This window comes from Budorcas taxicolor, chromosome 13 (assembly GCF_023091745.1).
Source record: "Budorcas taxicolor isolate Tak-1 chromosome 13, Takin1.1, whole genome shotgun sequence".
Taxonomy (NCBI): Eukaryota; Metazoa; Chordata; class Mammalia; order Artiodactyla; family Bovidae; genus Budorcas; species Budorcas taxicolor.
Genome location: NC_068922.1, coordinates 58510705 through 58580484, shown reverse-complemented (window position 1 = coordinate 58580484; position 69780 = coordinate 58510705). Strand labels below are relative to the sequence as shown.

The 69780-nt window shown below is 52.5% G+C and overlaps 2 protein-coding genes across 6 annotated transcripts in view; both read left to right on the top strand.

Moving 5' to 3' along the window:
• RAE1 (ribonucleic acid export 1) overlaps positions 1–9187 on the top strand; it is an 18045-nt gene extending 8858 nt beyond the window's left edge. For both annotated transcript variants that reach the window (XM_052650761.1, XM_052650762.1), the window contains 7 exons: positions 662–748; positions 874–945; positions 1925–2032; positions 4085–4191; positions 4276–4351; positions 4932–5126; positions 8102–9187. In XM_052650761.1, coding sequence (XP_052506721.1) covers positions 662–748; positions 874–945; positions 1925–2032; positions 4085–4191; positions 4276–4351; positions 4932–5126; positions 8102–8188 — 732 coding nt within the window. In that variant the 3' untranslated portion in view covers positions 8189–9187. The remainder of the gene's footprint in view (positions 1–661; positions 749–873; positions 946–1924; positions 2033–4084; positions 4192–4275; positions 4352–4931; positions 5127–8101) is intronic.
• A 13367-nt stretch (positions 9188–22554) lies between these two features.
• Positions 22555–67784, top strand: RBM38 (RNA binding motif protein 38). Of its 4 annotated transcripts, none has more exons than XM_052650389.1 (4): positions 22555–22967; positions 23707–23830; positions 24299–24353; positions 67488–67784. In XM_052650389.1, exons 1-4 carry the CDS (start codon positions 22731–22733, stop codon positions 67765–67767), a joined length of 696 nt encoding a protein of 231 aa, XP_052506349.1. In that variant the 5' UTR covers positions 22555–22730; the 3' UTR covers positions 67768–67784. The 4 variants fall into 4 exon arrangements, with proteins under 4 accessions (XP_052506349.1, XP_052506346.1, XP_052506347.1 ...); XM_052650386.1 differs by lacking the exon at positions 67488–67784 and adding an exon at positions 41692–44206; XM_052650387.1 differs by lacking the exon at positions 67488–67784 and adding an exon at positions 34371–36565.
• Positions 67785–69780: the final 1996 nt, after the last annotated feature.

Here is a 69780-nt window from a genome sequence, read left to right as displayed (position 1 = left end):
GTTAAAACTGATCCTCAGCATTCCAGTACCCGTGTGTGGCTTGCCTTGTCCCAGGCTGCATTTGGTCACTTGTTCATTCACAAGTATATATCAGTTGCCAGTGATACCACAGGCACTGCCCTTGGAGTAGAAACACAGCAGTGAGTGAGAAGCACCCTTCCCTGTTTCAGGAGCTTTTACAGCCTGCTTGAGGATGGCAGGCCGGTTCTTATGTGAAGACTGCTAAGAAAAGTAGAAACAATAAAGAGGAGAGAGCCTAGAACCAGAGGGTCAGGCCTGGTGGGGAAGAGCCTCTTGACAGTGAGACATTTTCAGGAAGGTGTCACATACCCTGAGATGGCAGTACTGTGTGCTAGAGCACTTCTTCGATCTCTAGTGTTTGTCTTCTCAGTGACACAGCTGTGGTGTTCTTCCCTGTGAGTTGTTTCTGAGTATCTCCCCCTTCACTCTCATACTAGTTAATTATGGTTCAAATCAAATTGAATTTTGTTGGTATGGAATGTTACACACATTGGTCATGGGGAAGGACTGAACTATCCTCTGGTTTTTGTCGAGTATGACCTCAATATTTAAGATTCCTTCTCTTTGAATTTCCAGAACCAAAGCTGTGTGGCATGTTATATTACGTTTACCTTGATCTGTTTTGGTTTTGTCTTGAAAGCATGATGCTCCTGTCAAAACAATACATTGGATCAAAGCTCCAAACTACAGCTGTGTGATGACTGGGAGCTGGGATAAGACCTTGAAGGTATGCTGTATAGTCGAGGGACTTCCTGGCCTGACCAAGTGGACAGTATTCTTACACTATCTGGATGTTAGTTCTGAATGGTTGGTCACTTGTCTTTTTTTTTTTTTTTTTTTTTGGTCTTTCAGTTTTGGGATACACGATCATCAAATCCTATGATGGTGTTACAGCTCCCTGAAAGGTGTTACTGTGCTGACGTGGTAAGGAATTTCTTACTTTTGATATCTTATAATTAGAGGACGACATTTAGAGGACAACATGAAACCCCTTCAGACTTTAATTATAGATGTGGGATGTAGTTTGGATTGCCTCAGTTGTCGTAAACCTAGATTTTTGTACTGCATATGTTCCAGAATTACAGAAAACTGGATGTCACACTTTTTTAGTCACTTAAGCGAACATATTCAGTCACAGGCCATGCTGGCACTGGTCTGATGCGTACTGTACAAAAACTGGCAATAACTTTGTGATGTGGGACTAGATCCTTTGGTGACTATCTCGAGTGGGATAGAAGCTGAAGAACTTTCTCTGTTGGTATAGCAATAAGTCTTAAGAGTGTATTAACTGCCCCATAATTCCACTTTCAGGAGTTAATCATGAGAAAAGTACAGATGCAAATGTTCTTTGTTCTGTATAATAGAGTGAAACATTGGAAATGACCCAGTGGGCCAACTAGACAGACATAGTCGTCTGATTTGAGGGAATGTTACTTAGGTGGCCACCACTAGTGTTCTCAGGAAAATGTGTGGAGCGGTGCTCACTGAACACGCTTTAGTAAGGATGTGAATTATATAGAAACATACATATACACACGTGTATTAAAAAAACACTTAAAAAACAAAAAGACAAGAGAAAACATACCATAATGCTGACAACTGTTAGCATTTGAAGGGGGTGGTAGAACAATGATTTTCATTTCTTCTCTATTCCTCAGTATATGTTCTAAATAAATGTTTCATAATATTTCATAGTTTTAAAAAATGAGTCTTTTAAAAAGGTATGTTCTACTTTCAAATATGATTTCTCTAGATTACCTTGAAACATGTAAATACCATTGGATTGTTAAACTTAAAAAAATTTCACTTATTTTTGCAACTTTGAAAAAATTGATAGAATACTTTGGTATACAAAAGAGCACACCCCACTTTAAGTAGGTCTCTGCTTTCCTCTTTTTCCTAGATATATCCTATGGCTGTGGTGGCAACTGCAGAAAGGGGCCTGATTGTGTATCAGTTAGAGAATCAGCCTTCTGAATTCAGGAGGATAGAGTCTCCACTGAAGCATCAGGTGAGTCACGAATCAGATCAGGAAGCTTGTATTTAGCATCTATTAGGAAGTAAGTGCCTGCATGTGGAAATTGTTATACTGTTGGATATTAAAAGGAGGTGAATTTAAGGATATAAACACAGTGTTAGTGGGTAAATACCGTCCTTGGCAGACATCCCCTGGGTAGCAGTAATGCTGCTGAATGGGTACACACCACAGTGAATTGGTTCCATCATGAGTCCATAGCTTCTGCCTTCAGCTCGGTCTCCACCTGCCACAGATTCTCAGATCTTCTTCACCCTCTTCCGATCCATCACTCCTTTGGCCTTTGTCTCTGCAGATCAGATCTGCAGCCTCTACTCCTAGAACACAGAAGCTGATAATTGGAAGCTTCCTCATCGTGCTCCTGCTGAACCTAGAACTCTGGCTGCACCTGCCTCTTCCCTGCCTTCCCCACCTGTTGAAGGGTGGGCCACGCTCTCCAGTCCCAGTTTTGGCTGGGCTCTGTGCCCTCTCACCTCTCAGGAGCCTCAGGCTATCAGCCACCCACCTCCCTCCTGTATCTCGTCTTACGCCCCCAATTTTTGTTCATTGGCATAAGACAGACTCAAGTCTAATCCTGGGAAACAAACCTCTTCTGACCCCCACATCCTTAGCCGGCTAGGTACCTTTTCCCCTTGTAAGTCAAGTGTCTTAAATGAGCTTTCCTGGTTCCCCTACCTCCTACTCATTTCTCACCCACTCCTTTGAGACTTCCGCCCCTGTTACTCCACCAAAACTGTTTCTGGCACGGCCACTGATGGCTTCCTAGGCAGTAACTCCAGTGGATACGCCTCACCCTCATCTTCCCAAAGCCGTGGCACTCACCGACAGCCTTACTGTGTGTTCTTAAGACTGTGCTTGGGCTTTATAATGCTGGTCTCTTAGCTCCTGCCTCTGCTTGCTGCTTTGTCTTCCTTGCTGTATCTTGAGGTTCCGCAGGCATCTGCCCTGGGCCACTGCCTTCTGAACCTCAGCACGGTCCCGTCTGCTGTTCATGACTGTTGGTTAGGGGTGTGTGGTGGGTTGGAGTCTTGGATCCCTAGCTACCTACCCTCTGTGCTCCTGACAAAGGCACCCGCAGTCTGACGGCTCCTAGCCATGTCCCCGACCCCCCCGCCCCCCGTATCTCAGCCCAATAGTATCCCATACCAGGCCCTCCCCACTGCTCCCAGCCTGCTCCTACCCATATGCTCTGCATCTCACTAGGTGGAGCCTCCACCTTTAGCTGTCTAGGCCAGAAATCAGGAGTTGTCCTTTACTCACTGCCCTTCCTTTCCTCCTCCCCCATCTCATTAACCACCACGCTCACTTGCACCCTGTGTGTGGTTTCGAATCTGACCATTTCTCTCCTTCCAACTCAAAAGCAGCTCTTGTTGAATGACAACAGGAGTGTGGACCTGTGTGTCTCTGCCTCTGGAGACTGGGCTATGGGCTGTTTGGGATCTTTTGTGGGGTCCAAGAGACCCTCCTTTGGGCCCTCAGGCTCAGTGTTGGATCAAGTGCAGTGTCTAGCTTTTGCATAGCTTATTCATGGTTTAAAAAGTTCTGGCCACATCCACTGTATGGTTGACCCTTGTTCCCACATCCTCCCAAGCCAACACTACTTCCCTTTTCCAGTTGGGAACGCAGAGACCCTGGGACACTGGGTGTCTTCCTAGAGGGCACTCGCTTAGTCAGTGGTATGCTGCAAATCAAAGTGACGTGTCCTCCCAACCCACCAGGGGGTCAGTGCCAGAATAGGAGCTGGTGGGGCTGAGGGGTGCATGCCCTGCTGCAGTGACAGCGAGGCCTGCAGCGTGGCAAAGGAGCAGCAGCACCTGGACGGAAGCGTGTGGTCTGCGGTTTATTCATAAAATCATGTGGCTAAATAAAAAAATAATGCCTACTGGAGGAATGGAGAAATCTTTATCGTGTTTGAGAAATATGTTTCTGGTTCTTTCAAAACCCAAAAATGGAGTAAAAGTTGTTTACGTTATTTATGGGATGTTATGCTTTACATGATGATGATATACTTTTTCTCCCCAACTATAGCATCGATGTGTGGCTATTTTTAAAGACAAACAGAACAAGCCGACAGGTTTTGCCCTGGGAAGCATCGAGGGGAGAGTTGCTATCCACTACATCAACCCCCCAAATCCGTAAGTGAGGCCTGGCCAGCTTGCAGATGTTCGTGTAAGACATTTTGTTTTGAAGGAAAGCTAAGTTGGGCCTTTGTTTTTCAGTGCCAAGGATAACTTCACCTTTAAATGTCATCGATCTAATGGGACCAACACTTCTGCTCCTCAGGACATCTATGCGGTGCGTTTTTAGAAATGTTAATCCTGAGAATGTGTCTAGAAACTAGACTTGGCGGTGGATAGCTGAGTCATTATGGGATCAGAAAAGATCATTGTCATTGTGTATGTTCATGTGCAGGGATAAATGGCTTACGTGGGAGGTTTCGGTTTTCTGTTTTTATGAACATGTTGACTCTCTTCATTCTCTCTGTTTCTGAAATGCAAGCTTAGGAGTTTTGGGGAGCAACTTCCACCTGTGTGAGTGCTGGTAGACAGTTGGTACGCTTAGCTAAAACTGAGAAATTTGCTATTTGCTGAAAAAGAAAAAGGCATTTTCCTGAGGTTTGCTTCTTGGTGCCACTAGCTTACATACTTATTAACTTCTGCTGACTTGTGTTTTTAACGAGAGACAAGATTCAGTCCTGGGCTCTCAGTTGGTTTAGGAAGCAGGGCTGGTTTCTGATGTGATCAGCAGGGCATCAGCTCTAATGAAATTATGGTTGTTCATTTTATGTTCTCATTGAACCAAGAAGTCTGCGTTGTCAAAAACCCGGTTTTTCCTCCTTTCTCTGCTCCTCATTGTATGTATCCATCTTTTGTAGGTTAACGGAATTGCGTTCCATCCTGTCCATGGCACCCTTGCCACTGTGGGATCTGATGGTAGATTCAGCTTTTGGGACAAAGATGCCAGAACAAAACTAAAGACTTCGGAACAGTTAGATCAGCCGATATCAGCCTGCTGCTTCAATCACAATGGAAACATATTTGCATATGCTTCCAGCTACGACTGGTCAAAGGTGAGAATCCCCAGGCCTGCACTGGCACCGTCCGGCAGCAGAGCCAAGCTCTGGAGTACGGAAGGCCTGAGCTTAGTCGTGAGGCCTCTCCAAACGTGCTGTGTGTCTTGCACGTGGCCTGTCACCATCACCTCACTGCAGCAGGAAGCAGCAAGGCCTCCCTCTCAGCCTTTGCCTGAGAACATGCCCACGTGAGGTGCTTGGTCAGCGTAAACCCAGCAGCCGACACTCTGGGGCATCTGAGTCATTCAGGGATGTCGGGGGTTGTTGGGTGAGAGTGATGAGGGCTCGGCAAGGCACCCAGCCTTCACCAGAGGCATAGGCTTTTTGTTTGTTAGCTGTTTGGGGAGGGAAGTTACAGACTGATGGGGTCCTGGTTGTGTCTGAGTCATCCAGTGCCGTGGTAAAAGAACTGACCCTCGCACTCAGGTTTCAGCCACAGTTTCACCTCCACACGTGTCTGTCTTCACTCGTCCTGCCCCTCTCCCCTCCCATCCCCAACACGCTTAACTCCATTCTTCTCTGCCTCTTGTTATTCCATCTTCTCTTCCTGTCGCCTGTCTCATTCTGCGGTCTGTAAGCACACACTTCAGCTGTTCTGAAACAAGCGTTAAGAATCCCAATGTCTCCTTCCTGATAAACTCGCCCAGAAAGGTAACCACCTGCCCTCTTGTTCCCGCGCCTCTGTCTCCTCCTCAGTTTCCTGGAGCTGTAGTTGGGATCTCACTGCCTTTGTCCTCATCCAGTCCAGAAGCTGCTTATTGTCTGTGTTGGGCACCGTGGGCCGCCACCCCTTCCTCTTCCATTCACAAAGCCTTCTCCCTGGTCTCTGACATTTCTGTTGTATTCCTACTCCTGACTGCTCGCCCTCTCTGGTGGCTTCTGCTCGTCTTCCCAACTCTTGCACGCAGGCCTTTTTCTAGAGTTCTCCTGCAGGTTCCTCAAGGCGCATCTGCATTCATGAAGCACCTCCAGCATAAGCTAGTGGCTCTTGTGTCTAACCTGCCTCCTGACCTTGTGCCCCAGTTCTCCCTGTGTCCCCATCCCAGTGGGGTGTCTGCACCTGGGTACCCCCTTAGCCTAGGACATAAAAATCGGGTGGATTTTCCAACCCATCTCCTTTTATCCTCCAGGCTTGCTGCTTCCCCTATGTTCCTCTTTCCTTAAACACCACCTGGTCAGTGGGGCAGAAGTCTTGGAATCGCCTTTGATTCTGCCTCTTTCAGAAGAGCTGGGCAGTCACTGAGCTGCATCCACTTCACCTTTGTGGTACATCTTGCCCGCTCGGCACACTGTTGACCTGTTCTGCCTGCTCTGGCCTGTGGGAGGCTCAGCCTCTCTGAGCCTTTGCTTCTGTGAGCTGTGCAGCTGCCCCTCCCCCGCCCCCACCCCCGCCCCCTTTTAAGCAACTTCACTGGGTTGTAATGGAAATGCAGTAAATTGCACATAACATATGTAAAAAGTATACTTTGATCAGTTTCAGTATCTTTATATACCCAGGAAACCATCACCACAGTCAAGATTAACAAACAGTTATCTCCCAGAATGTTGTGTATTATTGTAATCCTTTCTTTCACACACACACTGATTTCCTCTCTGTTGTTATGGATGAATTTGTGTTTTCTAGAATTCTATGCAGATGGAGTCATACGTAGGTACGCTTTTTTGCTGTTGAGTATGTCACTAGTTCTTTTTACGACTGAGTAGTATCCCATGGTCTGGGATCACTGTTTATCTATTCACCTGTGGAAGCCATACCCTCGGTTTTACAGAGTATGCTGTTTTTGGTTCTGCCTGTCTGGGGTTGGAGCCATCTTCTGGCCTGAGGCCCCAGTGTCCCCGTGGGCCTCTGATGGAACTCCTGTTCTTCACCTGCTCGACCTGCAGCCACATCAGAACTCTTCATGTTTTACTCACATGATAACTCAGGGTTTTGTTTTCAAGCCTTGAAAAAATAGTTGTAAATTCAAAGAGGTGTACAACCAAAGCTCGTTGATTTGAATGCTGCTCAGAATCCCTTAATCTGAACAGTTAATGTCAATTTACAGTGGAATACTTAATTATAATCTTTTAATTTTTAAAAAAGTTGTTTTAGGAGTTTTCCATTGTTCTTAATTGAAGGACAGAGTCATGATTATGTGATTAATATTAGGTTGCTGCTTTAGCATAACCAATAAGAAAAGCTATACTTTGTATATTATGAGAATGATTGGTCATTGGTTGAGCAGAATTTCTAGAACCATCTCGGCATAACTGTCAAGGAATGAGAATAAATGTGCCATTGCAGAGCAGGTGGCAGGGTACACCCAGAGGCCCTTCCCAACTGTGTTCCAGGCCTTTCGGTTACCATGGGTTTCCACTCCTCTGTCTTGTCCACCCACTCTGCTCTCTTCCTGTCCTGTCACTGTCATTGTCACTCACAGCCTTTGTGGCTGCCATTCCTTTTTCCCCTTGTCGTTCATAGCCTGGCCTGAACTGGGTGTTACCAGCTCCCCCAGTGTCACATAGCCCCCTCCCTCCCCGGCAGATACACCAACACCTGCACTTCACCTCCCTTGGCGTCTGGGACGGCACGTCTGCTCCCTCGGATGTCACAGACCAGATGTCTCCTGTACTAAGAAACCTGCAGCTCATCCTCCACCACCCTCCTCTTCCCAGGCTGTGCTGTCTGGGAGTCGTCTCAGCAGTAAAGCAGTGGGTGGAAGGTTGACAGGAGTCTCAGTGCTGAAGAGAGAAATATGTAAAAGATCATCCTTCCAAGGGGACATTGCAAGTCCCACATCCTTAACCTTTCCTCTGGGGACTGAAGTTTTTGTTTAAGATTTGACTTTTATTTCTCTCCATTTACCTCTTTCACTCCTAAGAGATTATGCTTCACACACAGGGCATAGGACTTGGCATGTTAAAAGTGCCCACAAAATGCAAACCTGACTTTTCATCAGTTTTTAAGATACTGTTTTTTTTTTCCCCTTTAGGGACATGAATTTTATAATCCCCAAAAGAAAAATTACATTTTCCTGCGTAACGCAGCTGAAGAGCTAAAACCCAGGAATAAGAAGTAGTGGCTGGAGACCTGTGGGTTGTCCGGAGTTTTCTCTCCATTCTGCCTCGTCTCTGTACGAATTTGGGTCCCAGCTTTCAGTAGGTTGTCAGCCCTGGATGTGGATTTCAACCTCTGGAGAAAACGATGTCATTCTTCAGCAGGCAGGAGCCCGGCAGTCGCAGTGACTGTCCGTCTCCATTCCACTGCCGGTTACAGGTTTCGTCTGTACCTCTAAGGAGATTCAAACCATTATAGACGTCCTTAGATTCACATGGGTGCCTGCCAGGTATTTGCAGCGCTTCATCCCTCAGTGTACGTATTAGAGAACATTGGGAAACATTTGGCGAGCCTGTACTGTATTTTGTAATAAACATTTTGAAGATTGTCTCCTAAGCTCCCTTTGTCCGACTCTCCTCTCACCCACCCATGAGCTCTGAAGTGGTGTCCTGCTCGGCGTCCTCGTTGGGTTTTGGTTTGTGATTGCAGATGCCCTTTCGGAAATGAGAGATCTTGCCCCTCAGGAGAGACAGTCCTGAGCTGGGGTTGTCTCTGCCCGTTGGCATGTCCAGCAGCAGCCTCTCCAAGCATTGCTGGACAGAGTTTGGGTGTGCTTTTCTCTTGCTTCCCTCATTCCCATCTTTGACATTCTAGTCCTTTTCACCTCTGCTGGGTGTCCTGGTGACTGGAACATGGTTCTTCCTGTTTTGAGGGACAGCCGTTTATGGGCAGAGCCCGAGTGGGTGATGCCTTTGTGGACTCCAAAGTCCACTGCATGGGAAGTGCTCTGAGCTCGTGCCCCCAGTAGCCGTAGTTTTGGAGTGTTTTTTTATTTCATGTAATAAAATTCCTGATTGGTAAGTATCAGAAATGAGAGTCTATTGTGTTTTTACCCTGCAAACCCAAATATTGCCGCTTTACTCTTTGGGGCCGGTTGTAAATTAACTTGCTCAGTGTGGAAGTCAGGTATTGTAATATTGTAAGACATGTTTGCCTACTCCTAAAAGACAAAATAAAGTTTTCTACTAAAAGACAACCTGCAGTCAGTGGTTTAAATTCTTCACTCATCAAATCATACATGAATTCAGACTGTTAACTATCTGGTTCTTTTGGTCTGAAAAGTTTTGTTATTTTCTTTTGGCTTTTCTAATTTTTTTAATTTTTTGAGAGAGAAAGGCAGGTGCACTAGAAAGTTCTTAGTTTTCAAGCTAAATGTTTGCAGCTAATTTTTTCCTTTCCTTTGTGAATCAGCCCTGAGCCCTGTCATCTGTATGTATGTGCAGATGTGGCTCTGAAGAGAGCCAGGCTCTAGCCAAACTCGACTGTCTCGGTAGTCCACGTTTGCTGGAGATGAGAAGAAATGTATCACATTTAGTTAAGCCAGAGTTTCACTGTTCTTTTTTTTACAAGCTAGTGACTGGCTATGGTTGAAAGTGACCATAGAATAGTACATCTTAAGTCATGAACGTTTTAGAATGTTCTTTTCTGTCAGATTTAAAACATTTAAGTCCCTGGTTGGACTTACGGCTATAGAAACCAGTAGTAAGTAAGGGCCCCAGGATGTGAGTCCTGGAGATGGGTTCAGTCCTCTGTCGGCCTAGAACCTGAAACATAAAAATGAACCTGTAAATATTTGTTGAAATCATTAAATTTCGTAAGATACTTGTTTTCACGTTCTGTAAAAAGTTATGTGGGTTTCTTAGGAACTCTCCATCTCTGACATCTCTGTTGGCACCAGTACTGCGTGTTGCATACAGCAGGTGCCCCGTTGCTCAGTTGAGTCCAACTGTGACCCCAGGCACACCAGGCTCCTCTGTCCGTGGAATTTCCCAGGCAAGAATATTGGAGTGGGTGGCTATTTCCTTCTCCCGGGGATCTTCCCAACCCAAAGATTGAACCTGCGTCGGTAGGTGGATTCTTTACCACTGAGCCACCTTTAAGCCACAGGTGCTCAATAGGTATTCACACATTTGATGGCATCATCTAGTTTGGGAAGACCCAAGTATAATCTTCACTCCACTTAGTGTCAAGTCATTCTGCCATTAAAAATTTATACACAGTTTAAGTTGGAGTTGCTTTCACTGAAGGTGGAGTATGTAAACGTCATGGAGAAGACAGGTTTTGTCGTTCATTTTTTTCCCCACTTTTTAATGAAAAATTTCAAACACATGAAGCAGTTGGGAGTTTTATAGTGACCATTTATCTACACCTAGATGCTACAGTCAACACTTTGCTACTATTCCTTGTTTTTCTTTTAAATCGATTCAGTTATTGAAAACGTTTGCTCCTCAAAAAAAATGTGTCATTGACATAAATTTAGAGAAAAAAATTTCAATACTACATGGAAAACTAGTATCTCTTACCCAAACTAGAAAGTTACCATAGAAAATACAGTGAGAATTCCACAAAGGTGACTATTCCATGTGTTCTGGGCTACCTAGAGAGAGAGAGGGATTTTTTTTTTTTAATTCAAAATTTTAGTTTCCTTTAAACGAAAGGCTCAGTAAGAAATGAACCTTGAATGCATATAGAAACATCTGAGCCAGCATTTTCCAATTAAATCATGACCCCTCGTAGGTGGTACAATTACAACGAATTGTGTCAAGCCACAGACGACAGAACCTATTCTACGTGGCTTAACAGTAATGGTAAATATTGTTTTGCATGGTGTGCTACCATTACATGTTTAATAATGTACTGGATTGGGGTTTCTTTTTCTGTCCCTCTTTTTACATGGTCTAGGGCAGTGGTCCCCAACTTTTTTGGCACGAGGGACCAGTTTTGTGGAAGAGAAATTTTCTACAGACCAGGGGTTGGAGGGCATGGTTTCAGGATGATTTCAAACACATTACATTTCTTGTGTACTTTATTTGTATTATTATTACATCAGCTCCACCTCAGATTGTCAGGCATTAGAACCCAAGTGTTGGGGACTTTTGATTTGGGTGAATTCTTGAGGTTCAATAACCTCAAGTAGCATTTATTGCATGAGCACCAGTCGTAACTGTTTGCATTCTCCCCAAATGGAAGAGGTAATTAAATCAATTCCAAGGTGACACTTGAAATGCCTGTATGACGTAAAGAACATGCACTCAGAGTTGGACTGCCTGCCTCCACATCCCAGCTGTCAAGTGATGACCAACTCTGCGACCTTAAGCATGTGACTTAAATTGTGAGCTTCAGTGACTTCATCTAAAATGGAAGACACTAAAAGTAGCTGCCACAAATGGTCAGTGTGAGTATTCAAAGAGCTAATGGGTGTGAAGGGCTTCAGTGGCTGGTGCATAATAAATGTCAGCTGCTATGCTCTAACTTCAGGGAGATGATGTTGTGGGAAGTTTCCTGTCCCAGGGAGCCTTTTGGGACCAAAACGTCCCTAAGAGGATTCTCCCTCAGGGAGGCTGTTTTTCAATGTGACCAGTAGATGGCGCCAAGGATGCCAATGCCAGTGTTGTATTCAATTTCACCAACTTCAGCTTATAAGAAGAAATGGTGTGGGTCACCGTTTGTTGTTGTTACTAAGCTTGTAAAATACTTGGGAAGTAGAGTCTAAGGATTATTGATGCTGCTAGAAGACTAGTCTTTAATACATTTTTATCTTAGAAGATTGATGTCCTGTGTGGGAAATTATGAAAGTCAAAGTGAAAGTGTTAGTTATGTCCGACTCTTTGCAGCCTCATGGACTGTAGCCTGCCAGGCTCCTCTGTCCATGGGATTTCCCAGGCAAGACTGGAGTGGTTTCCATTCCTTTCTCCAAGGAATCTTCTTGACCCAGGGATCAAACCTGGGTCTCCCACATTGTAAGCAGATTCTTTAATGTCTGTGCCACAATGCTGAAGGGGACAGTTTTTCAGAGGTCAGATTCCCCAATTTCTACTTAAGATTTAATGTCTCTGTTGGTTTCCTCCTAGGACATTGAGGCCTTCTTGTGTGGGGTTGGGGGAGGGGGGCTCTGAGCACTTGTTCACCCTTTAGCATCCCTGCCTTGGTTTGAGAAAGTAAGATTCAGAAAATCTCCATCCCACATGGGTATTGGTGGCAAACAGCCCATTTTAAAATGCATTTTAGTAACTTTGGGTGCTCCAGGCCTCTGTGTGTCTAAGTCAGAATGGAGATGTAAAATTTGGCAGAGTAGATTTCAAAAACAATATAAATATCTTCTTTTTAATATCACATTGAAATAATATTCTAGATGATAAAATCAATTTCATCCTGTCATACTTTTGTAACTGCAGCTACTAGAAATGTAAATCCACCACAGTGTATTTCCCCAGGACACTGAGGCCCCAGGCCCTCTGACTTTTTGAAGATTTTCCCCCTCATCACATCATAGGTTAAAATGCACCCACATCCCACCTTACATACATATTCTTGCTGCAAGTTTTTGGAAAAAAAAATTTTTTTTAATGTTTTACTTCTGAGATTATTTGGCAGTCTATAACTCACACTTGGCAATGATTTCTTAATGATCACCAAGAATACCAGGAAGTTTCTCCAAACATGTTTTCTGATGAATCTTTGGAACACCGAAGAGTTTGACAGTATTATATTTGTGGACACTTACATTAGTTTGGGGTTGTTTTCATATTTTGAAGCCAATTTTCATTCTCTCCTTCCTGCTCCCAACCCCACCCCCAGACACATTTGCAGGCCCTTGAACAAGCTGTATAAGCCCTAGTCCTGGGGTCCAGAGTGCCTGGTGGGAAGTCTCTCAGGGCTGTAGTGTTTAGCAAAGGCAGTTTCAACACTAGAGTCCTATTTCCTTGAAAGATGCTGGGTTGACACCCAGAGACCCAGTGTTTCATAGCTCTGCAGAATTTGCTGCTAAGTGAGGACTCCTGGATTTCACAGATCTTGTTCATCAGAAGGCGGGAGAAGGCGGGAAAATCCTGTGGCTGCAGTTTTGAGAGGGTTTTTTGTTTTTTTTTTTAAATCACGACAGGTGTTATGTCACCAAAGAGCAAACAGAAACAGAGTAAATAACTTTGAAGCCTGATGTAAGTCTGTTGTGAATTTTGCATCTCTGTGTTGAGAAATATTCTTTAAGGTGAGGACCATTTCCAAAGCAAATAAGAAAAACCAGTTACACGCTTGCTTAAACAGTAATTCAGCCCCTGAAAAGCAACTGGTGTGCATTCTTTTGGTTTTTTTCCCTCCCAGGTGTGGGGCAAGGGTGGTGATGGGGAGAGGCCATGGACACAGTACTAGGACATTGTCAGTCCCCTGTCTCCCATGGACCAAACCAGCACTACCCTTTAGGTCATCAAGGCCCCCTGGCAGTGCTGGGTCACCCCCAAGACTTCAGCGTCCCTTCCCCATCACCGGTCAGCAGTGGAGTCTCTTCCTTTTGAGTCTTGAATTTAGATGTGGCCGGTAGCCCCCCATACCATGCCAACACTGCCCCTGGTGAACTTAGGGGCATTGATTACTCACCAGATTTCACAAGCCTGCCTGGGGACGGGGAGAGGCCTATCCCTGGCCCTTCACTGGCTACTCATTGGCCAGGACTTGCCGCCTGCAGTGGAATCAAACCCCAGCCCATGCTAACCCTGGGCACCTCATCAGGCACCGTGTGTGGGTTCTCAGTTGCTTCAGTCAGGTCTGACTTTGTGACCCCGTGGACTGCAGTCCACCAGGCTCCTCTGTCCATGGGATTTTCCAGGCAAGAATACCTCGGGCACTGTATTTATCATTATTTCCACTCATGGATCTTTCTGGCTCTGGGGTTGGCCCTTAAAGAAGTGTGGTGGAGGCTGACTTTTTTCTGAGAGAGAATGCCTGGAAGCATTCAACCAGGTTGCTTCCCACTGTCCTCAGCCAAGGCCCAGGGACTCCCTCAAGGCTCCTTGGCTTCTGGACTTCACCTAACATGAACTACTGCTCGGCTGCCTCTGTGGGCCTCTGAGGCCTCCACGGTGAGGGCCCTTGAGCCTCAGGGAAGGCCCTGAGCACGATTCTGAAGGCTAACAACTTAGTCGCCTGCAGAGCAAAGGAGGTATTTGTCATGGGCAGAATTGTCCCCAACTCTCCCAATTGTATCTCGAAGTCCTAACCCCCAGTACCTCAATCATGACTGGACTGGAGAGAGGGTCTTCAAAGAGGGGATTAAATGAGGTCACTAGAATGGGCCCTAATCCAGTATGACTGGTGTCCGTAAAAGAAGAGATTAGGACTCAGACACCGCAGAGGAAAGACCATGTGATGACAAGGAGAAGACAGCCAGCTATCTGCAAGAAGAGAAGCCTCACAGAACCAACACTGCCCACACCTTGATCTTGGACTCCTGGCCTCCAAAAGTGTGAGGAAATAGATTTCTGTGGTGCTTCGTCCCAGCACCCTGAGCTAAGTGTTGCCAGCTAGCTATGTGTCTTTCAGCCGTATGACCAGGTGTCCCCTCTGGAATAGAGCCCGTGTTCATGCCACACCTACAGGAGCCTTCACACACATTCCCGGGCCCCCAGAGCAGGTTCAGAGCAGGGCTGCACTTGCCTGGGGCAGGGTCTCCCTCTGGCGCTCACTGGGAAGACCCCTGCCGGCAGGTGGGCACCCTCCCTCCAGCTGCAGAGTTACGCTGGCCCCCATCCCTTTACTGATTCTTGCAGACCGCTCTCAGCTCGGGGATTAGCCATGCACCATCCTGGGAAAGGGGGCTCCCATTGGCAGGACAGGCTTCCCAGCACACCTGCTGGCCTGGAGGATGCAAAAAAACTAAGACTCCTGTAGCCTTCCCAGTGAGACTGGCTGTTTAATCCACATCCTCACCCCAGCGGCGGCTGCTCTTAGAAGGCTGACAGAGGCAGTGCCCCAAGGTATGCATTGACACCCCATCATCAGTCCCCAAGGTTCCTACTGCTTTCCATGCCCATTCGCACAGCAAAGGGACTTTGCAGATGTATCCAAGGTGCTGGGCCTTGAGATAGGGAGCTTATGCTGGATTTTCCAGGGGGCCAGTGGAGTCGCAAGGGGCTCTAACAGTGGAAGAGGTGGGTAGAAGAGAGAGAGCATCAGGGAGATGCCGTGAGAGAAAGACTGAGAGGAAGCTGCCAGCTGGGAATGCTGGCCACCTCTAGAAGCTGGAAAAGGCAAGGAAACTCCTTCCCGGAGTCGCCAGGAGGACCAGCCCTGCCTACACCTTGATTTAAGCCCCGTGAGACACGTTTGGGCTATGCCCTCCAGAACTCTAAGAGAGGAAATGCCTGCTGCTTTAAGTCAAAAAGTGTGGGCCCTCTGTGACAGCAGCAACTGGAGCTAAAGCAAAGGGGTTTTACCTGGGACCCACAGATCCCATGGGCTTCCCAGGTGGCGCTAGTGGTAAAGGACTCACCTGCCAATGCAGGAGATGTAAGAGATGCAGGTTCAAACCCTGGGATGGGAAGATCCCCTAGACGAGGGCATGGCAACCCACTGCGATAGTCTTGCCTAGACAGAGGAGCCTGACGGGCTACAGTCCACGGGATCACAAAGAGTTAGCACGACTGAAGTGACTTAGCACACATGTACAGACCTCCCAGATAGAATTCAGGGTCTGTGAACTGCAAGGGGAAAGTCTTCATCTTTAGCAACCAGAGTCAGATTGAGGCACAGATGAGTCACAACCTGGGCCAGGGCCCCCCAGCAGCAGCTGTGACCTAACCACGGATGCCTTGTACCCCAGGGCATCACTGACATCTTGACACAGGGGACTTGCTCATTAGTCCTTCGAAACTAATGACTCACCAGTGCCCCTGCTGTATATCGTTTCTTGGCGTTAGTGAAGGAGCACATGCATTCCTTGTTTTTAACTATTTTAATAGCTGTGTTTTAGTATGATGCTTTTCCTTTGCCTGTCTAGGCATTTTATTAAGTGTCTAAGATCATCTGTCTGAGGAGGGTCCTTTGGGCTCAGCAGACCACCCAGGGGCACCGTGGCCCACACAGCTGCAGGCTCCTGGGAAGGGACACAGTCTTCCTGGGAGGCTGGGCTCTTCGACTCCGCTTTGGGAGACAAGGGAGGCATCTTGAGTGAAGAGATCCGGGACTCTGCCCCTGGGCACTGAGGAGCCACAGAAGGAGCACACATGGGAGGGCTGCCAGGTGCCCACCTCCTCACCTGGCCTGTGTAGCCTGGAAACTGAGGCGTGCCTGGTGAAAAAGACAGAATTGCAGTTGTCGGTATGGGACATGAGTTTGAGCAAACTCCAGGAGATAGTGGAGGACAGGGGAGCCTGGCTTGCTGCTGTCCATCAGGTCACAAAGAGTTGGACACGACTGGGCGGCTGAACAACAACATTCAGTATGAGGACAAGCTCGGCACTCTGTGCATGATCCCATTTTGGCCTCGCTGAAGACTTAGGAGGAAGTCCCTGTCATCATGCCCATTCTAGACCTAAGGAAACTGAGGCCCAGAGAGGTGGTGGCTATGCTCTGTGCAGTGCAGGCTGCCCTCTGCCCGAAAAGAAGGGAGAGGGACTTTCACTACTTGACAGGGATGACCAGAGGAGCCCAGGGGGCAGGTTACCCTCTGAAGTTGAAACAGCAGGGCCCAATCCAGGCCCGAACGACGAGCAAAAGTCTCTTGCACTTCCTCTTTTGATTCCCCGCCTCAGTTTTTGGTTTCAAGGTTCCTTGGGCCCCCAGTTTGGGTGGGGGAGGGGTTGCAGGTGGCTGCAGCCCAGCTCTGAGATGGAGATGGGGCTGCCCAGGCTTGACTCCACAGAAACATCGTGTGGCTCGCATCTCCGCTAAGATAAACAGGCTTTGGGGATCCCTTCATGCCCCCGATCTCAGTCCTCTGGAATGTGTTAAGTCACACAGTTGTTACTCCACTCAGCACATCTTTACTGAGTGCCTTCCACATGCCAGGCCCTGAATACATGGAAGCGAACAAAGTAGTCAGTAGCCTGTCCTCCCAGAGCCACCCTCTGGTGGGAGATGGTCCACACAGAAGCAAACAGATGAATAAAGTAGGGTTGGGAAGGGACACAGGCTTTTGAGGGATGCTGGAGGAGAGGCCTGGAGGGAGTCTGAGTCCCAGGCCCTGGGAGCGTCCAGCTCAGCAATAGCAGATCCAAACACCAGGCTGGCTGCCCTTCAGAACAGGCTGGGAACAGAGGGTCTGTGTGGGTCCTGGGGCTGCAGCCAGATGCTGCCTCCAAGATGCAGGTGAGGATGGGAGGTGGGGTCCCAGCCTGACTGCTTGCTGAGTACAAGGGCCCGGACTCAAGAGACGGCCAGGACGGGGAAAGGGGAGGTGGGCGCCATCAGTTTCATTCCCACTGTGGGTTGGGCAGGGAAGAACAGGACAGGATATAAACCGGCAATGTTCTAAGAAAAAGGATGCTTAGTTGGACATTCCCCTAGCTGAGCAGCTGACGCCCAGGGAGGTACAGGAGTGCTTCCTAGTTCTGGAATGACCCTAGGGAGCCCCAGTACCCTTGTGTGACTCTGATGGTTGGTCATTCCAAACCACAGGTCCCACGGCCACAATTCCACCCATCCGGGGCTCTGGCTTTCTCTCCTCTCCAGCTGTACTGGTCTCCTGGGGCTGCTGCAGCGTCTGACCTTGAACTGGGAGGCTTAGAACAGCAGAAATTTACTCTCATGGCTCTGGAGATCAGAAGTCCAAAGGCAAGGTGTTCCCTGTTAAGGCACTCAGAGAGAGAACTCTGTTCCCAGTATGTCTTTTTCAGAGCTGGCTTCTGGGGTCGCCAGCAATCACAGTGTCTCACTTTGCAGGCACATCACTCCAACCTCTCTGCCTCTGATGTCACATGGCTTTCTCCTTGTTTGTCTGAGTTTTCATATAGCCTTCTTATAAGGACAACAGTCATTGGATAAGTCCCCATACAATTCCAATATGACATCGTCCTAAGTGGATGATAGTACAAAAATCCTATTTCCAAATAAGGGCACATTCATGAGTACCAGCGACTTGAATGTATTCTTAGGGGACACAATCCAACCCACAGCAAATACCCACAGCCAGGCATGGCCTCAGACTAGGGCCAACATTTCCAGAGGAAGGGCCTGAGTCCAGGACCACCACCTCAGTCCAGGTGGCTGCAATGAGAAGCCAGCACATCACAACTAGAGAGAAGTCCCTGCTTGCCACAGCTAAAGAAAGCCTTTGCAGCAACACAGACCAGCAAAGGCATAAATAAATAAATAAAAATTAAAGGCCTTCTCTAAAGGCTGTGAGGGGACAAAAACAGGATCATGGATTGGCCAGCCATTTGCTGCTCTGGGTGGTGTTGGGGAAGTCACTCAGTGCCTCAGTTTCCTCCCTGCGACAAAGGGTGTTTGGAGGTTAAATCATGGTAAAAATTCTGCCTGCAATGCAGGAGACCCTGCAATGCAGGAGACCCTGCATTGGGTAGGGAAGATCCCCTGGAGAAGGGAATGGCAACCCACTCCAGTATCCTCAATATGCCTGGGAAATCCCATGGGCAGAGGAGCCTGGAAGGCTATAAGTCCATGGAATTGCAAAGTCAGACATGATTGAGCAACTAACACGTTCACTTTCACACTTTCTAATATATAAATAACCCAGTTCAGGACCTAACCCCAACAGGCATTAAAACAATTGACCTTTATTATTATTAGTGGTGTGGGAGGATTAGCCACATACAAGTGCCCAGCACTCAGAGGTTACTGCATCAGTGATGGCGCCTGGATCTCCTCCTGCTCTGACTTTTCACATTCCGTCACCTGTGCCCCGTGCGCCGATGGCTCTGGCTTTCATCAATCCCTGAGAGTCCTAACTTGCTTCTAGAGAACACCTGTCACTCTTCTTTGCCCTTGTCTCAGCACCTGCCTAGAAAAATTTACCTAAAAGTAAATACAGTATTCATTCATTCACTTTCTCTCTAAAACGTAAGCTTGGACTTGTGTGCGGGTGGAGGGAGTGGGGGACGTTATTGGTTTCCTGCTTGCAGTCTTCCTGGGATCTAGAACTCTGCCCGGCACCTAACAGATCATTAATAAGTACGTGTTGGGAGAAGGGGGTGACACGTGGGGACATGGGGCCACTCGACGGGCGGAGAGATTGGTGACGCAGAAACCTAGGGACCGGAGGATAAAAACTGAATGAACCATGGCTGGGCATCCGAATTTTTAAGAAAAAGATGGCCCATGCCCTCTTCCGGGCAGGGCGGGAGCGCTAGGGGCTCGCAGCGATCCTGCCGGACACGGGCAGAAAACGTCGGGCACGGGTCCTGCGCGCTCTGCCTTTCTAACCCCGGATTCCCGCCCAGGGCGGCCGACCACCCGGGGTCTGAACCCTCCAGATCCCGCGGCGTCAGCACGTGCTCAGCAGACGCCGGCCGCCCAGGGCGCAGCCTCACTCCCTGCGGCGCCCCTCCCCGCGCGGCCGCTCGATAGGGAGGGACGCGGAGTGGGCGGGGCGGGACCGGCCCGGGCGGTGCTGGGACTTGTAGGACTTGTAGGCTTGGCCCCCCGCTCTCTGCTCCCGCCGCCTAGAGGCCCAATCACGGAAGGGGAAACTGAGGCCGGCTGAAGACATCCAACGTGTCCAAGATCGCGCGGCTGCAAGATGACCGCCTTCCCTGGCCCAACAAGTGTAGATGACACTTTAGCAAAGTTTTCCAAGGGCGCGCCGAGAGTCCTTGCTCTAGTGGAGAGCTCTCCTCGGCTCTTTCCTTCCACCATGCATTCATTCACTCAACAAACCTTTCCTCGGGGACTTCTGCTTGCCAGACCGTACAGTTTGAGGAAAACATCCAAGGCCCCACCTCGCAGGGGCGAGAGAGAACTTAAATCCGCGAATAGGGGACCAGGGTTTGGGGAGGTGAAAAGTGCAATGAAGGGATAAGAGCAGGCTAAAGGGCAGGTGATGTGACACAGCCCTGAGGCAGGAGTGGGCCTGGGGAGCTGGAGGAAGCACCGAGGACAAGACGAGAAATAAGGGGAGTCAGCAAATTGTGTCCCCAGGGGACTCCGTGAAGACTCGGGGCTCCATTCCCAGCGTCAGGGGCCTGAGGCGGGCGTCTTGTGGGAAGCAAGGATTAGAACAGTGGGTGCCTGGGGGAGAGTGGGATTAAGGAGTCGGGGGGCTTCAGGCACAGCTGGTCTGGGCCTGGGGTCAAATATAGCCTGACAGAGAATGTACTGGATAATCGCAAAGACTAGTTAAACACCTCGCCTGCCTTCCTGTGCCCCTCAACCCCACTTTGAGCAGTGTCAACTTAAGAAAAGGTGCACAGCTAGAAGCTGAGGATTGTATTTTATTCAGTGGGCTTTATGCAGACTCAAACCCTGGAAGCAGTCTCTAGGATAGCCCAGAGGGAGTGCTCCTAAGTGTGAGAGAGTGTTGCTAAGCGGTAAAGTAGGGGCCAGGATACAGGGAGTTTTTGTAACAAAAACCCCAAAGTCGAACATCAAAGGATTCTTGTGAACTAAAGAAAAACCAGACAAGTTAATGAATTTAGCACTTTTGTATGCATGCAAAGATGCAAGAGTCTGGGCTCCTAGAAATCATTCCTTTGATGTGCACCTTAACCATCTAGGATCAGTATCCTGTCCCCGAGGCACTCCCCCCGCCCAAACTGAATCCCCTCAGGGTGTAGTCAAGTGGCTACAGTGGCTGATGGCTTAATGTCCACTGCACAGGACATCACGATGCTGGTGCCTGGACATACGGAGGGTTTGAGACCCTCAGGGCCTGGCTCTGCGTAGCTCTGTGACCCACTGCTGGGGGATGCTGGTGCTGGGGCCTTGGGTTCAGTGCTCTGGTCAGACAGGAAGTTCCTAGTAACTTTGAACAAGCGGCCTTGACAATTCTGAAGCAGGTCTTGCTACAGAGTCCCAGGGGTGGGCCCTATGGTTGGGGAAGGGACAAAGAGAATGGCACCGCCCTTTCTGTTTGCTTTCCCCCAGAGATTGCCGACAGAGGGAGGAATCCCGAGCACCGAGATGGACTTCTGATGAGGCCAGAATTACTTCCCCTGCCCAGTCACTTTATCAGAGGGGCTTCAGGGACCACTCTGGCCATTCCTGGATGGCAGCGCCCTGATTTATTTCCTAATGGGTAATATATTGCATAGTTAAAAATCAGAGACATTACTTTGCCGACAAAGGCCTGTCTAGTCAAAGCTATAGTTTTTCCAGTAAGTCACGTATGGATGGGAGAGAGTTGGACTATAAAGAAAGCTGAGTGCCAAAGAATTGATGCTTTTGAACTGTGGTGTTGGAGAAGACTCTTGAGAGTCCCTTGGGCTGCAAGGAGATCGAACCAGTCAAGCCTAAAGGAAATCAGTCCTGAATATTCCTTGGGAGGACTGATGCTGAAGCTGAAACTCCAATACTTTGGCTATCTGATGCAAAGAACTGACTCATTGGAAAAGACTGATGCTGGGAAAGAGCAAAGGCAGGAGGAAAAGGGGACGACACAGGATGAGATGGCTGGATGGCATCACCGACTCAATGGACATGAGTTTGAGCAAGTTCTGGGAGTTGGTGATGGACAGGGAAGCCCGGCATGCTGCAGTAGACGGGGTTGCAAAGAGTCGGACACGACTGAGTAACTGAACTGAACCCGTTTGTTTGTCTTGTTCATAGCGGCCTGGTGGGGCTAGAGTGTGTTCTGTGCATTTCTGCATCCCCCATACCCTAATAAATATTCCTCGAATGAATTATATTCGTGTATATAGATCACACACCCACACTCTAAAATTCCTCGAACTAATTATATTCATGTATATAGACCACAGACACACACACGCACGCACACATACACACATACATTCTCAACAAACGGGGCTTCCCAGGTGGCTCTAGTGGTAAAGAACCTGCCTGCCGGTGCAGAAGACATAAGAGATGAGGGTTCAGTCTGTGGATTGAAAAGATCTCCTGGAGGAGGGCATGGCAACCCACTCCGGTATTCTTGCCTAGAGAATTCCAAGGACAGAGGAACCTGGCAGGGTATAGTCCGTGGCGGTCACAGAGTGGGACACTACTGAAACTACTTAGCACCTGTGCGTAAAGACAAAAATCATTTCACCTTCAATACGTTGTTGTACTGGAGGCAGCACTGGGAGAAACGCCGACTCACTAAACACGATCTGAATCGTGTACATCTGATTCGCTAGACTGTGATCTATACGAGGAGAGGGGCCCGGAACCCAGCGAGCACGGAACAGGTGCCCTAGAAAACCCGGATGTTCCCCCTCCGCAAGTGCGCGCCCTGCTCCAAGTGCTTCCCCACCGCACGTGGGGCGCGGTGGGGCGGGACCTGGACTACTCTTCCCGGCGCTCCTCGCGCGCCCGGGGCGGGGCGGGGCTGAGGCTGGGGGCGGGGCCGACTTTATAGGGAGGGGCCTGGGCGGGCCGGGGGCGGGGCCGGGGCGGGGCCGACTACAAAGCCCGCGGGGCAGGCGCTGAGGCGCAGGGTGCCCTCAACGCCGGCTGGAGCGCAGCGCAGCGCAGTGAGGCGCGCACGGCGGGAGCGGCCCGCGCGTGGACTGGCCTGGCGGCTAGACCGGCGCCCCTGCTGCCCCGCTCGCCCCCCCACCGCCCTCAATGAGCGCAGCCCCACGCGGCCCGGGTCCGTAGGCGGCGGGGCGCCCCCCATGCTGCTGCAGCCCGCGCCGTGCGCCCCGAGCGCGGGCTTCTCGCGGCCCCCGGCCGCCCCCGGCGCCATGCACGGCTCGCAGAAGGACACCACGTTCACCAAGATTTTCGTGGGCGGCCTGCCCTACCATACCACCGACGCCTCGCTCAGGAAGTACTTCGAGGGCTTCGGGGACATCGAGGAGGCCGTGGTCATCACCGACCGCCAGACGGGCAAGTCTCGCGGATACGGCTTCGTAAGTGGCCCCGCGGCCGGACGCTCCCGCCCCGCACTTATCGCGGCCGGGGCGCTGAGTCAAGCGGCGGGCGCACGCCAGCCCCGGGCGCCTCCCGCCGGCTCGGCACCTGCTGACCGTTCTCGGGCTGCAGCCGGTCCTGACCCCGTCTCCCTGCCCCCACGCCACGCCGGCTTTAAAAGGGAGAGCCGCTCTGTTCAATTAGGACTCTTCTAAGTTTGTGGAGAGGTTTTGGGGACAGCCGGCTACTTTTCGGCACTTCCTGGAGCAACAAGCGAGCGAGGAACAGGGCTTCACCCTGGGGCACCTAGGAGCCTTTGAGCAACCCGTGTTTTATTTTCCAGCAACTCCCACAGACACCCCAAACAACCTAAGTCAGAGTCGGCCTGAAAACACTTCTCTTACTCCTTTTCTAACTAGGGTGTCCCCAAACCCCTCCCGTGAGGAAACTGGTGGTCCCCAGGGCCGGGTAGGCCAGGCCAGGACCCCTCCCTCCCTTCGGGTTTCGCTGTCGTCCCCGGGGATTGTTTTTGCCCTTCCAGGCCGCGTTTCTTAGCGCTTGAGCTCGGAGGGAGGAGCTGGGGTCCAAGGGCAGCTTTGGGGTGGGGGCCCTAGGCTGGACGGGGGCTGGGCGGGCACCTGGAGTCAGGAGAAGTGAATGCCGGGGTGCCTGGGCTCTAGACACTCTCTGCTTCCCCCACCTTCTGGGGAAGCCCCTGATGCCTCTGTGCTCCTCCAGGTGACCATGGCCGACCGGGCAGCCGCAGAGAGGGCTTGCAAAGACCCTAACCCCAACATCGATGGTCGCAAGGCAAACGTGAACTTGGCCTATCTGGGTGCCAAGCCGCGCAGCCTCCAGACGGGTGAGAGTCCGTGCTTTCCTGTGCTTCTGGTTGCTATATTCAGCCTTGGTATCTGCAGGGTGGAAGAGGCCCCCCCCCACACCCTGCCCTGCTCCAGGAGTAGCAGTCGGCTGTCATGTGCTCCAAGAGAGCCGTCACAGGGCAGTCATCCCCCAGCTGGGAAGTCGAACCCCTTCCTCCGGCAGCATGTGCCGGTGGGACAGGGCGAGGAGGGCAGGTCACCCGCTTGTCAGCTGTCCTCACCGGAGGGAGGAAGTGGGTCCCAGAGCTGGAGCTCGGGAGGACACTAGCCCAGCGGCTGCTGCCCCTCAGCTCTGTGGGCCCCCTTTTGCTGGGAGTTCTGGGGTTCAGGTGGAGGTGCCTGGGAGGGGAGAGGAAGCTGTTTACCCCTTTAGACTAGAGGTGGAGGGCTGTAGGGGTCTTCCCTTGGTGAGGCTGGGCCCCTCCCTAACTGGTCTCTCATTTTAGGCTTTGCCATCAGCGTGCAGCAGGTGCCCCCTACTTTGATCCAGCGGACTTACGGGTGAGTGGACGTGGTCGGCTGGGGCTGGGGTGCGCACAGCCCTTGGAGACTAGGTCAGGGCACTGTGGGCTTCCTGGGTCTCCCCGTGCAGGTGGCCCTCGGTCTGAGGGAGCCTCTCACCCCAGGACCGCTGACCCCCCGGCGTTGGTGGCACTATCTGCAGCTCCCTTTCTCTATCTGAGACCCATCACTTGCTCCAGTCTTTCAGAAGCGTGATCGTGTTGTGGGAGTGGGAAGGGTTCAGCTGAGAGAAGGGAGAGAAGGCGGATTGCATTTCTCTGCCCCTGGCGAAGGCCACACTGAAGAGAGATGGGAAACATGCACTCTGGAGCCGGTGGGCTTGAATTCAGGTCCTGGCTTCCCCTTATTGGTTGTGTGCCTCGTGTTCCTCACCTGTAAAATGGGATAATGATAGCCCTTCTGAGTTCTGTGGGTGGAGGCCAGGCAGGTAGGTGAGCATGCTGGAAGTGTTTGCCGACCAGGAACTGGGCCAGGCTCTTCTGAGGGCGCCTCTCTGACCTGCTCCAGTGCCCAACAGATGGCGGCAGCAGGTCACTGCCAACCGGTCCAGTGTTTGTGAAGCTGCAGCAGGTGAGCTGGAATTAGGGCCAGATGTCTCCGCCCAAGTGGGCTCAGCCTGTGGGCCTTTTGTCTAACGTGCTTTGGAGTAGCGTGTCCCACCCTCCTCCACCCAAAAGGGCCTTCTCTTTTGTTTTTTAAAGCATCTAATAAGGCTTGGCAGCTGTTTGGGAAAGGACACAGACTTCAGATGCGCAAAGGAGCCTGCCGTACTGGCCGACTTCTCAGCCCCGTGATTGATGTCGGCTCTGTGCCCTGGTGTGGGGAATGTGTTGATTACGATGGGGGGTTTGTGTTGGGGGGCCATTTATAGAACAGGCAGCCCCTTTTAGGATGGTAGAACTTCTTAAGCTTATCAGAGACCAGATTCCAGGCCCTGTGTTTTGTGTTGAAAGTTGCAAGTATGTGTGTGTGTATCTGCCCCAGAGACTTGATTTGATTGCTCACCTGGCTCACTGGGGTGTTGTGGACCAGGCTTTGGAGCAGGTTGGGAGCTGGGCTCGGGTGGCCTGGGCAGGTTGGCCATGATTCGAGGCTCCTTGCCCTGACAGGCAGTCTCTGCGGCTGTCCAGTGCCTGCCCCCGTTGTGGGTCAGAGACTGTGTGTGAGCCCAGTGCCTTGTGTGTCCTCCTGGGAGGAAGCCTGGAGGGCAGCCGGGAGCAGGGGGCTCTGGTTTCCTTCCCACTCTGGGATCTGCTTCATCTATGTCTGTAGGCGTCTTTGAAGGTGTTTGGGGACACCCCCATCTTCCTGCTGTCACCCAGGTTCTTCCTGTTTGGGTTCAGGCCACACGGGGAGGGCGTTCCTCACTTTTCACAGTCCTGGTTCTGTTTCCTGGGTCAGGGGCTGGGACAGGAGCTAGCACTGAGATCCGGGTGTGAGCCTTGAGCACACGCAGCTCTCCTCTGCTTAAAATGCCTCCGTGGCTTTCCGCTTTGGCCTGAGCTCTGTTCTGACCCATTACAGCTGCTTCTGGGACTGTATCAGAGTCCTGATATCTGGGACTTGAGCCTGCGGACCTGGGTTCAAATCCTGGCTTTGTCACTTTACCAGTGAGGTCCTCCTTGATAAGTGACGTCTCCTCCTCCTGAGCCTTCCATTTCCTCATCTGGAAAATGAGAATAATAACCACGCAAGGCAGTGCCAGCTCACGGGGCTAGGTGCTCCACACCCTTGTGGCACTTCTCTGAGGTTGGGACGGACATCATCCCTTCCTCATAGGTGTGGAAATGGGCAAAGAGAGGTTAAAAACAGTTAATGACCCATCCAGGGTTGCTGAAGTGAGGGGATTTGAACCTCCACAAGCTGGCTCTGGCCCCGTGCTCTCAGCCTCTGCTCTCTGGGGTGGGAGGTGGAAAGGGTGCCCAGACGGTTTCCCCCACAGTCCTCAGAGTGTCGCCCATGGGAGGGTGGTCAGGGGTCACTCAGATTTCACTGCCATGTGCTCCTGAGTGCCGGGGACAATGTTTTGTAACTGAATCTGCTGGCCGGCCATTTAAGACCCATGACGATGCAGAGGCTCTATTTGTTGGTTGCCAAGGGGTGGAAGGACAGTTGACAAACAGGGACAAGGGGTCGGAGGGACAGTCCAGCTGTGCCTTTTCCAGCGGCTGGTGGATGGTCGCCTCCCACCAGGCCGCACTGAGACCCAGGGGCAGGAGGGGCCTCGGCCAGGCTTTCGGGGTCAGCTGTCTCCTCCCAGCGCCCGCCCGCCTGGCTGGAGACTTGGGCCGTCAGCGTCCCTTTTGTCTTTACAAACAATCGGGCCCGGGAGCCCGGTCGGGCCTGACTCAGCGGTCAGTTGTGTCAGCTCCAGGCTGGCAGGGAGGCCTGGGCAGCCCAGGGTTTGTGAACCCGTTAACCCCTCTCCTGCCCGGCGGAACTTTCCCTAGGCTTTCCAGCCTCACTCCTGTGCCCAGAGCAGCTCCAAAGACCCCAGACCCCCAACTCCCGGGCTCAGCCACTGCGGAATCCTCGCCTGGCCGGGTCATAAACGTTGGGGTGGGAAGATTTGCCAAAGGACTTTGACGTTCTGTTTTCTGCCTGGGTTCCTCCTCCCCGGTTTATCTTCTCGTCAAGAACAGGGTCTTTCAGGGTCTACCTTGAGTGGGACATTTCCGTCACATTCATGACGGCTGAGGCTTGGGTCTGGAGAAGACTTCTTTGGGAGGGGGCAAGTGGCCGGTCTCAGGGGGAGACAACTACAGCCAGAGACCACCCTGCCGAGCGGCCCACCGGGTGGGACAGTCAGCAGCCTACAGGCAAGGGTCCAGGCAGAGTGTTGGGTCTGGCTCGGAAGGGGCTTCTCGGCTGGTGTCAGGGCTGTCTGACAGCCAGCTGTCTGTCCAGGCTGGGCCTGAGGCCGGTAGGAGCTAAGGTGTGTCCTGGACCCAACTACGCTGGGAGCCTCTCCTTGGGGTATTTTTGAAGGGTTACCTGCTTCTCTAGGCTCATCTCCCCCAACCCCAACTTCTTAAGGGGGACTCACTGTGGGCCTCATACCTGTCCACCATGAGCCCCGCTCAGTGCTGGGAGCAAGCCAAGCCCTCGGGCCCAGATGACAGGACAGGGTCCGGTGGCCAATGGGTATCAGGCAGGCTTCGTGCCAGAGCGAGGCCCCGGGAGCCTGACCAGGCTCGGGGTCAGGCCCACCCCCTTCTCCCTTTCTGAAGGTGGGGATCGTGTCAGTGCCACCTCGTAGGGCTGAGTGGGGATGGGCCCGCGCCTGCATGCAGAGCCGTGCGATGAGGGCCTGGCCCACGGAAAGATGGGTGCACAGTGACTCATCTCACAGCGGCTCGGCCACAGTCTGTTGCCCCTTCCACCTGTGCAGGTGCTGGGTGCGGGGAAACTTGCCAGAGCTGAACGTGCATGGCACAGGCACTGGAGCCTGAGTTGGGGGCTCCAGCACCCTCCCTCCTTCCCCGAGGCCCCAGCACCGCTGTCTGGCCAGCTCTCGGACAAGTCAGAGCCAGAACCCACAGAACTGACCAGAGCCCAGGATCTCCTTCCTCAGCACCTGCACACTCCATTTGGCTGAAGGTTTCCGGGCCCCGTCTCTGTCTCTGTGATGGTCCCCAGTGCCCAGGTTGAGACCCGCTGCCCTTGTTGTCATCAGGTCGTGGGTACCTGCCCAGCCAGGGGGTCGGAGAGGGGGCCACAGGGTGACAGGAAGATGTCTGTTTCTCAGTAGCATGGAGCACACGGGACTGGGCAGAAGGGAATGAGCTGTTCCCAAATGCTTTGTTCCTCAAGTATTTATTGAACACCTGCTGGATACTTTGAAAGATGTGGTTGGTTCTCCGTCTCACTTTCTGGCAGGGATGCCAGACCATTAGAAATCCATCTGCACATGTGATGGGTACAGCTGGACAGAGCAGCTGGCTGGCAGGGGGCCTCGTGGGGGCAGGACAGGCCTGTGTCATGATGTAAGGGTAGGGAGGGTGCTCTGCGAGTATGACAGTCACAGACTTGCACCCTAGGACACCCCCAGATGGTGAAATCAGAGCAGGGCCGGGAGCCAGCTAAGAGCAGCATGCCTGCTATGGACTCTTGGGCTTGGTGGCATGTTGTGTTGTGAGACATCACCACTGGGGACACTGCAGGGGGCCTCCTGTACTGTACCTGGAGAGCTTTGTTAGCTCATGATATGATATAAATAAAGCCAGGAGTAGCCTAGAATGGGGGTCAGCACCTGGGCCGGGGGCAGGGGGTGGGGGCCAGCACCTTGGAGGTGTGGCAGGAAGTGAGGTCAGAATGGAGGCTTTGCGAGGGGGCAGAGAGGAAGCCTGTACCCTCCCTGTGTAGCATCACATGGCTTGTTTTTACTTTCAGGGTGTCTGGGGTGGTCCTGCCCCTCCCCACCCCGTTGCTTCCTGTTTGGCTCTCACTGGAGCGAGGCGTGGGCCGGCGCGTGGCCCTCCCCGCGGGTGCCCGTGCGCACCTGTTGTTTGTCGCCGTCTGCTGTAACAGACACCGGCCTCCGGGTGGTTCTTGGGTTCTTGTCCAAGGGCGAGCTCCCCGCCAGCCGCCCTGGCAGGAGGGACCCTGTACTGAAGGCTGCAGGGCAGAGGCCTGACCACGCTCAGGCTGATGCAGGCATCCTGGACCCATGGGTGGGTAGGAGTGTGGGAGAGGGGGCTCCCAGATGGGCCAGGCCCTTCACGCTGCAGCGGGAGGAGGCCGTGGGAGGAGCCTGGGAGCCCCATGACTTGCCTGGGTGACCCTTTGTTCTTGTGATGACCTTTCCTCTTGAAGTCTCCGTTTCCCCGGCTGCTGCGTGGATGTGATGAGTACTCTGCAGAGTGCTAGGGGGGCACCTGGATCATTCTTCTGACCCCTCCCACGTCGAGGGTGGGGAAGAAGCCCTGCTCTCATTCATTCAGTTTGTTCAAAGGACGTATGCCAATTTGTGGCAGCTTGGGATGAAGGGAGCCCTGGTCCTGCTTGTGATTACAGGACTTTGGCAGAGGTGGTGACTGGTGCTCCTGGGGGGAAGGGAGCAGCCGATGGGAGGCTGGTATGACTGGTGGGAGGAAGTGGGAGATTGAGGGGAGTCATGGACCCAGCAGGGTGGCCTCAGCTCACGTAGGGCCTTAGTGGTCCAGTGGGGGCGTTTGGATTTTACTCTGAGTCGTATGGGGCTTCTGTGGGCCCTGAACATGTGAGAGCCGAGTCACTTGCATCTTTAGAGCCTCTCTGGCTGCCGGGTGGGCCTGAGCCACTGAGGGCATGGTGGCTGCCTGGACCAGCACAGGGGTGTGGAGTTGTGGGATTCTGTGTACATTTAAAGAACGTACGAAAGAAGGGAGTCCAGGAGGATTCTAGAACATTGGGCCTGAGCTCACAGCAGTTTGATTGGCCTTGGCAGTGAGGGAGGCTGCAGTCTGGGGGGAAGGGCCGGTGTTTGGGCTTGGACAGGTTCCGGTGGTGAGGCCAAGCCAGGGCCTGGCACTGCCCCACGGGGGATGCATCGCACCTGCTCTGATCCAGTGGCCCCAGAGAGCCTGGAGGCCCCCTTCTGGGAAGTCCTAGGGGGGCCCTCCCTGGCCTAAGAATCCTGAGTTGTACCCCAGCAGCTGCCGACTTCTCCAGCCTATCAGGCCAAACCTCCAGAGAACAGAAAAAGTGAAATGGGCTCATTTGCCTTTTTTATTTTTATTTTCGAGGGTGACCGTGCGTTCACAGAGTAAGCGCTTGGGACGGCAACCCATCCCTTTGCACTGGGAGTTTCGCTCTGAGTGTGTGGGGTATGAGGCCGTCTGTCTCCTGGCGCCAGCTCCCTCAGCTGCCCCCCTCCACCCCCACCTGCCCAGGAGTCCCCAGACGCTGCTGATCAGACCCCTAGACTTCTGCCTCCAGGGGTCCCAGGGAGGCTCTATTGCTCTCTGTGTCACCCTTGGTTTACAGACAGGGAAACAGGCCTGAGAGGGCCGAGGGACTGGGGCAGCCGTGGCCGAGATCTAGACTCGGGGTTCTCAGTCCTACACCCCGGTCTCCATTGGCCCAAGACAGCTGGGTCGCTCCTGGCTGGGAACTGCTCACCCTGGGCGTGTGGGTCCAGGCAGAGATCTCTGCCATCGCCCTTTCAGCAGGGGCTGCTCAACCTGAGCATGTGCCCCTCCAGGATGGCCTGGCCTTTTGAACCTGGCCGGCTGTAGCCCCCTCCACTTCCCACAGTCTGGGGTTTTGTGGGTTTGTTTTGCCCAAGTCCTGGCCTAGGCGTTGGGTCACCTGCTTTTTAGGTTCTGACCCACTAACTGTCCTGCTTGCTGGTTTGCTTTTCCCTCCGGGTCTCTGGTCTGCCCTCCATGGGGCTGGGCTGGGAGGGCCTTCTGTCTGTCCTGGCTGGGTGGGATGTTCTTGCCCTTCCTCAGGCTCGAGGAGGAGGGGTCATTGGTGCTGCTGAGGTCCCTGGGGGTACGGAAAGAGGGCAGCCCCAGCCCCCAGGACAGTACTGAGGCTGACAGGTGCAGAGTCAGACTTGAACGGAGGCTGTGGTTCTTGCCTCCCTAGGGTTCATGGCTGTGAGTTGCCGAGCAAAGCTGTGCTGGCCCTAATGGCCATTCCAGGTCGGGCTGCTGCTTCTGCTGCCTTCCGAGGGCCAAGACTCCGAACTCAGAAAGCAGCAGGGCCCTGGAGGAAGCCCCTTTTGCACCCAGTGCCAGCAAGGCCCTTGGCTCTCGGCTGGTGCTGGCTAGGTGCTGGGGACTGAGCGGTCCAGGCCATGTCCCTGCCCTCGGGAAGACAGGTGGATGATAAAGTGGTTTGAGGCTGTAGGAAGGAAGTATGGCCAGCGGTGTGCAGGAGGTGAGGGGGTGGTGGTCAGGGAAGGCCTCTGTGGAGGTGCTTGAGCTGTGGGAAGGAGCCTGTCAGCAGCGGGAACAGTAGGTGCAAAGGCCCTGTGCACAGAGAAGCATGTCCAGTCTGGGGACAGAACGTGCCAAGTCTGCGCCCTCTTCAGAAGCCTGTAGATGGAGTACGTGGAGGCCAGCGGCAGCTGACCTTTCTGAGGAGCAGGTGGGGCGCCGAGGAACCCGCTGGGCACACGCACCCTGTGTCCTGGTGCCAGGTGTCCGAGATGCCCCCCTTTTGTGGTGTGTAGGCCTGGGAGGGATCCAGAGGGCTATGCTCAGACGGGGCCAGCCGCTGGTTTGGCTGGGTTTTCCTTCTCACTGGAGATTCTGGTGGGTGCGTATATGTGTGTGTGTTTGTTCCTTCCTGAGTGTTTGTGTTCATGTGCCAGCTCGGCTCCTTGGTTCCCACCTGGCTTCCTCCCCAGCCCCCTGTGTGGGTTTCTGGTTGGGACAGTGGTTAGGACTCCTTGTATCGGCCTTTTGCCTTGTAGTTTACAGCAGGTCTTGACCTCAGCATGATGCTGGTGAATTCTTTGTAGGGGGACCGTCCTGTGTGCTGTGGAATGTTAGCAGTGTCCCCAGCCTCCACCAGTGGCACTCCCTACCTGCCAGGTGACAGCCAGAAATGTCACATTCATGCAGAGTGGCCCCTGGCGTGAAGTCACTGCGGCTGAGAAATGCTGGTCTGGTAGAGGATCTCTGCTCTCAAGCCCTGAGGTCAGCTTCTGCCAGACCCGTTTTAAAGATGGGAAAACTGAGGCTCATGGAAGCTCTGTAACTTGAATGCAGATCTGAGGGGCCCAGCCCCCTGTTGGGGGGAGCTTCATAGCTTCCTCCCCCTTGACTCTGCAGGGCTTGCACAGCGGCAGAGCCCTGCTCTTGTCTCCTGGCTGTGTGACTGCCAGTCCCTTGGCCTCTTGGGGCCTAAGTTTTCCTGAGAAATGGGGCAACATCAGCACCTATTTTCTGGCTGTGAAATGCTTCATATGTTATCTTTGGCTTTTCACAGAGTGGAGGGTGGGACAGGGTGCTTGAGGGACACAGATGAACAGATGCAGACTCACAGTGTCCCTGCAGGCCAGCAAGTGGGAACCCCCCTTCCTCCCAACCTGAAGCTTACTCACCCACCATGTCTGAGCATCCCCAGCAGGTCAGCTCCGTGGTCCTCACGGTGCCGAGTGTCGGAAGCCTGGTGAGCATGCTGGCTCTCCTGGCTGGCATCCTTGTGGCAGGCATGGCCAGAATCCTGTCATTTCTGCGCCCTGGGCACGTCTCCTGCGTGGACAGCTTGTGCCTGGTCTGGGTGGTACTTCTGCGGTGCAGCGTGTACCTGCATCCCCGGGGGCCTGTTGGATGCAGGTTCCCAGACCCCGTCAGACTTGGCTGTCTGCTCTCTGAAGCGGGGGTGTCCTTGCCTGTGTTGGGAGAAGTTCTGGGCTCAAAACTTCCAGAACCTCACCCTCAGGAATGTGCTGGGGTTTCTGGAGCACTGCACCGAGATCCGCTCCCTCACGTCACCACTGGCTTCTCTTTAGGGAGGGGTCTGGACAGCTGGGGCTCCTCTTTTTTTTTTTTTTTTAATAATTAGACTGAAAATAAAAGTGCTCCATGAAGGTGAAAAGAAAGTGTCTGTCACATAGTGGATACCCAAGAAATAGACACAGAATATTGACCAGGTATTAGTTCCTTGCTTGTTTTACTTTTTTCCTGCCTGGTTTTTTAAATATATGCTTTTAAATATAGCTTTTAAAATTATCACAATCTTGTGAAATAGATGGCACTGTTTCCATTGTTACCAATTTATTCAATTATCAAATTATTAAGTTATTAAGCTGAGACCCAAAAGGCAAACTCATATGCTTCATATCACATACCCTTTTAAATAAGGGACGATGTGTTTGCTCTGGATTCTCAAGTCCTCATATACTTCTGTGTAAATACTTAGGTGATTTCCTGTGGGCAGACTGGATATCAAGAAATGGAACTGTTGGTGTGGCCCCTCTTCTCTCTTGGTGTCAGCACCAAATGCCCAGCCCCTTCTCCATCCGTGGGCCTGGGCAAGGTGCCAGGCAGAGCCTCCACCCACTCATGTGAGGTCCAGTGGGGGAGATGGACCAGGAGCTCAGGCTCCAAGCAGCTGCCCCCTCCTCCAAGAAGCCTCCCCTAACCACTCCCGACTCTGGTCCGCGGGATGGCATATTTGTGTGTCTCTCCTCCTGGATTCTGAGCTCTGAGAGGCCAGGGGCTGTGTAGTCTTCTCGCTGCTGTGTCCTGGCCCAGAGCACACCCACAGACAGGAGAGAAGCCTGGGGAGGCAGAGGTGGAATTCGAACCCAGGCCCTACTCCGTTCAGGGCTCTTGTTCCCACCAGAGAAGCAGGAGAGGGTGGACAGCAGAAACCTCTAATGAGGGGGAGAGAGCTTGGCCTGGGGCCAGTGTGCAGGTTCCTACAGGAAGCTGTCTGACCTCCTGACAAGCAGGAGTGGGTCGCCATGGCAACCATAGGGGTGCTGCCACCTAGGAGGGCAAATAGCAGGGATGAGGGGATCCAGTGTGAGAACTGCTTGGCTGGGGGCAACTGGGGCTGCTCTGGGACTGGCCAGGTGTGCCCAGGCTCTCACCCCTAGGGTGGGGCCTGCTGCTGTGTCCACGAGGCTGTGGTACCTGACCCCACCTCAACTCTGCCCTCACTGGATGGTTCACCCCTGGCTCAGGATTGCTTCTTGCATGTGTGTGCTTTATTGTGGTAAGGTGTGAGGGAGTACTTAGTCACTCAGTCTTGCCCAACTCTGCAACCTTGTGGACTGGAGCCCACCAGACTCCTCTGTCCATGAGATTTTCCAGGCAAGAATACTGGAATGGGTTGTCATACCCTCCTCAAGGGGAATCTTCTTGACCCAGGAATCGAACCCACATCTCCTGTGTCTCCTGCATTGGCAGACAGGTTCTTTACTGCTGAATCACAGGGGAGCCCTGGGTAAAGCACACATAACCTAAAATCTGCCATTTTAGGGCATTAAGCATTTTCACAAAGCTGTGTATTCATCACCACCATCTGATTCAGAACTTCTCCGTCACCCAGGGGGAGACCACATAGCGCCCCTTCCCCTCTCCTGCTTCCTGAAGCCCCTGCACTATCACCACTTTCTCTCTGGACTCGCTTCTGTGGAGGTTTCCATGCGTGGAATTGTGCAGTCCAGAGCCTTTCACTTCTGGCTGCTTTCACCCAGCGTCGTGTCCTCAAGGTTCATCCGCATAGTGGTGGTATGTGTCAGCGTGTTACTCCTTTTTATGGCAGAATAACATTCCTTGGCATGCATACACCGCAGTCTGGAAACCCATTCATCCTTAGACGGGAGCTTGGGTTGCTTCTCCTTTGTGGCTGGTGCGAATAGTGCTTCTTATCTCTTCTGTTGCCCATGAGTCTGTTTGCCTCATAGAGATACTCAGACCCACAGGCACCAACTGCCCACCCCCCTACCCCCTCCACAGCCCCCTTCCCGGCCTTTTCTTTGCATTCAAAACATCGGGCCACATAAAGTTGCTGTCATTCAACTTCTTGGACCCGTGAAAATGGCAGTTTCATACGATTCCACCTCGCCCATCCTTAGCACTGGTATAAACACACATTTGATTTTTTTAGTGAACATTATTACCGTTCGGTATAAATATAACAGTTCTGCATAAACAGCATGTCTGTTCTGTGGCCTGGTTTTCTCTCCCGGCAGCGTGGAGAGGGAGTGGCTTGAGGGTGAGATTGGACTTTGTCCTGCTGCCCCGTGGGTTGGTCTGGGGGACCCTGGGCACTGCTTTGTCCTGATGGATGACACTGGGGTTTCTCTGCTTTTTCTGTGTTCCCAGGGGGGCGGCCAGGACCCACTGAGCCCCGTCTTTTTTCAGGAGCAAGGGCTCCTGGATGCTGAGGGGCCCGGCAGGGGAGGGAACCTGGCTTCCAGGGCCCTGCTTGCTGTCCCCTAGCTGACCCAGTTTCTGGCCCTGCCACGCCTGTGGGATTCCCAGGAGGGAACATTTTCCCTTTTGCTTTCCAAGCAGCTTCTCTTCGAAATGGAAGGGTGGCAGGACAGGGTTCCCGGGCCTGTCTTACAGGTGTAGAGGCCCCGTCCTGTGTACCTCAAGCAGGTCTGAGAGGAGGACGAGGAGCTGATGCCCCGCCCTGGTGGCTTTGTGCCCACCCCTGCCGTGGGCGCTGCTGCAGGCTGGCTATGGGGCTGGGCGCTGGCTGGCAGAGGAGGCACCTGCTGATACTGCCTTCCTGAGCTTCACTTTCCCCTTTGGCGATGTGCAGGATCACCCCTGTGGTGGAGGGCTGGGTGCGCGGCATGCACAGCACCCACAGTGGGCAGCCTGCCGGGTGCGATGAGTGCTAGGTGCAGGTCACAGCTCTCAGACTGACGCCCAGGGGCCACATCCCATTCCCTCTGCTCTGGTACTGTGGGTGAGGTGCCTCTGAGCCCAGTGTTTGTTGTAAACTGAGATAATTATGAGAGCCACTCTAGGGGAAGGTTCACCAGTTAGTCTTATGTGAGACGTGGCCACCGGGCTGCTGGGCCCTGTCCCTAAGGCTTGGCCGTCATCTTTGCTCTTAGTACCACCATCCGGTTATACTTCTGTTCATTGTTTTCTTCGTTCACTCAGCAAGTGAGCCCATGATGGGTGCCAAGTTCTGTGTTATCAGTTCATAGGGGGCTGACGTTTTAGTCGGGGGAGACAGATGTGGGAAATAAGTAAGTTGCGTAGGTGTCACTTCGGGGCGTGGCAAGATATTGGAAGATGAGTAGGGAAGTGGGGGTGGGGACAGGGCTGGCTTCATGGATCTGTGCCCTAGGTGATCACATGGGGACTTGTGCTCGGTTTGATGCACTGGTTCTGAAATTGCTAATCATTTTTAAACTCCCTCTGGCCCCCAGGTAGTCATGCTGTTGCTCCTGTCAGGAATGGATGGTGTTTGGGGTGTAGGGTGGTTTGAGGGGGGTTCCTGGAGGGGTTCAGTGAGGAGACATTTTGAGTACAGGCTTGAAGAAGGCCGGTGGGATCCCTGTGGGTTTCTGGGAGAGTGCTGTGCAGGTTGTGGGCGTGGCCAGTGCCACGGCCCTGTGGTGGAAGCAGCCTTATTGCTCAGACTGCACCCATTTTACAGATGAGGGAGTGGAGACACAGGAGGGTGACGCAGCATTGCCCAGCAGTCCCAGCTCCTCCACTCCACCCTGGAGCCAGCTGTGTTTCCCTGCTCTGTCACCTGACCCTGACCCTCTCTGCTTGGCCCTGCAGGCTGACCCCCCACTATATCTACCCACAAGCCATCGTCCAGCCCAGCGTGGTGATCCCGGCTGCCCCGGTTCCACCTCTGTCCTCGCCTTACATCGAGTACACGCCGGCCAGCCCGGCCTATGCCCAGTACCCACCGGCCACCTATGACCAGTACCCGTACGCCGCCTCGCCCGCCACAGCCGCCAGCTTCGTGGGCTACAGCTACCCAGCCGCCGTGCCCCAGGCTCTCTCAGCCGCGGCTCCCACGGGCACCACCTTCCTGCAGTACCAGCCTCCACAGCTGCAGCCTGACCGGATGCAGTGAGGCTGCCCCCGCCTGCGACCACGGCCCCGTCATTGTGGGCTGGGTGGGCGCCAGCCGGGTCCAGGGGTGCACACCCACCCCTGGGCCTCGGGGGACCCCGCGGGACCCCACCGGCACCCTGGATGGCCCAGAGACCACTGCTCTTTACACCTGGGACATCATGTCTTGAGGGAGGACTTGAATGACCGAAAGTTAATCGAAGATCAGCCTGAATGTCGCACACGCACCGTCCCTACCCTCCCATGCCCTAGGAGCCCGCAGGCGGTTCCCCCAGCACCCAGCGGCGTCTTCTGGACCCTTCGTAAACCCTGGCCGCCCTCTGGGTCCCGTCAGAGAGGCCTTATTACTCCAGGGAAGCCCAGGATTGCGAGGTGCATTGACTGTTGTCGCTCCATCCGCATGACTCTGAACCGCAGGTGGGGGCTCTCCCACCCCCGGGATTCCCATTGTCTACATGCTGGCCTGGCGACCCCGACCCCCCAGGCTCCCAGCTGCGGCAGGGCCCCCGGTGACCAGCGACTGGGGCAGCCAGCCATGGTCTGTTCCATCGAAGCACTGCGGCTTTTTCTTATCATTGTTGTTTTGCTACTAAGATGATTTCAGAGTTTCAGTCTATTTTTTCAATGGAGACTCCCATCGCCAAGAATCCGAAACCCGTTTTTTTGATTCTGAGACTTGCTTTGGTCAATGGCTCGTCCGCCTGAAGAGATATTGGTGGTGTTCTTCTGATAAGTGTCTGCCAGCCCGAGCTCCTCAGAGGTAGGCATCTTGACAGTGAGTTGTCTTAAGCTTGGCCCGCTCCCCGAGGCCATGAAGGGAGTGCTGGCTGAGGGGTTGGACCACCACATCCCTGCCGGCTGGCAGGATAGAGGCTCAGAGCACAGGGTGGTCCTCACCCCACTCCCCACCCCCATAGTGCCGCCTGCTGTATACAACCTGCGGGTTTAAGCTGAGACATGTCTGCCTGCCTTGCGAGCTCAGGGAGAGGAGGCAGCGGTTCACATATACCATGATGGGGCCTCACCCTGGAGGAGCAGGGGAGAGATGAGGGGCGGGCGGGCTGGAAGGTTGGGGGCACTGGGGTGCTCCTTCAGACCTACCTCAGGGACGCGGGAGGCCTCGGGGCTGACGTACGTGGGCTTTGCTGCACGCCTGGTGCAGAGTCAAAGCCCAGAAAGTAAAGGTAGCTAATATTATAATAATATTTTTATTAGAATGTTCTGATTATAAAAAATAAAACTTGTTTTCTTTAAAGAAAAATGGGTCTGTGGTTTTTTTCCCCTCAAAGGGGGCGCCTCCGACCCCCACAGCAACCAGGCTCAGCATTGTTGATGTGCTGGGAGCAGGGCCCTAGGGGCAGAGGTCAGGGGGTTGGGTAGGGTGTTGTCATTGATGGCGCCACTGGAGCCTCATGGAAGGGAAAGCTGGGCGCTGCTGGCGGAACCTGGGTGGCACCTGCTAAGAGAGCTGAGGAGCAGGTATCCAGGCCACCCACCCTTGGGGCACTGGCAGCCAGACACAAGTCAGGGTGGAGAAGAGATGTCTAGGCTGTGTGAGTAAGGGGGTCCCATCTCGGGGGAGTCCCAGCCTCTTCCACCACCCCATCAGCCGTGGGAGATCATGGAGGCCTTCTGGAAGGAGTGTGAAGGCTGGAAAGGGAGGTTCGTTTGCTCATCCCCTCAATTGCTCCCTCATTCGTTCATTCATTCATTGATTTCAAGAAATTGTTATATGCCAGGTCCCATGCAAAGCACTGGGAGTAGTCATAAACAAAGCATGCAGTCCTGCCCGGGGGGGTTAGAGTCTAGTAGGGACACACAGCAAGCATGCAAAGCAGTGAGGGGGACGCAGGAAACATGCAAATGCAGTGATGTCATATACCGGTCAGGATGTATTACCAGGTGATGGAGGAGGTGGCCTGGGTTCCAGGCAGAGGAGCAGCAGGCGCCAAGGCCCAGGTGGCTGGAGAGGCTGGTGAGGGGAGGCAGGGTGGCAGGTGAGCGTAGGAGGTGGCGGGGCTGAGGGGGCAGCAGAGACCAGTGAGCATGCTGTGAGCACAGTCTGGGTGGGGGGAGGGGTACAGTGCAGAGACGCCCACTGCCTGGTGAGCTCGGCACAGTGCGGTCGATGCCCTGGGGGACGGGAGGGGAGGGCTGAACAGGTAGGAAGCACCAAGAGCAGCTGAAGGGAGGGGTTCCTCCTGGTGATCTGGGGAAATGAGGTGGGTGCTCCTGGTGGGGAAGCCAGTCTGAGAAGAGCTCGGAGGTCGAGGTTGGCCTACTTTGGGACAGTCACTCTCCAGGCACCAGGCTGCTTGTCCTGGACCTTTGCAGAGCTTGTGTGTCTGTGCCATCTCCCCCACTTATCTCCTGCCCGGTAGGCGAGCCAGGCTCCCTCTGGTCACTCCGAACTCCTCCCTCACCCTCGTGTGCAACTCCTGCTAAGCCTGTCTCTTGTCAGCCCACTCCTTGCCCCCACTCTGTTTCCGGCCCTGGTGCAGCATTGCCTTCCTCTCTCCTGGACCCTTGCAGTGGCCCCTTCGCTGCTTCTGCCCCTGTCCTCTGGCGGTCCATGGTCTGCATCTTACAGCCAGAGGGCCCTGTTTGACATCAGTGGGCTTCCCTGCTCCCCCAGCTCAGAACCTTCTGTGGCTCCCCATCATCCTTGAGGAAAAAGCCAAAGCTGTCACCGTGGTCTGGAAGGCCACACCAAAGCCCACCACAGGACCTTTGCACTTGCTGTCGAATCCTCCAGCTTTTACCTGCCGGACTCCTCCAGCTCCTAGTGCATCTTTGTCCCAGCAGCCTCCTCTGGCCCCAGTCTCAGTCCAGACAGCTGAACTGTGTCCCCTGTCTGGTGTAACCTCACCTGACCCTGTCCCACCCCCACTGGAACACCGACACCAGGGGGGCATCTGCTTTGTGTCCTGTATGTCCCCCACATGTAATGTTGTGCCAGGCACAGCAGGGAAACTGAGGCCCGCTGGCATTTGGAACTTGATTCTGGCAGAGGACACCAGCGGGAGTTTTGGAACCATCCATCCAGGCTGGAGTGTGCTGGGCAGATCTGAGACGAGAGGAGCTGGGGCCAGGGGAGGGGTGGGGCGGACAGAGGCCAGAGCTGCCACAGTGTCCGCAGGGAACAGACAGATGATGCATGAGGAGCGTAGCGCCTGCCCAGAGCTAGGTGGCTGGGTCTGACCCCAGGTCCAATGACAATTCCACGTGCTCAGCCTTTGGCTTTGAAGCGAGATGACTTACCCTGATTGAGGGAGGTGGCTTGAGGCAGACTGGGAGCCACCTTCCCTGTGGTGTCCTGGGGTCGCCGTGGGATTGCTTTGGGTCTGTTTCATTCCATTTGATTCTGAGATTTACGAATTCCCCCTTTCTGTGGTCTAGGTCCCCAGCCTCTGCCCAGGGAAGGGTCAAGGTTCCCGGGGTCAAATCAGGTGAGATCCTGCCAGGCAGGGTTTCCTTGTCTCACCAGGGACCCCTGATGCCCCCTCACACCTGCCCCTGCCCCCTGCCTCTCTCCCTCCATCTGGGTCTTAGTTTGCAAACACTGGCAAGGGGTCATGAAGGTCACCACAGGGCTCCCAGCTCTGAGAAGACATTTGCTGCTGTTGATAAGGGCTGGGGGTGGGTGGCGAGTGCTGCCAGGGTTATCTGGAGGGCCACTTGCAGCCAGCCCATTTCCTGTCGCTATCGGCTGGTGGCAGCCTCTGGGACCGGCCTCGAGGCCTCATACACATCCTCCTGGGGGCCGAGACTGAGGGCTCTGGACGGTGGTAAACCCCAGAGAGCGAGCTTCCAGAGTCAGTTCACTTAGTGCAGGGCAGGAGCAAGCTGAGGGCAGCAGGCAGTGGTCCGTGCACTTGGGATGCCCCGACGATGATTATAAACGAGGACAGTAAATACGGCTGCCGACATCCACGGGCTGACCTGGCTCGGGCGCTGTGTGCGAGCGCTTTTCCTGGATGGTTGGTTACCCACAAGGGGACACTCAGATGGCCTTTTGCACAGATGGGGAAACTGAGACACAGAAGTGGAGTCACCATGGCCTGGGCCCCTGAGGCGTGGCGGTGGGAGGTGCTCTGCCATGGAGGCGAAGGGCCTGTGCCTGATCCGGGGCCCTGGTGCCCTCTGAGGCTGGCAGGGTGAGCTCAGCCAGGTCTCTGCCTCCCTGAGCCTCGCTGAGAAAGGGGCCACAACAGTCCCCCGAGACCAGGGCTCTGTCCCTGCTCTGCTACATCCCCAGCAGGCAGTGTAGTGAGAGGGGCCTCGGTGATTGGTTCAGCGTTAGGCATATGACCCAGTTCTGGATTCCTACTGGTCCTCTTGAGGGAAGGAAGCTGTCTGTCTGCTGGGGAGCCAATCTGGGAGCAGATAAGCCTGGAGCTGCTGGGGGAGGGGGAGGGGTGGGCTGGGGGAGGGGGAGGGGTGGGCTGGGGCGAAGGCATGGAGTGGAGAGGCAGGTCTATGTGTGCCTATGAAGAGACCATACTAGGGAAAGAGCTGAGGAGTCAAAACAAGGTCTTAGTGACATCTATGGGGCTCCTCGATCCAGCTGTGCCTGAATTAGACCTTGGACTTCCCCATTATAAGAGCTAATACATTTCCTTTTTCACTTACCCCAATTTAATTTTATTTTTTTCTGTCCTTTGCAATCAAGACTCTGGATATATACAATCTCAAAGGGTCCGCATTACTTAAAATTAGGCTGAGTGATATACAAAAGAAAAAAAAAAACAACCAGTAACTGGTTCTTAGCAAGTTACAAGTTCTTTTTTTTTGTTTTTCTCATGTAAAAGAAATCTGAAGCAGAAGGTGCAGTGTTTAAATGAGCGCTCCGGTCGTCAGAAGCAGGCTCCTTCTAACTTCCAATGGCACTGTTTCAGCACATGGCTTACTTTCTCAAGACATCACGTGAAACAAGGTGGCTGCCAGAAATCCAGCCATCACCTCAGACTTCTAGACAGAAAGAAGAAGGAGGAAAGTGAAAGGAATACCTCAAGCTGGGAGTTCCCAAGGAGGTTTCACAGAAATTGCACATTGCTCTTCCATCTCACTGACCAGAACTTAGTCACATGGCCACACTCAACCATGAGAGGCGAGTGGGTAAAACAGATGTTTAGCTGGATATTTACCTGGAATACAGAAAGCCTTTTGTTACTAGGGAGGAAGGTGGGACTGTCCATCATGCAGTTTCTGTCTTAGACTCTCCTGGCAGGTAACTGTGAGTCCAGTACGCTAACATCCTACTCACAGGGGCTTTGGGCGCACTGTTACTGACTCAGTCCCTCTCCCGACCTTCACACCAGCCAGGTGAGCTGGGGCTGTCATCGGAGAGTGTGCACAGAACTTGCCCAGGGTCACCCGGCTCCCCAGGGGCAGTTCTGAGATGGCAGCTGAAGTTTCTGCCTCATCGTGTTGCTCAGGTATGGTGAGCAGTCATCATGGGGCATCTGAACCTTGTGTAGGACTTGCGGCCCAAGGTGCTTTCACATTTAGGGTCCTTGAGTGGGGTGCTGCCGTGGGTAGACCACGTGGTGTTCGCCCGTGTGCTGGCTCTGTTCCTCCTGGTCAGAACCCTCCCACAAGGTGTGGGTTAATAGTCCCATTTTACAGAGGAGAAGACTGAGACTCAGAGGGGCTACATGGTTGGTCCAGGCTTGGGTTTGTCTGTGATGTTGGCCTCTGGCTCTGTGGCCCCCCGGGAGCTCGAGGTGGAATGTCTTGGCCAGGGCTCCCTCACCACCCTGCCCACAAGCCTCCTCCAGGCAGGCAGACCCCACTAGGCCAACATGTTGCAGTGCAAAGTTACCTCTGGCTCTGGCTTTCCTCGTCACTGCCTGTCCCTAGGCAGTAACTGGGTCATGATCACCTGCACACAGTGTGATCACCACGGTCCCCTCCCCAGACCACCACTAGGATGAAAGAGGGTGACTTAGGTAAAGTGCTCAGTGCTGTGGGCAGACGCCCAGCTCCTGAAGCCTCAGCCCCGTGCCCGTGGGAAAGCTGAGCAAGCAGTGGAGGGTGGAGGTGAGAAAACCACCCCAATTCCTGTGAAAGCCGCCCTCTGCCTCTAGGGGTCCCGCCTGTGGATGAAAGACCCCATGTTTCCATCAAATGAGGCACACCCTCCCCCGCATTACCCTCAGCTCTGGAACTTAAGGCTCTCCCCAGGGTCATGACAACCGACCATCACTGAACTTAAGGCTCTCCCCAGGGTCATGACAACCGACTGTCACTGAACTTAAGGCTGTCCCCAGTGTCATGACAACCGACTGTCACGGAACTTAAGGCTGTCCCCAGTGTCATGACAACCGACTGTCACTGAACTTAAGGCTGTCCCCAGGGTCATGACAACCGACTGTCACTGAACACTTCTGATGGCTTTCCATAGTCTATACCTATTCTCTCCCTGAATCCTTTTGGCAACCCACAGGGGGTTGACTGTGCCCAGCTCACAGGCAGGAAAACCAAGGCTGGGAGAGTCAGCTGCCTGCCCGTGGCTAGAGAGCTCGTGTGGCTGCCAGGATTTGGATACAAGAATCCAGAATCTGGAGGACACACACCACCCTGCCCCAAGGGCTGGGCGCTGGCCTCCCCCACCCGTGCCCCATTCTCTCCTTCCTCACTCTCTACCCCGCTGGTCCCTGCCTAGAGAGCTGAGTCACACTTGTGCTTGTCCCCAAGATGTAAACACCAAACCCGGAGCCCCCTGGGATTGGGGGCTGTCCAAATACAGGGCAGCTGCCCAGCGTGCCCTGGGGCTGGGTGTCTGCACGGGGCATGGGCCACGGCGTGGGGTGGGCACCTGGCCCTCCAGATACCACCTGGGCCTCCTGCTGGGGCCGATAAGTGTCCGGCTGTGCTTATCAGCCCTGCTCCACTGTCTGCTCACCTCAAGCCTTGTGTACACAGCAGCCTGGAGATCAAGGATGAGGCAACTCCATCCCCCACCCCAAGCCCCGAACACCAGCCAACTAAGCTGGCTACGTTAGAGACAGCTCGAGAGTTCAAGGTGCCTCCTGCTCACTCCCCTGGGCCCCATGATGGAGACACTTGTAGATGAATTAAAAATGAAGGTCTTTTATTTCTAAATGATAACATTAGCAAGGTTGGGGGAAAATTCCAAAATAAAGGGAATTTATTCAAATAATTTCCATATGTATGTAATAAACAAGAGGAAGGAACTAGTGTGAAAGTGTTATAGTCACTCAGGCGTGTCCGACTGTTTGCGACCCCATGGACTGTAGCCTGCCAGGCTCCTCTGTCCATGGAATTCTCCAGGCAAAAATACCTGAGTGGGTATCCATTCCTTTCTCCAGGGGATCTTCCCAACCCAGGGATTGAACCTGGGTCTCTTGAATTGCAGGCAGATTCTTCACCATATGAACCACCAGGGATGTTAATAATACCAGGACTACAGGGAAATTTTACTTTTTTCTTAACACAATTCTGTACGATTTGCAACTGAGCAAGAAAAATTGGAGACGGAAGTTTGGCATCTGGTTGATGTTACATTTCTGTGCACATACTCCAAATACTACCAGGGTGGGGTCATTTCAGTGCCCGTCGGCTTGCTTATATTGGTCTTCTGGGCGTCTCTGATGAGCCAGAGCTGGGTGGGGTCCCAGCTGTCCTTGCCTCCTCCCACCTCTTATCTAGGGTGACCCACTCAATCTTCTAAAAAGGTAACACAGAACATGCTGTTCCCTGGCATAGAAGCCTCTGTGGCTCCCCCATTGCCCTGGAATAAAATCTCAGTTCTGTGCCTGGCTGAACTGGCCCTACCACCTCGCAGATGCCTTTCTCACAAGCCACTCTCCCCCTAGGTATTCTGTTTCTCAGCCTTAGTTCAAAAGTCACCAGTCTCAGCTCAGATGTCACCCCTGTTCCCCACCCGAAAGATGCCTTCCTAGACCTCCTTGTCGAAACTGCTTCTCCACCCCACCCCCATCTTTGTTCACTCTGACTTTTCTTCCCTTTCGGAGCAGCTATCTTGTGTTGCCATCACCCAGAACAAGAGCCTGAGTGTGGCCTCAGAGCATCCTTAGGTAGGAATGGGTCCAGGCTGCCTCTTGTATCCTCCTTCTTCCGCCTTGGAGCTGACTGGGTCCTTTGGGCTGTGTTCTCCTGGCATCCTGCTCCTGCCTGACCCAAGGCCTCACACCATCCCAGCTCACCAGCCTTCAGCACATCCAGGACGCCTGCCCCCATTTGCTGCAGATCCGGTCTCGGCCTGGTTGGTCTGCATGAGCTCACCTGGCCCAGGTGAAGAGTCTGCTTGGCTCCCATGAGTGGAGGATGAGGGAGGGACTTGCAAAAAAGGCCACGATCCTGAGCCTGGAGCTGAGGTTTAAATAGGAGCCTCCAAGGTCTCAGGGGATGGAAGGCAGGGGCGAGTGAGGCTGCCGTGTTCCTCCTCGTGGGAGGAGGCCAGACAGAGAATCCCGTACTTACTGAGCACCTAGCTTCTGCCAGGCACTGTGCTGACTGCTTGGCTGTGTCAGCTCACAAACCCCATGCAGCATGCATGTACATTGTCCCCATTTTACAGATGCAGAAACTGAGGTTCAAAGTAATTAGGAAGCTGGCAGAGCTGGGGTCCAAACCTCAGCGGGTCTGATGCCAAAGTTACCCCCTCAACCTGCTGCTGGCTTCTCCACTGGAAGGAATGGTGATGTGTAATTCGGTGCAGCCATGAAGAGCCATGAGGTAGAGGTACCTTTGTGACTTGGAGAGAAGCTTCTCTGGCCCACAGTCCAACAGAGCAACAACAGAACACTCGCTCCTCCCCTTCCTTCGCCACAGTCCCCACCAGTCCTGACTGTGCTTCTCACTAAGCTCTGGTGGGTGTTTTAGTTTGCCAGCTAGGAGCCATGGGAGGGAGTCAACTGGGGAGAAAGGCAGGGGCCACATCAGATACACGTCCATTTTATCCACATCAGTGTCTAAGTGGAGGATGTTCATGCAGTTGAGCCTTGATGGATGGATGGAGGGAGGGAGGGATGAATGAAGGGAAGAAAGTATGGACAGAGAGAGAGGGAAGGGAGGACTGATGGATGGAGGGATGCTGGAAGGATGAATGGTAGGTTAGATAGACCGCCAGCCCCCATCCCCATTCCAGTGAAGTCAGTGCAAGTGTCCAGTGCAAGGGTTTGGAATTAGACAGACATGAGTCTGAATTTGAGTTTCTTTCTTTACAAGCCGTGTGACCTTGGGTGAGTCACTCACCCTCTCTGATCCTTGGTTTCCTCATCTGTGCCTCCTGGGATAACTGTGGAAAAAGCAGTGAGGGCCAGGTTTGAGGGAGGAGCTTGAGGGGTGCCAGCCCTTTAGAACAGTCAGCGCTGTTGTCCTTGGTCCAAGGAAAACAGGTTAGTCCCTGGTTCCCCAGCATTTTCTCCCCTTCTATTCTGAGGATCTCGGGCTTTCGCTGGACCACTGCCAATACTGATAGTACCCCTTGCTCTCTGGCTTTAACTAGACAGATATAACCCCCCAAAGGCACAAACAATCTGCAGGGAACAGGTTCCTGGTGGCACCCACAGCCTGGCTCCAGGGAACTTCCCCAAACCACACTGCATGGGCCCCACTGGGACCAGCTGAAGCTTGGTCTCTGAGAGAAGGGTCTGGGCATGGGTATTATTTAAAGAGCATCGCGATGGTTTAATGTCTTGTATGTTTCCACCTGTCCATTTTACCTGTTTATCCTCTCTCATTTCTTCAGAGGTCCAGAAAAACTCTGTCCTCTTGTAGTTGGAGGAAGAATTCAAATTTGTCTCCTTTTTAGGGTTTTGATGGTTCAGTTTAGAAAATATTTTTTGTGAATCCCCTTGGAGGATAGCTGGTGAGAGCAGGGGAGCCCCCCATCCACTTCCTTTATGTGGCTCTGAGACTCTCTGTGAATATAGCGTGGGGTTTTTATTACAATTTAGACTGTTTAAAAACAATAACACTAAATGGAATCAAAACAAAAAAGTGAGATGCCACTTCACAGCCCCTATGGTTGCTGGAAGGAAAAGTCAGGCAAGAACCCGTGTTGGTGGTGTGGGAGGAAATGAAACTCTCTGGGCTTCTCTTGTGGCTCAGCTGGTAAAGAATCTGCCTGTAATATAGGTAGACCTGGGTACGATCCCTGGATTGGGAAGATCCCCTGGAGAAGGGAACGGCTACCCACTCCAGTATTTTTGGCCTGGAGAATTCCATGTACTGTATAGCCCATGGGGTCGCAAAGAGTCAGGCACGACTGAGGGACTTTCATTTTCGTCCTGCTGGCAGGAATATGAACAGAAGATTGTCCAGCAGTTTTCAAATGATTAAATGTAGAGTTACCATGGGGCTTCCCAGGTGGCTCAGTGGTAAAGAATCTGCCTGCTAAGCAGGAGACCCAAGTTCGATCCCTGGGTCAGGAAGATCTCCTGGAGAAGGAAATGGCAACCCACTCCAGTATTCTTGCCTGGGAAACTGGAAAATCCCATGGACAGAGGAGCAGGCCAGGCTACAGTCTATGGGGTCGCAAAGAGTGGAGATGTCTTAGTGACTAAACAGCAGCAGCAGCACCAATAACCATACAACCCATAAATTGCACGCCTGGGTATATACCAAGACAAATAAAAACCTATATGCGTGCAAAACCTTGTCCATGAACATTCTAGCCGGCCTATTCACAATAGCCCCAAAGTGGAGATGCACTCACTGTCCACCATTGAAAAACAGATAAACAAAATATAGTATCCTATACAAAGAATATTATTTTCCATAAAAGGGGATGAAATTGCCTTTTTAAAATTTTTATTGGAGTATAGTTGATTTACAATGTTATGTTAGTTTCTGCTGAACAGCAAAGTGAATCAGTTACACATATATCCCCTCTTTTTTTAGATTCTATTCCCATATAGGTCATTACAGAGTACTGAGTAGTGGTCCCTTTGCTACATAGTAGGTCTTCACTAGTTATCTACTTGATATATAGTAGTGTGTATATGTAAATCTGAGCCTCCCAATTAATCCCTCCCTGCTTTTCCCCTTTTGGGAATCACATGTTTGTTTTCTACACATGAAATTCGGATATGTGCTCACACAGGTGAACCTTGACGACAGGATGACAGCTGGCAGAAACCAGTCGCCAAAGACCACGTCTCGTGATTCCATTCATATGACATGTCCAGAACAGGCAAACCATAGCGATAGGAACTTGGTGGTTGCAGAGGCTGGGGGGCCAGGGGGTGGCCTGCCACATACCAGGCCCACCTCACCAGACAGGTCTTACAAAACCAGCAAAGCAGTGGCTCTGAAAAGATGAGAAAAGACGATGAAAGAGTATTCCAAAAGAGCGACGGAAGTCACCATGGGAAAAAAGCAGAGCTCTGGACCCTTCTCACACTTATTTATCGCCGAGTATCACTTCTGTTTTGGACGACGCATGTGATGGGTTCCCAACCTTCCTGATGTTTGTTCCCCAGTGTCTGCTTGGCTAGAACTGTGGAGGTAGAGGCTGCGACCATGTGCTCAGTCCCTGCGCTGGGCTGCATCTCCAGGTCACAAGGGGAGGGGAAGCTCTGGGCTTAGCCAAGATGGGGAGAGGACCCAGACCTCTCCAAGGCCTTCACCCACACTCGTCTGGCCCTGGGCCTCCATCACTATAGTCTGTGGTGGACGTGGGGGCATCATGTGTAACCCATGGGGTGGGGGGCTCCAATGAAAGGGGCATTCGTGGAATTCCTGGTTTGAGGAGTGCTCTCTGGCGAATACGGATTTTACTTTTTACTCCATACATATTTCTGTTTGAATGTGATGCTGCAGAGGTGTATTGCTTCTGTGATTATAAAAAAACAAAAAGAGTAGAAAGAAATACAACCTCAGAGTAAAACACTGGAAGGTTACAGAGTTCTGAAAAGTGCAAAAGGAGAGCCCCTCCAATTCCAGATAATATTTGTGCTTGTTGCTCCAGATTTCTCAGCAACGAGGCAGTGACATAGCCATGACTAACAGCTTGTTTGCTCAGCCGTGTCCGACTCTTTGTGATCCCATGGACTGCAGAACTCCAGGCTTCCCTGTCCCTCACCATCTCCCGGAGTTTGCTCAAACTCATGTCCATGAGTTGGTGAAGCCATTCAACCATTTCATCCCCTGTCGTCCCCTTCTTCTTATGCCCTCAGTCTTTCCCAGCATCAGAGTCTTTCCCAGTGGGTTGGCTCTTCACATCAGGTGGCCAAAGTATTGGGGCTTCAGCTTCAGCATCGGTTCTTCCAGTGAATATTCAAGGTTGATTTCCTTTAGGATTGACTGGTTTCATCTTCTTGCTATTTAAGGAACTCTCAAGAGTCTTCTTCAGCACCACAGTTTGAAAGCACCAGTTCTTCGGCATTCAGCCTTCTTTATGGTCCAACTCTCACATCCGTATATAACAAATGGAAAAACCACAGTTTTGACTAAACAGACATTTTGTTGGCAAAGTGATGTCTCTGCTTTTTAATATTTTGTCTAGGTTTGTCACAGCTTTTCTTCCAGGGAGCGAGCATCTTTTCATTTCGTGACTGCAGTCACCATCTGCAGTGATAACTGGAGTGGGTTGCCATTTCCTATTCCAGAGGATATTCCTGGTCCAGGGATTGAACACATGTTTCTTGCTTGGCAGGCGAATTCTTTACCACTGAGCCACCTGGGAACACCTTTAATTGATGCCTCATTCACTATTTTTAAATGTGCTTGTCCACTCACCTTCATAGCACGCAGCCCACTCATCGTTACTGCATTCAGTGAACTCTGCTAACATGTATTAGCACCTACTGTGTGCAGACTCGGTTCTAGGCCCTGTGGAGACAGCCCGGAACAAAGCAGAAAGATCCTAGTCGTCCTAGGGCTTTCAGTTTCCTGGGAGAGATGAACAAAAAACAGGGAAACCATTAACTAAGATCATTACAGAATCAGCGGGAGCTGGGGAAGAAATTATCAGGTGGTCACAGGGCCTTTGCACAAGCTGTTTGCACTACCTGGAGTGCCGTTCCTGCAGAGACCATCTTTGGCCGGCGCCTGCCACCCTTCCTCACTCTGCACTTTGCTTGCCTGCCTCCTCGGGAGCACTTGTCAGCATTTGTACTTCTCAGTACACTTTGTTTGCTCACTTAATATCTGTCTCCCATCCTGTACCATGAGCTGGGAGGGGCAGTAGCAGGCCAGAGCCTTCATGGTACCCAGCCCCAGCACCCAGTGCCAGGCACATAGAAGGGGCTTATAATACTTGCTGGACATATGAATTCTAAATAATTTAAGTGACCTTCCGAGTCAAAGAGAGGCCATTGGAGGCAGAGGCCATCTTTAGGATAGGATGGATGGGGGCATGGGTACCCTGGATGTGGGCTGCAGATCCAGCCGGGATCTGACCTGGGAAGGGCCAGCAGGGGTCCAGATCCTAGGAGAGGAGGGACCTCCTAGTCTGGGTGCAGGGAAAATGGAATGTGCAGGAGCGAGGGCCGGACCCCTCCCTCCTGACCCGAGTCTTTGGGGAAGGAGCAGGGATTGCCCGTGGGAGTGTGGTATGTGGCTGCCTCCCGCGGGCTCCCCCTGGGACTGCCTCGGTCTCCTCCCAGGGCCGCACAATTCAGTTTTGACCATATTTGCCTCAGAGCCAAGTGGCCACCCTGTGGGGCTGGGGTATAAATATCAGCTTATTTACTCTGTGTCCCAGTCGAGCATGCTTCTGAGGAACGCAAGGCTTCCCTGCTGGCTAGCCTGAGAGTTTGGAAACGGCACCCCCGGGGCAGGAGTCATCTGGAGGTTCTGAGTCACGTTCACTGGGCCGGCGCGTAGCTCCTCTGCCCAGGCCACCCTGCACGGTGCCTGGTGCACTTTCCTCCAGAAAGTGAAACACAGCAGATTCTCTGTGCACTGACTCCTGCTGCCCAGTGGTGCAGGGGCTTCACTGTGGCCATTTACCCCCTCCCATGCCCAGATTTCCCCCTTGGGGAGCCAGCCCTTCCCCACATCTGTCTTTCAGTCTCTGTGGCTCCAGATTCCAGCCCTGCCCCTCTTAGGGTGGGTATGTGACCCAGACCTGGCCAAAAAGAACATTGCATGCCACTAGCCTTAGAGACTAACTCAGGAGTGGACACATGGTCTGCTCGTGGGCAATGAGAGATGGTGAGAATTACAGTGGGAGAGCTGGGCAGGGCTCCTTTCCTGTGGATTTAACCTGGGGGTGGGAGCTTTGGAGCTGCCAGGGTGACCCATGTAGCATGAACCAGCATAGGAGGAAGCAGAGACATTGAATCTTGAGGATGGTATTTAAACTGCTGGATCCAGTCATTCCTGAAGTCAGGGTGAGAAAGCCTGTCAATTCTCTTTTTCCATTAAACCAGGAGGTTAGTTTTCTATCGAGTCGTCACAAACTTAGTGGCTTAAAACAACACTTAACAGATAATTATGTCCTACTTTTTGTGGTTCAGAGCTCCAGATACAGCATGATCCAGACAGGTCCTCAGCTTAGGATGACGAAGTCAAAGTGTCTGCAGAGCTGATCCTTATGGGAGGGTCTGGGTGAATCCTCTTCCAGCCTCATTCAGATAGCTAGCTAAACTCAGTTCCTTGTGTTTATGGGACTGTGGTCCGCACTTCCTGCTGGCAGACAGTGGGGGCAGGGGGCAGGGTTTTTGTTAGAGGCTGCCCACATTCCTTCTCTTGTTTCCCATGTGGCTCCCTTTGGCAACACTGCAACCATGGATCAAGTCCCTTTGGTGTTCAGACCTCTTCAACTTCCTCTTCTGCTGCCCCTCTCTGCCTCCTGCTGGACAAAGCTCTCTGCTTTTAATGACTCGTGTTAGACTGAACCCACCTGGATAATCTAGGATACTCTCCCTCTTTGAAGATCCATAACCTTAATCACATCTGCAAAGTCCCTTTTGCCATGTAACCAAATATATTCAAACTTCATATAGTCACAGGTTCCCAGGATCAGGACACACTGTCTAGGAGGGAGGGGCATTTTTCTGCCCACCCAAGAAATCTGACTTGGGTTTTCTGTCATTTGCAAAGGAAAGGATCTTGATTGATTTATCCACCTTCTGGAGAATGATTGAAATGAAGTGAAGTGAACTGAATTCGCTCAGTTGTGCCCAACTCTTTGCAACCCCATGGACAGTAGCCTGCACCAGGCTCCTCCGTCCATGGGATTTTCTAGGCAAGAGTACTGTAGTCGGTTGCCACTTCCTTCTCCAGGGAATCTTCCCGACCTAGGGATTGCACCCGGGTATCCTGCATTGTAGGCAGACGTTTTACCGTCTGAGCCACCAGTTGGACATGATTGACTAATGCAACTGAATTTCTGGCTTCAGGAATGGCTGGATCCATCAGTTCAAGTACTGTTATAGGGATCCAACTTTCTCTATTTCTCAGCCTATGTTGGTTTCATGCTCAGAATCCATAGCCCTTGGCTCCTACCCTCTGGGTTACTGCAAAGGAAAGAAAATGTGTCTCCTTCCTGCTGGTCCCTAACCTTAGCCAAGCCTATCACAAAGTCAACCTCCTTTATCTTGAAGGGCAGTCTAATTGTTTGCTCTAAAATTCCCCACCTTGGTTAGATTCAGGCTCTCTCTTTGATGAGCCTCATTTTCCCCCAAGGCCCCAAAGAGTCTCCTTTTGTTCCTTCTACAAATGCCCAACCTTCTCCTTGCAGCAGTAAAAACAGGTGGGTGTGGCTACTGCCCAGACAGGAACATAATTAAAAAAAAAATCATTGGGTTACAATTTTATGAAGGAAGCAAGGTGAGGTGCTGGAGAAGAAACAGGAGGGCCCAGGTGAGAGGAGAGTGGAGCAAAAGCCACTGGAGAAAAGTCATGGAAGGAGGCAAGGGACTCACAGCCTGTGAGAACAACCTGAGGTTGGATGCACCCAGCCAGGGTGAAGAACTGTGGCAGGTCAGGAGGGTGAGAGTGTGATCTGGGAGGCGGTTGAGGTTGGCAGAGTAGATAGGAAAATGGAGGGGGATGAATGCATTAACCTACCCCTACTTCCTGCAAAACAGAAACTGGCTTGGCTTTGGACTAGCAGTTTCCTGGAGGGTTGGGAGCCTGAGGCCTGACTGGGAGCACCCTCTGGCATCTCCCTCCCCTCCCCGGGGTACCCCTCCCCCAGCACAAACACACTTGCAGTAACATCCCCGGCACTTCCGCCCCTGCTTCCTGCCTGGCCTCTCAGAATAGCATTTGGCACCTCATTGAGGTTTCCACCTGCCACCTCTAGCCCTGCAGGCTGTCTTCCCCTACCCTTTCTCTCCGAAGAGGAGGGGAAGCCCTATTGTTCCTCGGGTGGTTGGCTTTGTGAGAAAGGGGAACAGACAGGTCCCTGAAGGGTGTGCCCATCACCCCACCCCCTCTTCCCCCAGCTAGTAGTTTCTCCTGCCTCCAGCTGTCAGCAGTCACCTTACTGCTCCTAACAGTGGTGGCATTTCTATGCAGGATAATTGCCCATCTGCAATAAAGAAGGCAGAGCGCTGAAGGATTGATGCTTTTGAACTGTGGGGCTGGGGAAGACTCTTGAGATTCCCTTGGACAACAAGGAGATCAAACCAGTCAATCCTAAAGGAAATCAACCCAGAATATTCACTGGAAGGACTAATGCTGAAGCTGAAGCTCCAATACTTTGGCTACCTGATACGAAGATCCAACTCACTGGAAAAGACTCTGATGCTGGGAAAGGTTGAAGGCAGAAGGAGAAGGGGATGACAGAGAAGGAGATGGCTGGGTGGCATCACCAATTCAATGGACATGAACTTGGGCAAACTCTCAGAGAGGTGAGAGACAGGGAGGCCTCTGTCTCTGGCATGCTGGCATGCTGCAGTCCAGGGGGTCGCAAAGAGTTATACACAACTTGGCAGCTGAACAACAACAACAGTTTTTCACTAATGTATTGACTGCGCATTAGGGGAGGGTTATGGGATGGGAAAGTCCCTCCCAGCCCATCTCCCACCTGGTTCTCTTCCCTCCAGGCGTCCAGGGCCTTCAGCTTCAGCTCACACTACATCGTGAGCTTCTATCTGTTCCCTCCAAATCAGCACGTGCCATTCGCTCTGTCAGGCTCCTTTCTCTCCAAAACATCTTGAAGATTGCCCACTGATCTCACATGGAGCTTGTTCTCACCTGATTGTCGGCTGCGTAATATTCCAAAGAGTGGGGGTGGGTGTGCTCTATTGCTCCATTCCCCTGGAATGGAGGCAAATGTCATGTCCAGCCTTCTGCTAATTCAAGCAAAGGCAGAAGAATCGCTTTGAACAGAGTTGCTGCCACAGCTGCCCTTGTCCAATCCGTGCGCACCGGCTGTGCACCAGGATTTCACCTGCAGATTCTTTCTCAGCACTTGCACAACCCTGCCCAGAGGTCACATAAGAGGAGGTAACTATCTGGGGCCATGATTTTAAAGTTCACTTCCCAAATTCAGTGGCCCAGTTGGAACTTGGCCCCTGAAACGGTGTCACTGTTATTTCTGGGATATCTCCAGAGGACTCCATGTGCCCCAAACTGAGCTTGGAGATCATCTCAGGGTCTTCTCATTTTTCTTTTCCTGCTTTGTTCTTGCCGTGCCTGCTGCCTGCCGCCCCACCCCACCCCCCAAATCCCAGGAAAAGGCTGCCTGGTGCCCCCGTCCCCAGACACTGTTGCCAGGCCCAGCGCCCTGCCTGCAGAGCTCTGGCCTGTGAGCTGACCTAGTGCCCTAAGGTGGGAGCTCTGTTACAACTCCACCAGCACCAACCCCTTCTCCCAAAGAAATAAATACATTCTTTCTCCATTTACTTATTGAACAGTTACCAAATACAAGATCCTAGTGGGGAAGACAGAAAATTCATAAGTCATCACTGGCATGAATTGTTGAATTTCAGTCTGATAAACCCTACTGGGAAATGCCAAGCCCTCTTAGGCATTCCTCTGCCACAGGGCCTTTGCACATGCTCTTCCCTTTACCTGGACCACTCGTCTTCCAGGTATCAACACACTCACCTTTTACCTTGCTGCATTCAGCCCCCACCCAGATCATGCTTCCTCTACCTTTCCTGTCCATTTTTCTTTGTAGAACTTATTACACCTCAAACCTACAATCACCTTATGTATCTCTTACTGTTAACTTATTCATCTGTCTGTTGCTTATACCCCTGGTGGACTGTCAGTGCATAAAGGCAGGCGTTCTTATTTGCCTTGTTCACTGCTCTATCCCTGTGCCTATATGAGTGCCTGATACGTTAAATGTTTAATCGTATGTGCTAAGTTGCTTCAGTCATGTCCAATTCTTTGTGACCCTATGGACTGTAGCCCACCAGGCTTCTCCGTCCATGGGATTCTCCAGGCAAGAATACTGGAGTGGGTTGCCATGCCTTCCTCCAGGGGATCTTCCCAGCTCAGGGACTGAACCCCCATCTCTTATGTCTCCTGCATTGGCAGGTGGGTTCTTTACCACTAGCGCCACCTGGGAAGCCCTAAATGTTTAATGTTTCCCATTAAATGTTTGTTGAATGAATAAATGACCTAAAGGGGGATGTGACCTACTCATTTCTTCAGGGACCAGGAAGGATGGTGTCAGGGAACATTTTCCTGCCACTGAGGACATACTCAGTTTTCACAGGGACTGAAGTTTATACAATTTGGGGGTACCAATTTTAAGAAAAAGAATATATGGTTACATGTACTGAGTAAGGACAAGAGAACAAAGACTGGCATAGCCAAAGGGAAAGGCATTCCAGGCAGAAAGAATGGTTGTGAAAAAGCCCAGGGTGGCCAAGAGCCAGGGAAGAAGGTGAGAAGGTCTGTGTGGCTGCAGCTTTGCAGGGGACCCTGGAGGGAGCTGGAGATCCAGTGGGGGCGGCCAGCTAGGAAGTGACAGGGTGTAACATGCGAGGCAGGCCCTGATTTCTGTGGGATCCCTGGAGAAAGCCCAGAGAGGATCTCTGGGTTCCGCAGGACGGGAGCCCTGCCAGCAAGGCTTTTCTGCTCACTCCACGGGCCAAGCCAGAGCTCTTCCCCCCACCCCACCCCCGCCCCTCAACTCTGCCCGCATAAGCCTCCAAGAATGCATCATCTGGTGTTGAGGAGTCCCAACTCACCCCTAACCCACCCAGAGAGGTCCCTCGAGGCTGTCTGGGGCTGGCCACTCCCCCACCCCTCAACTTCCCCCCAGGCTCCTCTGCTCCAAATAAAGGCTCAGGGGCCCTGGCCCAGAGCCACGGCCAACCATTTGCATCACAAATGAGGCTGGGTTAGGCTGTTGGCCCTGGCCAGCCTTCCTGGTGCTGCCCTCGGTGACTTAAGGACACAAGGCACCATCCAGCTGCTGCACTCGGTGCCCCCTCTCCACCCTCCCACCCCACCCGGCTGCCTAGACTGCACCCCTGGGGAAAGATGCCCAGTTCCCCATCCCCAGCAGGCCTGGGATCCTGACCCACCAGCCCACCCCACCAGCTCAGAAGGACAACGATTATGACTGATAAACTCAATTTGGATCCAGGAGGGCTCTCTGAATGTCAGGGGTGGGGGGCTCAGCATATGACATTCTACCCTGTAGCTCTCACAGCAGCCCACTCTACAGAGGAGGAAAGCGAGGCTCAGAGACTGTAAGTTAGTAGGTTAGTTACCTGCCCAAGGCCACTTAGCTGACAGCCGGCAGAGCTGGGACTTGAACCCATTCATTGTGCTTCAGAAACTGTGCTGTGAACATGGGCCACCCCTTGAGGGTCGTCTGTGTTTGTCCACCATGCAGCGAGAGCCCATAGGCACTGGATGAATAAGTTCCCATCTGAGCTTCACCCTTTCTCCCCAGCATGGGAGTGGGTGGGCTAGAGTCTTAAGTCCGTGAGATCGGGGCACTACCCAGGCCCATTTGTGGTTCTGGTATACAGCAGGTGCTTAATCGGTGTTTTGGGAGTAAATAATGGAATAAATCAACACACAGACTCTCTTTGAGCCTGGTTTGTGCCCTTCTGCTGCAGATTCCTTCCATGGAATTTGGGGGTTGTGTCCAGCTCAGGTTCCCCAGGAAGGAGTATGTGGCCTTGCCCTCAGTGGGGGTCCTAGCAAGTTCTCAGAGGTTCAGCTGTAACTTAATTCTCCGCAGGCCTCACCCTGGGCTGGCTGGGGCTCCCAGGCAGGGGGCCCAGAGCTGGGGGCCTGACCTGGGGAGGGAGTCTAAGCAAGCCTGGGCACAGGGAGGCCCCTGACTGTCTTCTCTGCCTCTTCTCGGCTCAGTCTGGAGTTCTTCCCTGCCCCAGGGCCTTTGCTTATGCTGCCCTCTGCCTGGCCATCTCCCTGCAGCTCCTCCAGGGCTCTGCATTGTCACTTCCTCAGAGAGGTCCCTGTCAAGCTGGTGCCCTCACATATCCCTCACCCTGTCTGTCTCCAGAGCTCTGCAGATGCCTCATCATTCCTTTTTGTTTTCTTGGATTTTGCCTATGTCTCCTTTAGAACTCCAGGAGATGGTGAAGGACAAGGAAGCCTGGTGTGCTGCAGTCCATGGGGTCACAAATAGTCAGACACAACTGAGCGAATGAATACCAACGACCTTTGGAATGAAAGAGAGAGAAAGCTGCACACGCTACATAGAGCAAAATAGAATGAAAAAGGATAAAACAGAGGGAGTCAGATGGAGAGAGAGACAGGGAGAGACTGGCAGAGAGAGAGAGAGAGATGCAGAAATAGAAGCAAAACTGGGAGACAAAGCAACTCAGAGGCAGAGCTGCAAACAGAAACTGAAAGAAAACAGGACCGGGGCCCTGCAGAGAAATGGAGACGGAGCAAGAGGGAGGGGACAAGAGAAAGTGCCACGCATGGTGGACAAAAAGGAAGTGGGGGCCCAGGGCCTCCTTTCAGGGTGACGGGAAGATTCTGGAATTAGATCCTTTTGATGGTTGCACAACTGTGTATATGAAAAGCTGCAGGACTGTACGCTTTACAAGGTTGCATTTTCTGGAACATGGAATTATATCTCATTTGAAAATATGAGAGGACATGAGAGAAACCCAAATTGAAGGACAGTCTACAAAACATCTGACTGATGCTCTGCAAGTCTGGCAAGATCAGGAAGGACAAGGAAAGAGTGAGGACCATCCCCGAGGCTGCAGGAGAAGGAGACGAGATGAGCAAATTCCATGTGGGGTCCGGAACAGAGAAAGGACACTGGGGGAAAATCTGAATAAAGTCTGTAGTTAGTTAATGATATTGGATCAAACTGAATTTCTCAGTTTGGATTGTTGTACTGTTATGAAAGAGAGTAATAGAGGAAGCCGGGGGAAGGGGATGTGGGAACTGTCTTTGCACCTTTTCTCTGTCTAAAATTATTTCAAAATTAAAAAGCTAGAACAGATAAACCAAGGAGACAGAAATGACCAGAGAGCAGCCCTGGGACAGAGGAGCTGCCTGTGTTCCTGGCCTCGTGGGGACCATCGGCCAAGACCCCTTCCGGAGAAAGCCCTAGACTGGGTGAGCCCGGTGTCTAGGTGTCTAGTCCTCTGCCCATGACTGACAAAGAGGCTGCTGATGCCCCGGGGGAGGGCTCTAGTTCCAGCTGAGTGAGGCACTTCCATGCCCGAGGCTGCAGACCCCAAGTCCTGCCAGCAGAGGAGGCTGACAATTCAGGGCGACATCTCCTATCATTCATCTAAGTGTCTCAGCAGTGGTTGGGGCTGCCCCGGGGGCTCCCTTGTACCCGTGACCGTGCCTGTTGATGACTCTGTCCCACGTTCTCACCTTGGTGTGCCCCCCATTACCCCAACAGGCAGCCCTCGGTGCCTGCCAGCTGACCCCCTCTCCCCATCTAGGCTCTGAGCATCCTTCAGCAAGAGGGGAAAAATACCCAAGATTCAGCTTTCCTGTGAAAATAGCCAAGTGGCAGCCCCATGCTGAGGTTGGGGTCACTTCATATTCGTTCCCACAAAGGATGGACATGCAGGCCTGCTTTCTGCTTCTGTGCTGGTCTCTGGGCTCCTGAAGGGACATCCCCCCACCTCCAGCCTGAGACCCCAGCCTTGGGCCAGGCATGTAGTAGGTTCTCAATTAACACTTGTATATCTCCCAGGCACCTTGCTCTCAGGAGCCTTAGTCAAAGGCTGGTTATTTCCTCATCGAATGCTTTTAAGGTTTTTAAAGCAGGGAAGCCTACTTTTTAAAAATGAAAATATACAGAGAATAAGCTCCTAGTACGACTCCCCAGGATTAAACAGGACACACAATGAGATGTGAAGATTTTGTCATATTTGTCACTAATCCTTTTTCGTTTGAAGAAATAAAATGTTACAGATTACAGCTCAGTTCATCTGTGACTCCCATGTTCCACCCACAGCCAACCTCAGTGGGAGTGGGGGCTGCAACCTCCTGCCTAGGCTTTTCCCTACATATTTATGCATGCGTGCTAAGTCGCTTCAGTCATGTCTGACTCCATGCAACCCCATGGACTGTGGCCCACCAGGCTCCTCTGTCCATGGGGATTCTCCAGGCAAGATACTGGATCTTCCCGACCCGGGGACTGAACCCACGTCTTCTGTCTGTTGCACTGGCCAGTGCGTTCTTCACTGCTTGCGCCATCTGGGAAGCCCCCATATTTATGGTGACAGTTAATTTGCAGCGTTGCTTTGTGTGCGCCGTTTACATAGCTTGCATGTGAAGGGTCTCATACAGCGGGCAGCACTCTGATTTTATGCGTTCCAGGTGAGGTCCTCTGATGACAGTCTTGGAGAGGGGTCCATCCTGGTCAGGAGGCTTTCCCCACCCTCACCTCACTCCCATCCCCACAGCTGCCCCAGTTCACAGGCCTGTGGCCCAGGCAGCCATACAGGGCTCAGAGGGGCCCCACGCCAGGCTTAACACTCTGCTTTCTCTGTCTTGAAGTTCTTAGCAACTTTTGTATGAGGGGCCCACATTTTCATTTTGACTGGGCCCTACCGATTGTGTCGCCATTCTGACGACATGGAACATCTGCTGAGCCCCTATCCTATATCAGGCTCTGGCCCAGGCCTGCCAGAGCACGGATCAGCTCCATGAATCCTCTAAAGACTGTGAAAGACATGGTTCCCATTGACCCATTCTGCAGATGAGGACACTGAGGCTCAGTGAGCTCCTGACTCAGAAGCCCATGCCCTGAAACAAGAGGCCCACTTCAAAAGTCAAATCTGGCCCAGCCCCTTTTCTTTTAAAACCAAGGTCTGGAGAGTTGAAGGCTTCTGCAACAGACCTGGCCTGTGCGCCGCAGAGCCACGTTCCGGCTTTCCCCACCAGAGCCGCCTGGCTTGTTGGTGCTGCCTGGGCCCCGGAGGCTGAATTCATTTCACCACACTTCCTCTCCCCACGGGGACTGTCTCAACTTGGGGTGAACCAACCCCAGGGTTAATCAGAGCGCCACTTCCTCTTCCCAGAGAAGACCTCTCACAACCTGCCTGCTATAATTAGCCCCCGGCCTACCCTCCCTGGCTGGGTGTGGCTGGGCCTGCGGCTGCTTCCCTTCTGGCCTTGCAGAGGGGTTTCCACACTGCTTCTCAAGAACCCCAGGAGCCTGCAGGGCAGGGGTTGTGTATGGGGGAGGCTCAGGCTCCAAGGCCCAGGATGGGGATTCCTCCGGCTTCTGGACAGGCTCTCCCCTTCTCCCCCCTGACCCCCTGCAGCACCCCTACCCCAGGGGATATCAGGCAATGTCTGGAGGTGTCTTTGGTTGTCATCGCTGGGCAGGGGGTGCTCCTGGAATCTCAGAAGAAGAGGCTAGGGGAGCTGCCACACAGCCCTCAGTGCCCAGGCTGGTCTCACCACAGAGAATGTTCACAGGGCTGAGTCTGGGGGACAACATAGTAGTGAGTGGCCGGGGGGACAGTGGAGGAGAAGAGGTGGCCAGAATCAGAGTGGTGTCCTGCAGAGTGGACAGGACAGGATAATGTCTCATGGTGACAAGGGCCTTGTTGAGGAGGAGCTTGAAAGGGGCCCACTGAGCAGAGACTTGAGTGATGGGGGAGATCTGGGGGGGATCTTTAGGGAGAGGGAGGCAGGTGCAAAGGTAGGTGGGAAAGGATTTTGAATGTGGGTGAGGAAGTGAGATGAAGCCCGGGAGGAAGACAGGGGTCATTTCCTGCAGAGTCTCACAGGCTGAGAAACAGGAGTTTCACTTTTCGTTTAGTTGCTAAGTCGTGTCCAACTCTTTTGTGACCCCACTAACTGCAGCCTGCCAGGCTCCTCTGTCCATAAAATTTCCCAGGCAAGAATACTGGTTGCCATTCTTCTCTCCAGGGGATCTTCCTGACCCGGGGATTGAGCCTGTCTCCTGCTTGGCGGTAGATTCTTTACCACGAGACACCTGGGAAACCCAGGAGTTTCACTGGCAGCCTCTAAAAACAAAAGTGCTGAGAGGACTGGATGGGGTGTTCAGCTTGAATTGGGTGCCCCCTGGCCAAGTGATTTTGGAAAAATTACTCTTTGGGGCTCCAGTTCCCTCTCTGTCACCCTAGGGGCAGTGCCACGATCCAGTCCTCCCAGGGGCCTCCTGAGGGGCTGGGATCAGGACTCAGGTGGGTAGGTGACTTTCCATTCTGTTCTGAGTGTTTAAGAGTGACCCACGAGAGCTATAAACTTGAGTCCCAAGTGTGGGTGACCTCCAAGACCCAGGCAAAGGTCCAACAAGCTCAGGCGTCATTGCAAAGTGGACAGGTGTCCACAGGACTGTTGGAGCGCCCTCTTCAACAGCGACCCCATGTGGTAGTAAGAGGCCATGGCAGCAGTGAAGTTTAGAGGGAACAGGCCCCACCCCTACCTGTGGGTTGAAGATGACCTAGGGATCCTTGGACCATTCAAGGTGTGGGAGGACCCAAAAAGGAGATTCCAGGCATCTTGCTAACACAGCACCTGGGAGTTTGAGTGATTAAGGAACAAAGAGAGAAAATCATTGCAGTATCATAACTCGGATGAATTTATTCTGATGTCATTAGTCTGGAAGGAAAGTTTCCCGATACTCAGGGGCTCTAGGAGAGTTAGGGGTGAGAAGCGGGTGGCCAATGGGGCAGGAATGGAGCCTGTTAGGTTTCTGGCTTGTTGCTCTGAGAATGCAATCAGTTCCTCTGGCCCCTCCTTGCTTCCTCCCAGCCAGGGTGCCTGCAACCCCATCCCAGAGAAGCATTTCCTCAGCTGGGAAAACTCAGGTGAAGTGAAGGCAGGAAATGGGGGTGGGTGGGGGCAGAAGCTCTCACCATGTTCCCATGCTATAACCCTCTCCCATCTCCCTTCCTACTCAAAAGGTGCTTTCCTTGTGGACCCATCAAAGGATGTCACAGAGGCCACTCAAGAAACATTGAAAAAGAGTAAACAAGTCATTTATCCCTGCGAGAGTGTAGACAGCGGCTACCTGGAAGAATGCACAGCCTTGTAGGCAAAGAAAGAAATGCAAACAAAAGCCTGCTACATGCTGATTCAATTAGGAAACAATTACAAGATGATAAAGCCCAGTGCTGGCAGGGGTGTGGGGAAAGTGACACATCAGCTTTGCTATAAACAGATTCAGAGTTTTAAGCTCAGTCTGTCTTCCTGAAATAAGCACTGAGAAACTGCATATACCCTCTGACCCAGCATTTTGGCTTTTGGCAAAATGTGGCCTTGTTTAAACGTGGAAAATAGAAAAAAAAAAAAGCAAAAGCCAAAACCCCCAGATGCCCTGTGCTACTTTCGGGGGAGTACTCAACTACTTGAAATGCTGACCATGTATTACCTCTTTAACATTAGAGCCGCTCTGTGAGGTGCGTGATTTCTGAGGCTTCTTTTCAGAGATGAGGACCTAGAGGGCCCTGGAGTCCGGCCCTCCCTCCATGGTCAATCAGGTGGTGAGCAGCAGAGCTGAGGTTTGAACCCAAGCTGCCCCACCGGAAAGTTGGGGGTTCCTACCCCACATTACTGCTCTGTATCATGAAGGCAGAATTGTCGGCCAAAGAGACAGCTGCTGCTGTGTGTGTGTGTGTGTGTGTGTGTGTGTGTGCGTGCGCACGTATGTGCGCTGTCACCAGGATGCTACCAGAAGACAAAGGAGTTTCTTTCTGCTTCCTCTTGATGGTAAATGTGCGCCTGCTACCCAGCAGGCATGCCCTGGCCTGTGGTTCTGGAATGTGGGTGAGCTGCCACCCTGGAGACCTGCTGTTGGTGGCCGGTGTTGGTGGGCCAGGCCCAGCCCACAGACCTGGCCGGTGCACGTGCTCTGTGTTTGTCCAAGGAATCAAGCCAACAACCTTCATACTGCCTGGATGGGAGCTGAGTGGTTGAACCGATGCCCAGAACCCTTGTATTTCCCCCGCAAGCGGAAACTCCGGTGGCTCATGGCGGGAAGGTCAGTGACAGCTCTAGGCACCTGTGGCTTCAAGGAGGACATGCCTGTTTGAAGATGCTCTTGGCACAAGGCAGAGCTTGGATTCTCTGCCTCCCGGGAGGGGACACATCCCCACGGCCTGTCTGAGACTAGTGTGAGTGCCGACACGCTGTGAACTCTCGGGGAGCAGCGGCTCCTGTTCTTGGGGCCGCCCGTCTCCGTCTCTAGAGAGCAGGCTTGGCCCGCATGAATTGTTGAAAATGTGGGGCCTAGGCTGTCATGGCTGAGGGACGCTTGGTGTGTGGTAGGCGTGGGGCACGGGGGCAAAGGCCATCCCTTTTCAACGATTTTTCTGTCCTTGGTTCAGCCTGGTGCTCGCGTATCTTGATGGCCGGCCATTCCCTGCCTGTCCCTGTTCTGAGCTAAGAGAGACTGAGCCCCAGGCTGAAAGCTGTGGACAGGCAACATGGTTTGCTTTCACCGTGCTCACTTTCAGAGTTATCCTCTATTAGTGGCAAGTTTTCATGCTGGTTTTCCATTTACTTTTGATGATAGAGATTTTCCTTTTAAAATAAACTTACTTAAAAAAAAAAAAGGTGCTGTTGTTTAGTGGCTCAGCCATATCTGACTCTCTCTGACTCCATGGACTGTAGTGGGCCAGGCTCCTCTGTCCATGGGATTTTCCAGGCAAGATTACTGGAGTGGGTTGCCATAAGCTTACTTAAGTGAAAAATTTAAAAAAAAAAGCAAAACAGGTGAGTCATTCTAAATAAAAATATGAAGCCAATGATAGATGAGGTGGAAATGGTCAGATGTAGAGGTGGCCCCTCAGCTAGGAGTCCTCGTTGGTCCCCAGTGAGATCATCCTGGATTGTGTGGGTCCTGCCCGCCCCTCCCCTTGGGTCTAGGTGACCAGTTCTTGAGTCTCTGGGAATTTTGGCCTCCTCGTCCCTTCCTCCTCTCTCTTTCTTCTTTTTCATTTTTCCCAAACTTTTTATTTTGTATTGGAGTATAGCCAATTAACAGTGCTGGGATAGTCTCAGGTGGACAGAAAAGGGACTCAGCCATACATACACATGTATCCATTCTCCCCCAAACTCCCCTCCCATCCAGGCTGCCCCATAACATTGAGAAGAGTTCTCTGTGCTATACAATAGATTCTTGTTGCTTATCCATTTTAAGTATAGTTGTGTGTTCATGTCCGTCTCAAACTCCTTAACTATCCCTCCCACCATTCTTCCCCGCCAGGAACCAAAAATTCATTCTCTAAGTCTTCCCTCCTCTTTCTTTTTACCTCCTCTCCCTCCTGCCAAGACAGGGTCAGGAAGCATCTTTAGGTCCAGTGCAGATGCCTGCTGTTGCCATGTTGGTTTGAGGGTTTCCTTATGGGGAGGGTGGCTGGGCTGTCCTGGCTGTGGGCTCTCATTTTCCCAACTCTTCCTTTCCCACTTCATTAGGCCAATGCATCAGTTCTTAGCTGGCCTGTTCATTAGAGAGGTTTTCCAGGATGAAGTGCAGCTTAGGAGAGAAAGCGTCATATTTAATAATGACAAGAATGCACGTTCACTGAGTGGTTACTGCAGACTGGGTTTTGTGCTAAGAGCTCCTATGGCATTAACTCATTCACTCCTCCCCTTAATCCTGAGGTCATCTTTGATTCCCACACCCTCTTACTCCCCATCCCTTGTACCCTGTTGACTCTTTTTTTTAAATTAATTTTTATTGGAGTATGGTTGCTTTATAATATTGTGTTAACTTCTTCTGCACAGCAAAGTGAAGCAGTATGTATATGAATACACATATTCATATTCATATATCCCCCCTTTTTTTGGATTTACTTCACATTTATGTCACCACAGAGTGCTAAGTAAGGTTCCCTGAGCTATATATTAGGTTCTCATTAGTTATCTATTTTATACATAGTATCAGTGGAGCTTCCCTGGGGGCTCAGACAGTAAAGACTCTGTCTGCAATGCAGAAGTCCCAGGTTCCATTCCTGGGTTGGGAAGATCCCCTGGAGAAGGGAATGGTAACCCACACCAGTACTCTTGCCTGGAGAATTCCATGGACAGAGGAGCCTGGTGAGCTATAGTCCACCACATCGCAACGAGTCAGACCTGACTGAGCGACTAAAACCCACACCAATAGTGTCTATATGTCAATCCCAGGCTCCCAGTTCACTCTCCCATCCCCGCCTTGGTGTCCATATATTTGTTCTCTGTGTCTGTGTCTCTATTTCTGCTTTGCAAATAAGATCATTTATACCACTTTTCTAGATTCCACATAGATACTTTAATATACCATATTTGTTTTTCGAAAGCTGTTGACTCTTGAGGGTATCTCCAGAATGTGACTGTCTCCCCACCTTGGCCTGTTCCTATGCTGGGCCAAGCACCATCACATTTTGTCTGGATTATTGCCTCCTCCTGATTGTCCACAGGCAGGAAGACAGATCCTTAAATAAAATCGTGTGATTCTGTCCTCACTCTGCTTGAACCACTCCAGCGGTTCCTCACCCCTGTGCAACCAGAGCTCTGCCTGCCTCACCTTCAGCATCTCCTCTCCGGCCTCGCTCAGCTGCAGCCACTCCAGACCCGAGCCTGCCTCAGGGCCTTTGCACTGGCTGCCCCTTCAGCCCCAGAGGCCTTTCCCCCAGGATCTGCCCAACATCTGCACTGCCTGCTCCTTCCCTTCATTCAGGTTCTGCTCAAATGCCACGGCCCTGAACAGCCCACCTAGCCCCCTCATCAAAGGGAACCCCACCTTCACTCTATTCCCATCCCCAACATAGATGTATTTATATGTCCACAATTCTGTGTCCCCACACCCAGAATATAAACTCTAGGCAGGGGGTTTTGTTTGTTTTGTTCTCTGTTGTATCATCAACATCTAGGATAGGGTCTGGCCCAGGGTAGATGCCTAATACAAATTTCCTGGTATCAATGACCAGCCCTAGGAGGTGGGGACCCTTGTTATCCCTACTTTGTAGGTGGAAAACGGGCCCAGAAAGATGCAACCACTTGCCCAGGGTCACAGGATCAACAGGAAGGGGCTCCCCAGAGCCCTTGCACTCCACCCCTTTGGTGTACTGCCCACCTGCACAGGGTGAGGGTCTGAAATAGACAGCTCAAATCCATGCTTTACTGTTACTAGCTGTGTAACCTGGGTCACCCTCTCTGGGTTTTGTTCCTTGTCTGCACAGAGTTAGCACTCTTCCTTCCAAGGGTGCTCTAAGCCTTCCAGAAGGTGATAACTGGCACAGCTCTTAACACAGGGCCTGGCATCCAGCAGACCTCTGGCTATTGTCACTCTCCCATTTTACAGGAGAGGCAACTGAGGCCCACAGAGTCTTGAGGTCACAGAGTCTCTAGGGTCAAAAGCAGGCCTTGTGTGACCCTGAGTCTTTGCCTCAGGGATAAGCCCTTCCCACTCGGCCAGGCCTGCTCCTGATCCACTCTCCTGGTGGGCAGCCCCACCCTCACTTTGCTCTGCTGGGGCTGGCTGGCTGGCTGGGAGCCGGCTGGCCGCGTTGCCCTGGTGCTGGGAGGAGGCTGAGGCAGCCGTACACAGGTTGCTATTTGCTTTCCTCCCCACGGAGCTTCCTGGCCTGGACAGAGGTGGGCATGTGGCCAGGTGTGCAGGTGGGGAGAAGTTTTGGATCACTCCTCTCTCTCTCAGCTCCTGGTGGTGCCTGGAGGCCAGGGCTGAGCCACCTGCAGGATGAGTGACCGAGTGTACAGGTCTGCCCAGATCACATGGGCTTCCCATGTGGCTGAGTGGTAGAGAATCCGCCTGCCAATGCAGGAGACGTGGGTTTGATCCCTGGGTCAGGAAGATCCCCTGGAGAAGGAAACGGCAACCCACTCCAGTTTTCTTGCCTGGAGAATCCCATGGACAGAGGAGCCTGGTGGGCTATAGTCTATGGGGTTGCAAAGAGTTGGACACGACAGCAACTGAACATGCATGCATGCCCAGGACAGAGGGGTTTCTGGGAAGCTGGACTTTCAGTGTTAAAACTGGGAAAGTTCTGGTAACGTACCCTGTGTGGTGGGGTAGCGGGCTGGATAGCAGAGGGGAACCAAACCAGGTCAGTCCCCCCACCCCCAAGCACATTGCTCTGTCCCCCTCAGGTCCCTGCTGCCCGAGGGGGTCTGTACTGGGCCTGGCTTTGACATCAGGCAGAGTTCATTGAAGAATCCCTGTCTATCCTGTAATGATTACATGAGCCTGTCATCTCAACTCTTGGCTCTTCAATTGCCTTGTTTCTAAAACGGTAATAAGATTTTGGTCTCCTCACAGGCATGCCCAGGAATCAAATGAGAAAACAGACATACAGCATTTAGCAAAGCCCAAATATATGATCCCCTTCATGGATCATAGCTTCCCTGGTGACTCAGACAGTAAAGAATCTGCCTGCAATGCAGACAACCCAGGTTCAATCCCTGGGTTGGGAAGATCCCCTGGAGAAGGAAATGGTAACCCACTCCAGTATTCTTTCCTGGAGAATTATGTGGACGGAGGAGCCTGGCAAGCTACAGTACATGGGGTCGCAAAGAGTCAGACACGACTGAGCAACTAACACTTTCATTATGGATCACTGCCTTGTCATGGCGAAGGGGCTTGCATTCTAAAATCACTGTGGACGGTGACTGCAGCCATGAAATTACAAGATGCTTGCTTCTTGGAAGGAAAGCTATGACAAACCTAGACAGTGTATTAAAAAGCAAAGATATCACTTTGCCGACAAAGGTCCATACAGTCAAAGCTATATTTTTTCCAATAGTCATGTATGGATGTGAGAGTTGGACCATAAAGAAAGCTGAGTGCCAAAGAATTGATGCTTTTGAACTGTGGTGCTGGAGAAGACTCTTGAGAGTCCTTTGAACAGCAAGGAGATCAAACCAGTCCATCCTAAAGGAAATCAACCCTGAATACTCATTGGAAGCACTGACGCTGAAGCTGAAGCTTCAATACTTTAGCCCCCTAACATGAATAGCCGACTCATTGGAAGAGACCCTGATGCTGGAAAAGACTGAAGGCAGAAGGAGAAGGCGTGCTGCAGTCCATGGGGTCGCAAAGAGTCACACGTGACTTAGTGACCGAACAACAGTGAAACATCTCATACAGCAGAGCATGTCTGATTATATTGTCAGATGTCTGCTTAACAGCCAGCTACCCATCATTCTCTGAATGCAACCCAACCCCAGGGTCCTTGATCTGCCCTGAGCCTACTGGCTGCATCTTCTGCTCTTGTCTGCTCGTTCGGCTCTGTCAGCCTGGTCTCCTGGCTGGGCTAGACCTGACCCGCCCTCTACCGGCATCAGGGCCTGTCCAAGCAGTTTCCTTTGCCTGAAGAAACCAGCCCCTGTCTTCCCCCGGGACTGACTTCTTCTCATCTTTGGGCCTTGATTTAAAAGTCATCTGCACAGAGAGACCTTCCCTTTCTACCTAATTTGAAGGGATGTTTATCTCCTTGGGAACAGAATGTTTCTTGGATGGGTCACCACTGCCGCCTCAGGCCCTACAATGATGCCTGGCCCAGAGCAGAGCTCAGGATGTGTTCGTCAAGAGGATGGATGAATGAACATTGGCCTGCGAAGGTCCCCAGCGGGTTGGAGAAAGAGCCCAACCCTGTCTTTGAGCCTTGGTTTCTTCATCTTTCAGCAGGGGTGTAGAGGCAGCCAGCTCCTTGGGTTTGCGAGGCATGGATGGGGAGACAAACATGCACCAGTCTGTCCACTAAGGCTGCACGTCGTGGGACTCAGAGATGGGCAGCCCTGCCCGCGGGGGCCCCACCTGCTCCTCCACTGCACCTTTCTCCCTGCGTCCACGGCGGCACCTCTGCACACACTACACATGGATCGGGAAAACAAGACCCAGAAGGGGTCGCTCCTGTCTGGTTCCCCTGAGCTGGGCAGCTCTGAGCCAGCCACCTCTTCCCGAACATGAACATGGTTGCCCGGCCTGGCCTCCCTCCTGCCAGGACCGGGCAGGCAGCTGATGCGTCACATGCCCTCGGCCCCCAGGGGCGGGCTCCCCACAGAGACTCCAGCACGCTGTCAGAGCTGTCAAACAATGTCCCTGCCAGGTTTCTGTAAGAATCCGAAGCATCACTGCCCGATGCCAAACACCCTCTTAAGACAATACCTCCAGGGCCCACGGGCCCATCCCGAGCGCGCCGCCTCTCCTCGGCCATATATAGGCAAAAGCTGGGGAATCCCTCTCCCATGGCTGGATGGGGATCCAAGGAAGGCGGCCCCAGCCTTGGCGTGACCACTGGGATCTCGCACCTCCAACTCTGCCAGCCTCTGGCCCAGGGGCCGGGTGAGGAGGCCAGGTGGGCGGACCCAGGCTGCCAGGCCAGCGGGCATGGGGCTGGCTCAGGGACTCCTGTGTCCCGTCAGCTCACAGCCCGAGTGGCTGGCAGCGCAGGCTCTTCTTACCAAATAAGGCCTGGGCCGCGGGGCCTGGACAGGCTCAAGCTCCGGCAGAGTGGCGGGCGGCTGCAGGCCTGCCGGGTCACCTCTTCCTCCTGCGCATGGAGCCAACTGGCCCCACAAAGCCCTGTCCCCAAGGTTCAGGAGTGCCCCCC

Coding starts and splice junctions, on each gene's coding strand:
- RBM38 (XM_052650386.1), top strand. CDS start 22,731: ATGCTGCTGCAGCCCGCGCCGTGCGCCCCGAGCGCGGGCTTCTCGCGG. Junction 22,968..23,706: donor AGTCTCGCGGATACGGCTTC/GTAAGTGGCCCC, acceptor GTGCTCCTCCAG/GTGACCATGGCCGACCGGGC. Junction 23,831..24,298: donor GCCGCGCAGCCTCCAGACGG/GTGAGAGTCCGT, acceptor CTCTCATTTTAG/GCTTTGCCATCAGCGTGCAG.